We start from the raw sequence: 68,128 nt of genomic DNA on the forward strand, positions 1-68,128 counted from the left end.
AGCATGCTCGGGCTTGGAGTCCAGAGAAAAAGGGACAGGAGCGCTGCTGTCCCACAGTGCAGGCTAGCTCGCCCCTCCTCCCTCCACCAGCCCAGCAGCAAAGGCAGAGCCCCTCAAGCCAGGCCCCCTCCCCCTACATGCCCTCCACTTCCCCTAGATGGGTGTAAACCAGGATCTGATGCCAGGGCCAGGCCCTGCTCGTCCTGAGCTCCCCAGACAGCCGGGTTATGGGAGCTCAGCCCGTAGAATGTGCCAGCGAAATGTTCCAGATCAGTGCCTCCTGGAGTGGGGCAGCAGCAGCAGCAGGTGGCAGGAACAGGGCAGGGGAGGGAGCACAGCTCAGGGAGCCTTTGGGAGGATCCTAAGGATGGAGGGTTACTTCTCCAGGCCCGGCCTCCAGAGCCAGGGGTTTGAGAGGCCCCCAGAGCCCGTGCGACTCAGATTCAGCCCTCAGTCACAGCTGGTGATACACAGACAACTTTAATTGGCTGATGGTAGCAACATAGGTTGACTAAGTCTTGTCCAGGCGTAGTCTGAATGGAGAAGGCAAGGAGAGATGAAGAAACAGCTCGGAAGTCCCAGAAGAGAGGAGAAAAACAGGAAAGGATGTTCCAGCAAGAAGAAATAGATAAGCCCTGGGAAAGGCGTTCCAGCAAGGGTGACCTCAGTTAGACACACTGCTATCAGGGTGAGACTTTTCAAGTCAGTGTTAGGCCCAGAGGGTGGAGCAGTTCGCCAACCAGGGTAAGATACACAAGGCCAAGAGAGACCAGAAGGCAGTGAGTGCCAGACAGTGGCCAGAGGCACCTGCTGAGGGGGTGGAGAAGCCAGGTTTCTGCTGAGCTTCCTTGTACCTCCCGGCCCTGTCTCTGGGGGAGTCTAGGCGAGGGGGACAGTGTCCTACAATGCGGTTTTGACCTGAAGTTCCATGAGCATTGGCTTTCCCTGTTGGGTTAGCCCTGGCCAGGTTGGGCACCCCTGGCCCAGTTGGCTCCTTGTCCTCACAGTTCATGCAGGTGGGGAACTGGTTCCTTGTCTAGGTCGGCGTTCTGGATAAATTCAAAGATGAACTTCACCTGGGTCTCATAGGCTTGGACTGAGATTTTCTCGTTGATTCCATGGATGCTGAGGGAAAGAGAGATGCGTTTGGGGTATGAGAAAGAAGCCATGTGCTAGGACACAAGACTTAGCACAGAGCATTTGCCCTGCTCTTCCCATCATTCCCTGATACCCATGGCCTTGACCTTCTTGGGGTAGGACATGGGTAAGGTGGGAGAGGCCATTTGTGGGGTTTCATAGGACATGTTGGCCATCTCTCAAAGACCTGTGCTCATGGCAAAGAACATTGGGGTAGATATGAGAGAGCTGGATTTCTAGTTCTCCTCCTCTTAGGACGGAGTCCCTAGCCAGACTCATCTCCAAGCTAGTTCCCCACCTTTCAACTTCCAGACAGGGCGACTGTCCAGGGTAGCCATCTGGTTCTCTGCTTTACCTAGGAACTTTACTATCGAGTCTCACGCCCGCCAACTTGCCTCCCCACCACACGACACAATACAAGCCAAAAAAAAAAAAAAAAAAAAAATACAATCCAACCACACAGGAACATCAAACATGGAAAGAAATAGAGAGTATCTACCCAACATCCTTCCATTCAAAAAACAAAAGCGCGAATGCTGTTCTTCAACTCATATGCAAATGTTGTCCTTCTGTTTACACCTGATTTGTGGTGGGCAGACCTAGCCTGGATGTGATAAGTAATCCAGAGCTAAGTGGCAATATTCCTGCTAGGCCTTGAGATGAAAAATTTTCAGAAGAACTCACAAAAAGTGATTTCCACACAGCAGGTCACGCTGGCGGGTGTGTCCTGGGTTTGGATGCTTTCCTCTGAGAAGTCACACACACGTGCCCGCTTCAAATGCTGCCATCTCCTCGTGTGGAGGGTGCAGGAGATGAGGCTCAGGGTGTGAGTACCCTCCCAAGGTAGGAACTGGGGGAGCACCCAAGGGTCCTACTCCTTCCAGGTTCTCCCCAGTCACCTGATTATCTCCATCCTTTGAGGAGAGGGGTCAGTTCCCACAAATGCGGGGAGTGGCAAGATTCTGGGAGTGACAGTTGGCTGGTTTGGTTCTACAATGTCTCACGTTAGTTTGCTAACCCCGGCATTCCCCTATTCTGTGCACTGTCAGGAGCATGAGCTGGGTGGGGGAAGGGACACGCCAGATGTATCTCCTCCTTGCTGTCAGACCTGGTCCACTCACCTACTGAAGCCCTGGGGCTGCAGATAGAGGGGGTTGAAGCGGTAGATGCCGGAGGTGAGGTTTGTGTAGTGTCGGCTGTCTGTGTTGCCAATACAAATGCCTAGAAAGGGAAGAATAAGGGGAAAAGGGTTTTCTATGAGCCAAGCAGCTGGGGTGGTTGGAAAACAGGAGCCCTAGGTCCTTACAGAGCAACGCCTGGGTCCTCTTGTGAGCCTGTGGCTATGATTTTACAAAAACATCCTTTCAATGAGGAACAGAGATTCTGGTTCCAAGGTCACTGGTGAAATATTTCTTGAATGGTCCACAGCTAAGTGTCCTTTCTCTGTGATGACCAAAGGAGACCAGTTATCTTTATTTTACACCCGTAGGCACAGCCGTTTGCTATTTTAGAAACCAAAAGTCTAGATAGTGTTCCTTCATCACTTGAGTTTTATCCTGTATCACCTGATGTCAGAAATGACCCCCTCTGGAGAGCCTACCTGCAGTAGAATGCAATCCCCTCCAACTGAAACAGTTTCCTGCTATTCTCACCCTCTGAAGGATGCCCCTGCCTTCCGAGCCTCACACCTCAGGTTTGCAAAGTCCAAGGACGCTCTCCAGCCTCCTGCTCATCCCTAAGGCAGCGGGGGCTGGGGTGCGTCCCTGGAGGCGTGTTCTTTCAGAAATGACATTTTGGAGCATCAATTCAAGAGCCCTTGGATGATCTGAGACGGTAATTTGTGCTTTGTTCTTTTCCTCTCTTGGTTTCCAATGGACAGCCAGGCTGTTCATAGTTCCTTGCTTTGTGAATTTTCTGCCAGTTGATTTTTCTTTTCCATTTTAAAAAAGATTTACTTATTTATTTGAAAGGCAGAGCAATAGAGGGGGCAAAAGATTTTTCTATCCACTGATTCACTCCCCAAGTGACCACGACAACCAGCTCCGGGCCAGGCCAAAGCCAGGAGCCAGGAACTGCCACATGGGTGGCAGGGGCCAGAGTAATTGGGCCATCTTCCACTGCTTCCCAGGTGCATTAGCAGGGAGCTGGGTCAGAAGTGCAGTAGCTTGGACTTGAACTGGTATGGGATGCCGGTGTCACAAGTGGCAGCTCACCCTGTGCACCACAACATGGGCCCCTGCCAGTTGATTTCTGCCTATTTTTTGAAAAAGATTTATTTTATTTATTTGAAAGGCAGAGTGACAGAGAGAAGGAGGGAGGGAGGGAGAGAGAGAGAGAGAGAGGAAGAGCTCTTGCACCTACTGGTTGATTCCCCAAATGGCTGCAACAACCAGGGTTGGGCCAGAACAAAGCCAGGAACCAGGAGCTTCATCCCGGTCTCCCACGAGGGTGGCAGGAGTACTTGGGCCACCATCCACTGCTTTCCTGGGCACAATAGCAGGGAGCTGGATTGGAAGTGGAGCAGCCAGGACTCAAACCAGTGTTCTGATATGGGATGACAGTGTAACAAGTTGTGGCTTAACCCACTGGGACACAATGCCATCACTGCCCACCCCCTGCCCCACCTATCTTTTTCCTAAAAATGCCTAACAAGGGTGGGGGAGCATCTGAGCGTCTGGAGAGGAGGATTTGGTACTGGGAGGGCCAGGGTTCCGGGAGGCTTGGATGAATCCATGATCAAACCTACATAAAAGGGAACAGGCCTTACTCACAGAGCATGAGCTCCTCGCTTAATGGAAGGGAGAGTGTCAGAAACCAGTCCACCACCATGTTGTGTCAGAATCCCCTGGGGCTGTTGAGTAACAGGGCAGGTTCCAGGGTCCCATTCAGAGCTGGCTCACCGGACTCTGGGGGTGGGCCCAGGTAGTCCCTTGCTGATCCTCTGCCACTCTTTAAGTTGCATTACCACGGCTGACCCGGCATAGATTTGGATGATACATTAGAAGGCTGGGGGGCGAGGTAAGAGGGGGCTGCTGGGAGAAGGGAATGGGCCAGGAAGTTTCTCTGGACTGAGGATTCTGAGCCCTGCTGCTGAATGGACCAGATCCAGGATCTAAGGGGATCTGGTGTCCTCTGCGGCCCCTCCAGAGGAGGGGGGAGTCCTAGTCAACCCTCTTATGCCAGAGTGGCTGGTCTAGGGTAAGTCAGGCCCAGGCTTGACTGACCTAATTTATTGTTCTGCTCCTTTCCTGTTTGCTTTCTGACTTCCACCCCAAGAGGAAAATACAGTTCCAATCCCATGAGGAGGAGAAGCAGCCAGCTGTTTCCAGGCTGAACAGCTGGGTTGGGTGTGGGGCGGCGGACGTTGGCTAGGAAACTGTTCCAGTCCCCACCTCTCTCCCGCCCCAGCTGATGAAGTCATTACCTGGGGTGACAGTGTTGACTTCCGGGAAGACCGACTGGATGGTCTGGCGGAGCAGCTGGTAGCCCAAGGCCTGGTCGTCAGAGGGGCTGATGGGCAGGGGGTCAAAGGCTCTCAACACTTGCAGCTGGACCCGGTCATCGGCCACAGTGTTCTTGACAAGTTCTAAGACCTCCGGGGTGGAAACAAAGGGTTAGACTTCTTATTGATCTACCCAGGTCAGGCAAGGCAGAGCTCTGGGTTGTACTCATGTTTCTTTTTTAGCGTTGGGACCTCAGTTGCGGCTGACAGGCTGCAGGTGATGTAAGAGCCAGGCCTTTCCTGGAAAGCAATGGGTAGAGGCTCAGTGTTTAGGAAGTGTTCCTTACAGCTTGGAGCCAGGGAGTGGGGGGATTGGATAATCAGCAACGGATGTCTTTTCCCTTGGGTTGTGAGCCATGGGCTGGGTGAAGGTGTGAGAGGCTAGAATGGGAATTGCAAATCTCAAGGCAAGAGGACATATGCTACCTGGGAGAGTTTCTTCTGACAGGTGATGAGAGGGTCATGCACTTCTCTTTCCGCCCTCTGGGCATCCCACTTCCTGTTTGTAACCAACTGCACTGGGGCCAGGAAGATGAGCTCAACACAGACCCCAACTCAGGAACTGGATACTAGTGCTCGAGTTTTCTCTTTGCCTCCTTTCCCCAGGAAGGAAGCTGGGGGAACTTGCAGAAAATTCAGAGAGGGAACACAGCAGAATTCTTGATCCCAGGAAGGATGCAGACCAGACTCTGGGGGTTAGGTCACAGGGAGGCTGTGATCATGAGGCTGGCTTAGGGAGGCCCCAAGTCCATTCGGTCACCCGAGAAAAGCCCAGCACTGGTCTCAACTCATTTGATCAGTTTGATCACTTTTAGACCTAGGCTCTCTGGAAGCATGATAGCAGCTGAGTCTAGAGAGAAAGGGAGGGAACCCACTGCTGGCTTTTGGGTCCAACAAAATTAATTTCTGCCAGATGAGTGAGGGGGTCATCGAGTTTATTTTCATTCTAGCAACTATGACTCAAATACTCTATTACCAGAATTAATGCATAGTCTTTTTTTTTTTTTTTTTTTTGACGGGCAGAGTGGACAGTGAGAGAGAGAGACAGAGAGAAAGGTCTTCCTTTGCCGTTGGTTTACCCTCCAATGGTCGCCGCGGTCGGCGCGCTGCAGCTGGTGCACCGCGCTGATCCGATGGCAGGAGCCAGGTACTTATCCTGGCCTCCCATGCGGTGCAGGGCCCAAGGACCTGGGCCATCCTCCACTGCACTCCCGGGCCACAGCAGAGAGCTGGCCTGGAAGAGGGGCAACCGGGACAGAATCTGGTGCCCCGACCGGGACTAGAACCCGGTGTGCCGGCGCCGCAAGGCGGAGGATTAGCCTAGTGAGCTGCGGCGCCGGCCCTACATAGTCTTGATATATTCTTGACCCACTGAAATTTCTTAAAGTCATCCCTTTAGGAGGGGCACCTGCTGCCCCCTGCCTCAAATTACATAGAAATCCCTGCCACCAAAGCTTAAAGGCGAATGGTTTAGATCCCTTTGGTATGAGGCCCCTAGGGCCCAGGCTTCCCCCCTAGCTACAAGGCCAGGCCCTGCCATTTCTGTATTTCCAATACTAAGCCCGTGAAAGGCAGGCAATAAATGTTGGATGTCTGAGAGTTGAAGTATGTGAGCTGATAAAAATAACAGGTGCCATCTCATTAGGGAATGAGTTAGCATCGTGGGGCTGGGTACCTGTCTGACCTCACGAGGGTGAAGGGATAATTGTAGCACCTGTCGCATAAGGTGGTTGTGACCCTACTGGAGATCATATACTCAATGTGGTCGGGCCAGGGCTGGCATATAGTAAGCGCTCAATACATGGCAGCTGTAATTTGCCTGTGTAGAAGCCCGAGCACACTGTGGACAATCAGCAGAGCTGCATGGACGGCACGAGGAGACAGGGTTCGTCCATGGTGAGGCAGACCTCAGCGGCTACTTTAGGGCACATTGACCTTTGACTTCTCTCATCTCCACCAGTCCTCCCAGCACATTCCCATGCCACTGTGTTGTTTCCTATTTTATGAGTAGAAATATTTTCCTCTCACATGAGTGGTTCATTGTTGAGAGCAAGGACAATGGATACTAAAAGTTGGGACTGTCTGTAGGACTAGTAAGCCCAGCTTCCACCCTGCTGTGAGCCTAGTACTGGGAAACCCCTGACAGGTGCTCACCTGCCTAACACTGCCAGTCTGAACGCTCACCCCCACGTGTGTATACTACACCAGTTCGGGGCAACTCGGTTATGAATGTCTTCCTTACAGTGAACCGAGACTTGATTTCCTGTGGCAGCTACCCCTTTCGTTGCTATTGTATATACTCCACAGGGCATAATATCATCAACACCCAGCAGAATCTCACCCTGCTGAAACTGGAGGGCACCCATGCACCCCACTCTCTGCATCTGCTGCCTGGAGCTGACGCCTGGGCCCACCTCCTTCCCTGCTCTCAGAGAGGGCTTTGCTGACCCCACCATCCACCCCTGACTCACTCTGCACTACAGCATCCTATTATCTCACTTGCGGTACTTGCCACTTGTTCATTTATTTGATTTCTTGCTTATTGCTGTCTCTTCCCGCTGCAGCACAAGCACCATCAGAGTGCATTTCTGCCCAGTTCACCGTTACCCCAGTGCTTAGAAGAATGGGCTGTCCCCAGCAGCCACTCAGGACGCTTGGTGAGTGACCAACAGAAGGAAGGAAGGAAGGACTCCCCCTGAGCCCTTGTGGTGCTGCGGAGTTCCTTGCTGCCCAAGATGGCGCGTTTCAAAGCTCCCCCTTAACTGGACACTCCCGTGGCCTTGTTTCTACTCCTGGAGGCCCATTACCTTCCTGAGGCTCTTGTTCCTCACAGGTGGTGTTGGAGACCTATCTATACCAGGAACATGGGAGAAAGCCTTTGAAGATGAGAGGAGGACCCGTGGGCTGCCTGCATGCCCACTGGACCCAGCCCAGGGCTCTGTGCACGCGGCCTGCAGAGCCTCAGGCAGTAGCCCTGATGTGTGGAACTGAGGCACAAGGAAGGGACATGGCCAGGGCCACGGGTTCTGTGCACTTTCTGAATGACAGAGGCTTTTCCATTCCTCCCCAGGGCAGGCAGGCAGGCCAGCCCAGGAATCACAGGGCTTCCATCAGATGCGCGGAGAGGCGGGCGGCTGCAGGTGGGGGGAGGAGTGCCAGCTCCGGGGGAGATGAAAGCCCCGGCTGGGTGGAAAACAGCCCTCGGGAAGGGCATTGGAGTTGGAATGAGGCTGGAAAAAACCGGTGGAAAGAAGCTCGACAAGGGGGAATTCAGTGACTTCCTGGCCCCGTGAGTCCCCAGGAAAGGGACAAGGGCTGGCACCTGATGAAAAGCAGCAGGGCCCGGGTCTCACACTGGGCCAGCTTCCTGCTGCACCCCGTGTCCCGTCGCCCTGGGCAGGCCTGTTCCCTGCTCTGTGACAAAGAGGGCGCCTCCCTCCCTGCGTGAGGAAGAAGTAACTTAGGAGCGAGGGCTGCATGGTCTAAATGTGGCTGAGCCCGGCGCTCTGCGGAGCCTGCTAGATCCTGCAGCGTCCCTCATCGGAGGCTGGCTGGGCTGCCCTTTCAGATCATCTTCGGAGGGATCACGTTTGCCACTGCACTTCTTTTTAGCTCGGGCTGCTGTTTAAACAGGCCGAGTTTCTGGTAGCTGTCCCCCATTCTCTGCCACTTCTGTTCACCCTTTAGCTGCCGGCTTCCCTGGACAAGGTCTGGTACCAGGTACCTTGTCGCATCCCCTGATGGCACCAGCTGCCTTGTTGCCACAGCCCTCCTGATAGCTTGTCATTACACATTTGTTTTTATGATTTTTAAACTGATGTTTGTAGCTGATCACGGCAAGGCTCCGGCCTTAACCCTTTTCTTTTCTTTCTTTCTTTCTTTCTTTCTTTCTTTCTTTCTTTCTTTCTTTCTTTCTTTCTTTCTTTCTTTCTTTTTTTTTTTTTTTTTTACAGGCAGAATGGATAGTGAGAGAGAGAGACAGAGAGAAAGGTCTTCCTTTTGCCGTTGGTTCACCCTCCAATGGCTGCCGCAGCCGGCGCGCTGTGGCTGGCACACCGCGCTGATCCGATGGCAGGAGCCAGGTGCTTCTCCTGGTCTCCCATGGGGTGCAGGGGCCCAAGCACTTGGGCCATCCTCCACTGCACTCCCTGGCCACAGCAGAGAGCTGGCCTGGAAGAGGGGCAACCGGGACAGAATCTGGTGCCCCGACCGGGACTAGAAGCCAGTGTGCCGGCGCCGCAAGGCGGAGGATTAGCCCAGTGAGCCGCGGCGCCGGCTCTTAACCCTTTTCTGTATTCCCTGTACACACCTTCCCATGGGACTGTGTTACTCTACAGGGCTGTCTCCTGTTCACAACACTCCAGCCTGGATCTCCGTCCATGTCACTCTACAGACCTGACGTATCTATAATTGCCTGTTGGTAGAAGCTTCTCAAACTTCCAGTACAAAACGCTCACGGAACACGCCCCTAGGACCCCAACAACAGGTGCTCAATGATTTTCAAGGTCGTACCTTCCATCTTTAACATCAAATCACTAAACTTTTAGCTTTATGCACCAAAACAAACTTCTCTTTTAATTCCATTTCCACGAACATTTTGAAGTACCCTTGTACCTTGAAACCGCTCCTCTTCCCAGACCTGCAATTTTGGCTCAAGGCATCAGCAGCCGGCAGGAACCCTGGAGCGGTCCTTTCCCTCATCCCACGTCTGTATACCCCCACATCCTGTTGAGCTCATCTCTTCCTCGGACTCACACCTCTGGTGGGTGCCCTCTTTGCTACTCCATGACCACGACCTTGCTTCCAACTTGACACGCACCACCTGAGACGTTGCAGTCGCTTCCTGTCTCTTTCTACTCCAGCAGTCTCTCCCTAAAAGCCACCTGAGTGTATCACAGCCCTGTTTGAAGATCCCTGAGAGTTTCCTCCTGTTTACAGATTAGAGCCCAAACTCAGCCTGGCACACAAGGCCTGCAATCCAAAATGACCACTGCATCTCATCAGTTTTCATCTCCCACTATGTCTCCCCTGTTCATCCTACTCTTTAGTCCCAACGAAAGTCATGCTTCCAGCCAAGTCCTGTTTGTTCTATAAGGCCCAGCTCAAATTTCCAGTGGTTAGAGAAGGCTGTTTTGACCCTCAGAAGTAGGAGCAGTCCTCTTCTTTGTGGTTCTAGGGTAATTTGCTCATCCCCCGTGGTTGTAATCACAGTGTAGCCTCTGGCTGTGCTGACGTGCAATTGTGGCTAGGCAGCTTAGCCGCTCGGTGGCTCTCGGCCTAGTGTCCGCCGGGCAAAGAGGAATGCAGTTCCTGCCTATGCATGTACACCTATGTGTGTACACCCTGAAATAATGCCAAACACAGTGAGCCCATATACATATGCCCGCTTCTATTACTATCATTCATACCTGTCCGCCGCCCAGCTCCAGGCTCCAAGTTCCCCCAAACCAGAGATCTATCCTAGCCAAGCACCTGGTACACAGGCTGCTTTGAGATACGTTGGTTAAACAAAGGAGAGTGGGCTAGCCCCAGGCTTTCAGCTAAACCCCAGTCCTGAGAGCCACATCTCCCTGAGGCTGAGCGAGTCGTCTAGAACATGTGACACATACCTCTTGGACTGTCTGTGCAGGGTGAATCCGGAAGTTGACTGTGGCCTGGGCCACTGGTGGGATGACGTTCGTCTGGAGAGAGAAGCACAAACCCTGGCCTGAGCCAGCCTCGAGTGATGCCGACCTGATCCCTACCACCAGCAGGGGCAGAGGAAGGCGATTTCAGGACCCAGGGCTTATGTTTTCAGTCTGCCCTTGATTACCCTGCCTAGACCTGTGGTTCTCTTCAGAGCTACAGGAGTTCTGCTTTAGGCCAGGCCTTCCTGCTCTGAGTCCTGGAGGGGAGGGGGTCACAGACCGGCTCGGAGCAAGACTGCTGTGATGGCCCGAGCTGCACCGCGGGGAGCCTCCTGTGTGTGCTTTGGTTCCCAGGACACCCGGGACATTTCTGCAGCTGTTACTGTTGGGCACCCAGAGCCTCAGAGGCCCCGGTGATGGCAAGTTTGACCTGAGGGGGCTGACGGTGGGGTGGCAGGGGTCTCCCACGTCCTGTTGTGAAGTTGGACTCTGTTCTTTGCCTGTCCAGGAAGAATCCATGACTAATTGGAGAGGACAGTTAGGCTATGGAGGGATTTTCCCTTGAAGACTGGGAGAGAACAGACTCTCTACCTGCCTATCTTTCTTCAAAATGGTACAGGCCAAAAAAAAAAAAAAAAAAAAAAAGTGCCGGACTAGGATAGGAGCACTGGGCTGGAACAAAATAGCTGTGGGATTTTGATCATGTAACCTCCTTGTGCCTCTGCCTCCGTCCCTGGCAACTGGGGCAATAACACTCCTAGGGCTCTTAGGCGGATCAATTAGGACAATGAATGTGAACGTCTTTCAGGGTGGTAAAAACACCATTCAAATGCAAGGACGTGGAGCTGTCATTCTGGGCAGAGGGACACCACAGGCAGCTGGTGCAGACAGCTCGGGTCCAGCGGACACACTGGGCACCCATGTCGGTTACACCAGGAACGGATCTCAGGCACTGGTATCATGCCTGGCTCCCGATTCCCGGAGCTCTTTAAGGTCACACTGCGCTCTGGGTGAATGGCACCCATGAAGGTGGCCTAAGTCCCTTCAAAGGTTACAGACAGGCCTATGCGACTGCATGGCTAATGCCCCTTAGTGGCCAGTACAACTGGGTGTGGACCAATTTGCTGCAGGGCAATTCTTGGGATGAAAATTTATCAAAGTCTTGATTCACCTGGAACTCATTTCTATAAAAGTAAAACTCACATAGAATTTATATTTCTTGGGCCTGGCACTGTGGCACAAAGTGTTAAGCTGCTACCCACGATGCTGGCTGGCATCCCATATGAGCACCAGTTCGAGTCCTGGCTAGTCCATTTCCAATCCAGCTCCCTACTAATGTGACTGAGAAGGCAATGAAAGATGGCCCGAGTGCTTGGGCTACTGCCACCCCCATGGGAGGCCTGGGTGCAATTCCTGGCTTCTGGTTTTGGCCTTCCCAGCCCTGGCTACTGTGGCCACTTGGGGAGTGAAGCAGTGGATGGAAGGTCTCCCTCTCAGTATTTCTCCCCCTCTCTGCCATTCTGGCAGGCAACTGTGTTTCAATTCAGGGTAACACCAGGGGAAGACACATTAATCGCTCATTAATTATTAGGTAGTTAATCTAAAAAATCCTCAGTGTCAGAAGAATTTGAACCTTTAGTTTTCAGGACCAAAGTGCTAGGTAAATGTAAAACACATTGAATTACAGCCTCAGCATAGGTCACAAGAATTAACTCCTGGGGCCGGCACTGTGGTGCAGCGGGTTAAAGCCCTGGCCTGAAGCACTGGCATCCCATATGGGCACCGGTTCTAGTCCCAGCTGCTCCACTTCTGATCCAGCTCCCTGCTGTGGCCTGGAAAAGCAGTGGAAGATGGCCCAAGTGCTTAGGCTCCTGCACCCATGTGGGAGACCCAAAAGAAGCTCCTGGCTCCCAACTTCAGATTGGCTCAGCTCCAGCCGCTGCAGCCATTTGGGGAGTGAACCAGCAGATGGAAGACCTCTCTCTCTGTCTTTGCCTCTCTCTGTAACTCTGTCTTTCAAGTAAATAAAAATAAATCTTAAAAAAAAACAAAAGAATTAACCCCTTTTCCCAGTACTTTAGTGGTCAGGGTTTTTTATGGAGGGAGGAGGGGTATAGGCCCCAAGAGCCCGAGAGGTTCATAGACTGCGCTCACTAAAATGCACACATACGGATTTGGACAGCAATTCACAGGGCTTGCAGACCTCAGCTGGACCTCTTGCTCTTGAGGTTGACCCAACTGATGGCCCAGGACAGTTCTGCAGTGGTCCTTCCCATTATTCAAAATGTAAGCAGAGGCGGGAAAGCGGGCCAAGCAGCGGAGGGGCAGGTGGGCAGTGTATGGGAGAGACCAGGTAACATTACCTTGATCCCTGCTTGGAACATGGTGAGTGCCGTGGTGGTCCTGATCAGTGCATTGGTCATGTAATTTCTCTCCAAAAACCTAAAGCAAGAGGACTAGGGTCAGATGCTGGGCAGGACTGTCCACTGGGGAGAGAGAAAGGGTTGGAAGATCACTCACTTCCCTGAACCCTGGACATCTTTGAGACTAAGAGAGACCTGGTTAGTGTGTCAGATGAGGATAATTAGTTAGGCCCAGGTGAGCCGAGACGGGACTAAGGGGTGGGTAGGTTTGGGCTGGGCGGTGCAAAGGAAGGGAAGACAATCCATTACCTGCTTACAAGAGGCCGAAATAGCCAGAGGTTGTTCAAGATTATATTAGTAGGGAAGGGAAACTGAAAGGGAAGAACAAGGTCAAGGTCAGCACAGCAGGGGCCCTGCTCCTGAGGGCTGGGTCTGTCTCATTTCTAGAACCGTCTCAGCGGGCAGGAGTGCAGCCGAGTTCAGTTAGCTCAGCCTCTGCTACAAGGGGAGCCCTGGGCTCATCTGATTGACACCTGCTGGGCAGCCTCAAGGGGTAGGAATTAGCTCCCAAAGGTTACCTGAGTGCATTTCATCTCAGGGTCTCAGATAAGCACCAGAGAAAAAGATGGATTCATCATGCGTGGCTCAGCCACTGGCCAAGAACAGGTGAGACTGGGCAGGGCACAGGGCAGCCCCAGGGCGCTTTCCTTGGCCACCCTTCTCTTCCACAGCATGTGATACTGCTGCCCACACCTCATTCGCCAGTTGCTTCAAGGTCATCATCAGTGTCCCTTTCCCAAACAGGTTCGGCATTGGTGTCCGTTCCAGTCTGGAAGAAGAGAAGTGGAGTCTAAGGTTTTAGCCAAACCCATCACCTGAAGAGGAAGAGGAGGAGGAGACAGGAGAAAATTTCGAGAGTCTGGGCCATGAGGTCTCCTGTCACCTCCCTGCCACCTTTCTCACGTCCACCATTCCAACACTGTGAAGACTTCAAGGCACTGGCAGGACCATGTCTACCCCACCAGCAGGGGCTTTCCCCATCTGAGTTAGGGTCCCTCCCGCACCTTCTCTGGCGTCCTGTACCACACTGCAGCACCATGGCCAGTGTCCTCCACTAAGTGTGGGTCCCTTGAGGACAGGGGCTGTGTCATTGATGACTATCTGCCCATCACGCAGCACAAAGCCTTGAGCCGGGGAACTCAACGTTAGCTGAAGGCCTATAATTCCTAAGAAAACCCAGCCCGTGATGAGCTCCGTTGTCACAGAGCCCGGCGTCCTCGGCCACCGCCAGCAGCCCTTACTTTGTCCTCCTTCCAGGGTAGGCAAGGACTTTGGACGGCTTGACCAGCCATGTCCAGCCTGTGATTTCTGGCTGCTTTTCTGGGCTCTGGACTACTCCTGCAGGGAACCCAGCTTTTGTCTCCTGGCCCTTGCTTGCCGTACAGACGCACCAATGGAGCCTCTCCCGACTCCAGCATTGCCTGGGCACCAGTGGCTCGGTCTCTCCCGCGGCCCACTCCACAGCTTGCTAGCCCAGCTTTGGGTCAGGGGGTGTGACCTCCACAGACCGACAAGGGGACAGCGCCAGGTCTTCAGGGCAGGGAGTGGCTTACCTGCTGAGAGCGGCTGCGAGGATGCCGATGCTGGTCTCCTTTGGGGGAGCTGAAGAGTGGCCGGGAGTCATGTTCACTTGCAGCCTGAGGTCAATGGCCCCCTTCTCTGAGACAGCAATCCTGTTGAAGAGGATCGGAGACAGCCCTCCTGACTTCCGTCCACAGGAGTCACCCCTCAGGCCCACTGGCCTGCCTGTGTGGCACTCTGCTGGGTTTGAGGTCAGCTTCAGGCTACCTGGAAAATCGACACTAGAGGGGCCTGGTGCTGTGGCACAGAGTTAAGCCGCCACCTGCAACACTGGCATTCCACTTTGGACCACTGGTTCGATATGCAGCTGCTCTGCCTCTGATTCCTCTCCCTGCTAATGAACCTGGGAAAACAGCAGAAGATGGCCTGAGTGCCTGGGCCCCTGGGACCCACGGGGGAGACTCAGATGGAGTTCCAGGTTCCTGGCTTCAGCTTGGTCCTGCCTCAGTCATTGTGTCCATCTGGGGTGTGAACCAGCGGTTGGAAGGTCTCTCTCTGTATCTCCCCCTCTCTAGAACTCTGCCTTTCAAGTAGATAAATTTATTACGATAAGAATAACAAATCTACACTAGAGAAGGAGGGCAGGGGAAGCCTAGGACAAGATGAAGATCAGGGTGGTGAAGGGAAGGGGGCTGAAACAGAGTTGTTTCCGTGTGACGGACAGACTCCGGGCTGGGGCACCTCACATGTGGGTGATGACCCACCGCAAGGTGGGAGATGGGGTGCTTTACTCACATTGCAAAGGGCGTCTTGAGGCTGGGAATAAAGCCATCCAAGATGAAGCTGCCCTCGTCCACGACGAAGGCCAGCTGGACACCCCTTGCCTGTAGCAGGGCCGAGATCTTCTGAGCCCCGTGTAGCCCTGATACCTGTAGACATTGAACCCAGAGCCAGAATCCTCAGCCAGAGACAGACCTCCAGAGACAGCTACTGAAGGCCCATTCAGCTCAGCTGGGGGCTCCAGAACCTTCCTGCCTCGGGTCCTTCCTGGGGGTTGGGGGGCAGAACAGGGCCCAGGGTAGAATTCTGGAATGTCCCAGTTGGAAGGACCCAGCTCCCCTTTGCCCCCTTACTTTTCACAAATGAAGAAACCAGGACCCGAGAATGGAGTGACTTGATCTGGGTCAAAGTAAGTGGTGTCACGGGAAACAAAACAGAGTCACTGATCCCTTGTCCAGTTCTTTCCATGACACCAATGTTTCTTGGGGTGCAGCTGATGGGCCACCTGCCTTCCCCGGGCTCAGACATTACCAGAGAGTTTGCTAAACATTCACATCTATGGCACAGGGCCCAGGAATCTAAATGCTGTTCAAGGTCCTTAGGTAGTTCTAGCTCCCAGACACACAGAGAAGCTAGCAACCACCACCCATCTCATGGATAGCAAACTGCACCAGGCTGAAGACTCCCAGCAGGCCCTCCCCTTCCCGGATAGGTACAGGGTAGAGGGTACAGGAGGCTACCTCTTCATCATGGCCCAGAGCAATGAAGAAAGATCTTTGTGGGATGTAGTTCCGGATCAGCAGGAGCTGCAAGGCCTGCAGGGTTGCCTGGGGTTGGGAAGCACGTGGGAAGAGGAGAAAGGTTTATTGTCCAGGAGGAAGTCTCAGGGTCTCTGAGATGTTCAGCTGTCAGCACCAGGCCTGGCGGGGCTAGGATCTCTTCAAAGAGATATGCAAATAGTCCTGGGAGACCAGGCCTGGGATGGAGAACTCTGCAGGAAACCTTGGCCACCAGGAGGAAATGGTGTCAGAATTGAAGGATCTCCTGGGGATCTTTATTTACAGCTGAGACATCAAGGCCCAGAAAGGGAAGGGACAATCTCCTGCGTGGAACCGAGGGCCCCTGGAGCCAAGGCTCTTTCTGCTGTAACCTTCTGCCTCCCAGGAGCCACCTGAGCCCTCCCTTCTGGTGTGATCTCTGGGCCCCGGGGCAGACGGAACACAGTGTTTCAGACCATCACAGAGTTCTTGTTGTCCAGTGTGCCCCGGCCGTGGATGAAACCATCACGCTCCAGCCCAGAGAAGGGGGGCACCTCCCAGCCTTCTTCCGGGGCAGGCACCACGTCCAGGTGAGCCAGCAGCATGTAGGGCTGCAAGCTGGGGTCCGTGCCTCGGACAGTGAACAGGTGGCTGTACTCCCCCACGACTTCATGCTGGATAAAGCTGGTGCTGAACAACCGGGGAAAGACTAGAGGCAGAGAGGGGAAAAGCAGGGTGAGCGAGTCAGGGTTGGCAGCTCCCTTTCAGCTCTCCTACCATTTCCTGCCCCTGGTCTCCCTTCTATCCCCTCCCCCCTTAAAAACCAAGTGTTCTCCTTTAAGAAGCCTTCTGGGACAAAGCCAGTCTGAATTCTGATCTGTATGGGCAATCTCTGAAATTCCTCTTCCCTATGTTTAATGTGCTGTTATTATTTAACAACATGCAAAGCAAGGCTCTACCGTTGACGGTATCTCATGATCTGGTTTGGTCTGACCTAGAACACCCTGCCACAAGTTCACACTCACGGGCTACACAGATGAAGAGCATGTAAAATTTTGAATATAGTAGTTCCTGGTGTCCAAATTACTTGGAACCAAACATGACATGTATATAAAAAATAATCCAGAGATTAGAAGACTATGGTTGTATCTTGTCACCCAGCTTCTCTAGTTTTCTGTCACTACATATTTAGTTCTCTACTTTTTTATTTATTTAAAATCAAATGTCAATTTTTATTTCTTTTTAATTTTACTTATTTGAGAGGCAGAGAGAGACAGACAGAGAGAGAACAAGCGACTGTGATTACTCCCATCTGTTGGTTCATTCCCCAAACTCCCACAACAGTTGGGGCTGCACAAGACCAAAGCCAGGAGCCAAGGACTCCCACATGGTAGCACGGGCCCAACTATTTGAGCCATGACCTGCTACCTCGCAGGGTAGGAAGTGGAGTTTGGCTGGGACCTAGATACTCTGATGACACGGGCTGCATGTATCCCAAGCAATGTCTTAATAGGTCAAACGCCTATCCCTATCTCTTAGTTAGTAAAGACTTCCAACTTGGCCCCTGTTAGCTACTTAGCTATTGGCATTAATGCCAGAACCATTTTTTTCCAGAGTGTTAGAGGCGGGGGTCTACTTGCTGCTCCTAAGCCAGCTTCTCCCACCTCCAACAACTCTGGAAGGGCTGGTTTTAAATCGGACTTAGAAGGTTTGCCTCCTTACTCTTCATAAGGCCTTCCTAGGGTAGGAGGGGTTCCAGGCCTTGTTTTTCCTGATCCACCTTGCCTAGCTCCCTCCTGCATGGGGAGCAGGGGTGAGGAGAGACGACTGACACAGGAGCTCGAGGTGTGCGACTGTCTAGAGACTTAGAAATGCACACATAAGGAGTCTGGAGAAGACCTGGCCAGGTGCAGTGTGTACAGAGCTGTGGAGACGGGGTGGAGGGAGCTTGGGGCAGGAAATGTACTCAGGTAGAAGGAATCCTGGCTCGACGTTTTGATTATATTGTTTCTTTGCAGATACTTATTTAGGGAAAAGCTTGAGAGAGTTCAAACTCCAATCCGACAGTTATGTGGCTTAGTTCTTTAAAAAAATTTTTTTTTTATTTATTTGAAAGAGTTACAGAAAGACAAGGAGAGACAAAGTGAAAGAGAGAGAATCTTCCATCCACTGGTTCACTTCCCAAATGGCCACAATGGCCAGGGCTGGGCCTGAGTGAAGTCAGGAGCCAGGAGCTTCTTTTGGGTCTCCCACATGGGAGTCAGGGGTCCAGGTACTTAGGCCATCGTATGCATTAGCAGGGAGCTGGATTGGAAGCGGAGCATCTGGGACTCCACTGGTACTCAGTGGGATGCCTGTGTCACAGGCAGTGGCTTAACCACTGCCACAACACCGGCTCCATGCTGTGTGCAAACTCAGAAGTGACCCATGGGAATTTGGTCTTTGATTGGTGACAAAATAAATTTCTCTATCCTCTTGCAAAAGAACCCTGCCTCCAGTGCTACCTCTCCCACCCCACGCCCATGCTTTGCAGCTCACCTTTACGGATGTACTCTCCAAACTCAGCCAGGGCTGTGGTGTTGGACTCCGTGCTGCTGAAAGACACTGTTGGAATCTGGATGGCACCTGTCAGAGCGTCAATCAGAGATGGAAGATTAAAGGTGATAACAGACATTGCTTTTTTTTCTCATGGTCCTCGTTTTTCAAAAAGTTCTTTTGTATTAATTATCTTGAAAATTTTAAATTAATTATTTTTATTTGAAGGGCAGAGAGAGAGAGGGAGAGAGACTGACCTTCCATATATGGGTTCACTTCCCAAATGCCTACAACAGGAGCCCAGAACTCAATTCAGAACTCCCACATGGTGGCAGCGACCCAAGTACTCGAGCCATCAGCTGCTGTCTCCTAGGTTATACATTGGCAAGAAGCTGGAATCATAAGCAGAGCCAGGACTCGAACCCAGATACTCCAAAATGGAATGCAGGTGTCCCAAGTGGCAGCTTACCCCCTGCGCCAAATCCCAGCCTCTGCATTCACTGCTTCATTGCAGAGCGCAAAACAGTTCTGTAGGGTCAGTGATGTTGTTTTCCCGCCTTCGAAGACGAGAAAAGAACTCTGCTTGCCGAAGACTGCCAGTCAACCGGCAGAAGACCCAGGACTAAAACCCATGCAGTTCTTGGGCCGGCGCCGCGGCTCACTAGGCTAATCCTCCGCCTAGCGGCGCCGGCACACCGGGTTCTAGTCCCGGTCGGGGCGCCGGATTCTGTCCTGGTTGCCCCTCTTCCAGGCCAGCTCTCTGCTGTGGCCAGGGAGTACAGTGGAGGATGGCCCAGGTGCTTGGGCCCTGCACCCCATGGGAGACCAGGAGAAGCACCTGGCTCCTGACTCCTGCCATCGGATCAGCGCAGCGCGGTGCGCCGGCCGCGGCGGCCATTGGAGGGTGAACCAACGGCAAAGGAAGATCTTTCTCTCTGTCTCTCTCTCTCACTGTCCACTCTGCCTGTTTAAAAAAAAAAAACCCATCCAGTTCTTAAGGAGACTGGAGACCCTCACCCCAGGAGAAGCTTTGGTACAGCGTTTCCTAGGGCTTCACTCCACCTCTGAGGTCATCACTCTCTGAGGATTCCGAGCCTCATCCATCTCAAGGAATCCACTGTCCCCGGTCCCCACATCAAGGAGGCTTGTGTGCTTTGTGTGAAGTGTGGGCTATTTCCCAGAGCCTCAGTGAACTCTCAGTCAAGGCCTGCTTTTTGAGCACATGATGCCCGGGGAGTTACCAAAAAGCTTCTCAGTCCAAAAATAATCTCATCTTCTCTACCCACACGTTTCAGTTCCTGACTTGCCCTGGGCTCATCCTTTGAGTCTTTTTTTTTTCTTTTTTTTTTTCCATCCTTTGAGTCTTGAAAGTTTCATAGTCTTAAGGGTTTCCGTTAGGGGCTAGCGCTATGGCCCACCTGCCATGCCAGCATCCCATATAGGCGCCGGTTCAAGCCCTGGCTGTTCTACTTCCGATCCAGCTCCCTGCCAATGGCCTGGGAAAGCAGTGGAAGACGGGCAAGTGTCAAGGCCCCTGCGCCCACATAGGAGATCCTGAAGAAGCTCCTGGCTTTGATCTGGCCCAGCCCTGGACGTTGTGGCCATTTGGGGAGTGAACCAGCTAATGCAAGACGTCTACCACTCCCTCTCTCTCTGTACCTCCACCTTTCAAATAAGTAAATAGATCCATAAGTACGTACATAAAAACACTCTTGGGAGGGGACACCCAACGATCCATCAGAACATTGGGGCAGAAGGCTTTGTTTGCAAAGACACAGGGCACCACATACACCTGTTCAGGGAGGGTCTCCAGAAGAGAGACTTACTTCGGTGCGTGTTCACTTTTGCTGAGGATCAAGCCCACACATCACGGCCCACCACATGTGAGATGGGCCCTGTGTGTGCAGAACTGAGGTCCAAGGCGATAAACTGCCTGAGAGCAGGCCCAAGCCCCGAACTCAGATGCACGCCAGGATGGTATGAAGTCCTCCCTCAGCTCTCACTGGGCTTTTGCTTTCTTCCGTGCAAGGAGACTGAGTGGCTTCCCAATGACTTCCAGAGGAGGCTTGATACCACGGCTCATCTCTGCCTCCCAGCGCCCTCTCTATCCAGTCACAGGCATTAGCTTTGTGTCCCTGCATCTGCCTGCACATGTGTGTGTAAGCAGTTTCTCTAAACCCACTACTTAATGAAAGGGAAAGACTGGCTTGAAGCCATCAGGAAGGATTTCATTATCCCACAGGCTCCGACGCTCAGTAGAAACTTTACTCTTTCCTTCTGGAAAACGTAGGTGGAAGTGAAGGGATTTCAGCCTTGGTTAGAGATCTAGGGGAGATGTCCTCCAGGAAAGAGAAGGCTCTCGGAGCGAACTACACCCCGGAACACTCATACCTCTTCTCGGAGCCTCCGGACGCCCAGCGAGGCCTACAGGCCCCAGACGTTGGCAGCCAGGGCCCAGTCCTCGCTGTGAGCCCTAAGATCACTTCATTGACCCCCTCTGTGGATGAGACTAAGATACTGGAGCCTCATTTTAAGATTCAGCTGTGATTTAACAGATGTGAAAAACTCTCAGGGGTTCAAAGTGCTGTACAAATAAAAGCTGTTGCAGCAGAGCGTAGGTGGGCGGCAGCCGGGCCCTGAGGGCAATGCTGGAACTTCCAGGCTGGAGTCCAAAGTCCCAGAAGCCCGGCCTGGAGGAGGGGGGACATCCCCAAGCAGGGGCCTGGGTGGTGGGCTGGAGGCCGGGGCAGGTTTGAGCTGTGCGACACGGCAGCGGCCAGAGCGGGGGACGCCACGGAGGCGCGGGCAGGTCACGGGCTGACCCGAGGACCGCGGGAGCCCACTGCGGGGGGCGTGTCAAGGGGACTAAGGTTCACCTTTCAGCGCCTCTTTCATCTCTGCGCTCTCCTCTTGGCTGAATCGAGAAGGGATTCGCGACGTCTCCATATACCTCCTGCTCCTCTGGCTCTTGGATCTGGGGACGGTGGCGAAAATCAGCAGCAGCCCAGCCGCCAAGGCCAGCATGTGAAAATACCGCGGAGCCATGCTTCCCTGGCGTCTCCCCGACCAGCAGCCGCTGGAGTTTGGACCTGAGCGCCCAGACGGCCCGCCCCCGCCGTGTCTTGACACTGCTCTAATCGCAACGATCGGCCTTAGCCCCACCCCTTTCCCAGACATGGCCAATCACAACTTGGCTATGGCTGCGGAACAACCAATCGACAGGAAGGGCCCGCCCTAACTTCGCAAGGCCTCTTGGGGGTTGTGGTTTCTGGCGTGTAGCTGACGGGGGCGGGACGCAGGTGAGCGATGGCCTCGGGCTGGGTTGAGGTCTTTTGATCTACTTGAGGTAAATCCCCTGCTGTAGGATAACACGTCGAGCTAAAGGAGGAGAAAGCAAGACCGTGAAGGACGCGTATCAGCCCCGGCTCTGCCCCTGGCAGGTGACGGCCATTCCCTAGGTTGGCTGGGGGTCTGTCCCGGTGTCTCTGATGGTCCAGCTCGGAGGGTTGGCTCCTGTGCAGGAATTTCTGTGAAGGTGTTTTGGATGTTAATTCGAACACCACATTTTTTTTTTTTTTTTTTTTTTTTTTTTTTTTTTTTGCAACTCTAGGCAGATACACTGAGACGGAAAGATTACAGTAAATAGATTTAAGGGAATTTTGAGGTTCAGGAGTTCACTTCCCGTGGTTTCAGTTTTCCATGGTCAGACTATCCCATGGTAAATTCCAAGCCTAAGTAATTAATAGGTTTTTAATTGCATGCTATCCTGAGCAGCGTAATGAGCTCTTGCCATGTCAGCCCTGTCCCTCCTGGGGCATACTTCATCCCTCTGTCCGTCACATCCCAACTGTCAGTCACTTTGCAGCAACCTCCATGATCAGATCAGCCGTCGTGGGGTCACAGTGCTTGTGTTCATGTAACCTCTATTGTACTTATTACCCAGTGATGCTGGCAATTTGGCCATGCCAAGGAGAAGTGATAAAATACTTCCTTTAAATGAAAAGATGAAAACTCTTGGCTTGATAAGGAAAGAAAAAAAATCACATACTGAGGTTGCTAAAATCTACAATAAGAATGCGTTGTCTGGGGTGGGCATTTGGCCGAATGGTTCAGTTGCCGGACACAAATTAAGACACTTGCTCCCCTACCCCAGTCGCTGGATCTGATACCCACTTTTGACTCTTGATTCCAGCTTCCTGCTAAAGCAGACCCCAGCAGGCAGCAGTTGATGGCTTACCTGATAGGATTCCTGCCACCCACGTGGAGACCTGGATTGGGTTCCACAGGCAGGGAGGTTGTGTCTTGGGATGCACCCCCCTTGGTAAGTGGAGATTATTGTATCAGTAATTTTGATGTATTACACAAATAAATTTCATATCTGCTCAGAGTAGAGGATCATTCTTGGGGGGAGGAAAAACCTCTTATGACACAGAGATATAAAATTTGATTTCTTGAAGCCAGGAAACTGTTCCTTCCAGATTCCTTGTTGCAATTTCATCTGGCACCAGGCTCACATTTTAGAATTCTCAAGAAAAAGTCTGTGAAGGCTTGCAGCCAGCAGGACCACGCAACTACCCGTGACCCAAGCTCAAGCCCATACTGCCGGTGTTTGCTTAGAGAGGGAGTGTTTAGCACGAACCCTTTCTCTATTTCTGCTTCAAAGACTACAACCATGTAGTAACTTTTCAATACCAATTTAATGACAATATTATGAAATTCTTTTTTTTTTTCCCAAAACACTTCATGTATTTATTACCGAATTGATCCACTAGTCACAGCCCCAATCAAACAGGTCCAGCTGCCCAGACAATGGTGACATCTTCAGCTTGATGTGTTAAGAACATAGTGACCGGCCGGAGCCGTGGCTCACTAGGCTAATCCTCCGCCTAGCGGCGCTGGCACACCGGGTTCTAGTCCCGGTCGGGGCTCCGGATTCTGTCCCTGTTGCCCCTCTTCCAGGCCAGCTCTCTGCTGTGGCCAGGGAGTGCAGTGGAGGATGGTCCAAGTGCTTGGGCCCTGCACCCCATGGGAGACCAGGAAAAGCACCTGGCTCCTGCCATCGGATCAGCGCGGTGCGCCAGCTGCAGCGTGCCGGCCACGGCGGCCATTGGAGGGTGAACCAACGGCAAAGGAAGATCTTTCTCTCTGTCTCTCTCTCTCACTGTCCACTCTGCCTGTCAAAAAAAAAATAAATAAATAAAAAAGTAAATAAAAATAAAAAAGGACATAGTGGCCTTGATACAGTATAAATCTGTGAGCCATCCGCCTCAAGGGCACTGCCTTACATAGGCAGCTTGGTTCTTCTCCAGGGTTTCCTCTTAGAGTTATACCTGATTTTGTTTCTAGTTTTCATCTGAATCCGTTGGGGAATGGGGTGATTTTTTTTTTCTTTTTTGTCTAGGAATCTTTTGATTCTGAACATCTTGGGAGAAGACCTGGTGAGGAGGAGTCAGGTGTACTCACCACGATAGTGGAGAAAAGCTGAAATTCTTTACATACACAGAAAAGTGTAAGGAGTAATGTAATGAACATTTCTGGACTCACTGCTCAGCTTAAGATCTAGAATAATTAAAATAGAGTTGACATTTAAAAGTGTGAGCATGCCAGAATTTTTAGTAAAAGTAGTTTAGTTCCTACCAAGCTTTAAAAGATTTTATGATTTTAAAGTTAATATTTAGATCCTTATTAAATATTTGGAAAATACTGAAAAGTATAATGAAAAAATCACAGCATCTGGAGGTATTCACTAAGAATATTCTGGTTTTGTCTCATTTTTATTTATCCATAAATACTTATGAATGAGTACATGTATAAGTCTTTTTAAAAATAAAACAAATGTGGGGCCAGTGCTGTGGTGTAGCAGGTAAAGCCGCCGCCTGCAGTGTTGGCATTCAATATGGGTGTTGGTTTGAGTCCTGGCTGCTCCACTTCCAATCCAGCTCTCTGCTATGGCCTGGGAAAGCAATGGAAGATGGCCCAAGTCTTTGGGCCCCTGCACCCATGTGGGAGACCTAGAAGAAGCTCCTGGCTCCTGGCTATGGATTGGCTCAGCTCTGGCCATTGTGGCCATTTGGGGAGTGAAAGAGTGGATGGAAGACCTCCCTCTCTCTGTTTGTAATTCTGCCTCTCAAGTAAATAAATAAATCTAAAAACAAGAGAGAGAGAGAGAAATTTGTTGAGACTTGCCTAAGAACCTAGTGTGTGCCAATTTTATAGCATGTAAATTTGAATTGTTTTATGGAGGGTTCCATATATAATATGTGCATTAAATCAAAATTTTATTTATGGTTTTATTCATCTATATCACAGATTTTTTAAAAATCTGCATGCCTTATCAACAAAGGAAGAAGTATAATAAAACTTTTCATTGTGTTGGTGGATTTTCTGTTTTTAAAAGTCAATTATAGGCTGGCGCCGCGGCTCAATAGGTTAATCCTCCACCTAGCGGCGCCGGCACACCGGGTTCTAGTCCCGGTCGGGGCGCCGGATTCTGTCCCGGTTGCCCCTCTTCCAGGCCAGCTCTCTGCTGTGGCCAGGGAGTGCAGTGGAAGATGGCCCTGCACCCCATGGAGACCAGGAGAAGCACCTAGCTCTGGGCTTCTGATCAGCGCGGTGCGCCAGCTGCAGCACGCCGGCCATGGCGGCCATTGGAGGGTGAACCAACGGCAAGAGGAAGACCTTTCTCTCTGTCTCTCTCTCTCATTGTCCACTCTGCCTGTCAAAAAAAAAAAATTCAATTATAGGGGCTGATGCTGTGGCATAGCGGACAAAGCCACCACCTGCAGTGCTGGTATCCCCATGGTCGCCAGTTCGAGTCTCGGCTGGCCCAGTTCCAATCCAACTCCCTGCTACTGCGCCTGGGAAAGCAGCAGAAGATGATCCAGGTCCTGAGACACCTGCACCCAGCTCCTGGCTCCTGGCTTCAGATTAGCCCAGCTGTGGCCATTGCGGCCATCTGGGGAGCGAACCAGTGGACAGAAGATCTCTCTCTCTCTCTCTCTCTCTCTCTCTCTCTGCTTCCACCTCTCTGTAACTGCCTTTCAAACATGTAAATAAATCTTTAAAAAAGAAGTCAGTCCTGCTTTATATATTCTGAGACTATTTTATCTGATGCGTATAAGTTTAGAATTTTTGTATCTTTGTGTTGACTTGAAATTTTTGTCGCTATATAGTGGGCTCCTTTGTACTTAACAGTGTCTTGGTTTGAGGTCAGTGTGTCTGGTGTTAACGCAGGCACCCCTGGAGATGTGGTTCAGTTCCAGATCACCATGATAAAGTCAGGAATGTAAGAAAATAAGTTATGTGAGTTTTTTTTTTGTTTCCTAGCATGTATAAAAATTTTGTTCACACTATATTATAGTCCATGAAGGGTGCAGTAGCATTGTATCTAACAATTACGTACCTTGGTTGAAAATGCTTGGTTACAAAAAAGGCTAGCTTCTATGTGATCACCTGATTTGGCTAGTGGAAGGCCTTGCTCAGCTATGGTTCCTGGCACCCCAAAGGTTGCTGCAACAGATGTAATGATGATGATGATGATGATGATGATAATAATAATAATAATAATAATGTAAACGGCTGTAACAGATGCAATAAAAATGATGAAAGAAGTTGAAATATTGTGAGAGTCACCAAAACGTGACACAGAGACAGGAAGTGAGCACGCACTGTTGGAAAGTGGCACTGACAGGGCTGGTGCTGTGGCGTAGTGGGTAAAGCTGCCGCCTGCAGTGCCGGCATCCCATATGGACGCTGGTTCGAGACCCGGCTACTCAATTTCCCATTCAGCTCTCTGCTGTGGCCTGGGAAAGCAGTAGAAGATGGCCCAAGTCCTTGGACCCCTGCACCTGCATGGGAGACCTGGAAGAAGCTCCTGACTCCTGCTTCGGATCAGGGCAGCTCCAGCTGTTGCGGCCAATTGGAGAGTGAACCAGTGGATGGAAGACCTCTCTCTCTCTCTCTGTCTCTGCCTCTCCTTCTCTCTGTGTAACTCTGACTTTCAAATAAATAAATAAATCTTTTTTTTTTTTAAAAAAGGGCAGGGGGAGCACTGACAGACTTGCTGTCTGCAGAATTGCCAGAGCCTTAGCCTGTGAGAACCGTGCTGCCCAGAGCGGGAGGCAAAGCTCAGTAAACCAGGCTGTACCTCCACGGCTACCCCATGCTTTTGCTTAGTATTTGTTTTTGTTTTATAACTTTTTAAAAAATATTTATTTATTTGTTTGAAAGGCAAAGTTACAAAGAAGTATAGGCGGAGGGTGGGGGTGGAGAGAGAGAGAGAGAGAGAGAAAGAAAGTCTTCCATCCACTGGTTCACTCCCCAGATGGCCACAACGGCTGGAGCTGTGCTGATCTGAAGCCAGAAACCAGGAGCCAGGAGCTTCTTCCGGGTCTCCACATGGGTTCAGGACCCCAAGGACTTGGGCCATCTTCCACTGCTTTCCCAGGCCATAGCAGAGAGCTGGATCCGAAGTGGAGCAGCCAGTTCTCGACCTGGCACTCATATGGGATGCCGGCACTGCAGGTGGCAGCTTTATCTGCTAAGCCACAGTGCTGGCCCTTGTTTTGTATCTTTTTTCCCTTTTTTTTTTTTTTTTTTTTTTTTTTTTTTGGACAGGCAGAGTTAGACAGTGAGAGAGAGAGAGAGACAGAGAGAAAGGTCTTCCTTCCGTTGGTTCACTCCCAAAATGGCTGCTACGGCTGGCACGCTGCACCGATCCGAAGCCAGGAGGCAGGTGCTTCCTCCCTGTCTCCCATGTGGGTGCAGGGCCCAAGCACTTGGGCCATCCTCCACTGCACTCCTGGGCCACAGCAGAGAGCCGGACTGGAAGAGGAGCAACCGGGATAGAATCTGGCGCCCCAACCGGGACTAGAACCCAGGGTGCTGGCGCCACAGGTGAGGATTAGCCTAGTGAGTCGTGGCGCCAGTCTTCCTTATCTTCTTTTGTCATTATTTTTTAGAAATATCTCATAAATAGCTGGTTTTAATTTTTTATCTAATCACACAATCTCTCTTTTACTGATGGTCTTAGTCTATGTATATTTATTGTAATTTCTTATGTATTTGGATGTGTTTTTAAAATATTCATTTTATTTTAAAGGCAGGGAGAGAGAGAGAGAGAGAGAGAGACTTTTCCATCTGCTGATTCATTCCCCAAATGGCCACAACAGCCAGGGCTGGCCAGGCTGAAGTCAGGAGCCAGGTGGGTCTCCCATGTGGGTGGCAGGAACCTGAGTATTTGGGCCATCATTTGCTGCCGTCCCAGGTACAGGAAACTGGATTGGAAGCAGAGGAGCCAGGGTTTGAACTAGCACTCTGAGACGCATGTGTCCCAAGCAGTGGCTTAACTCATGCCCCACAACATCTGCCCTGATCTTGTCTATCTTTATTTCAGCGTGTCACTGTCATGATTATTGTAGTCAGTTTTGCCATTGGCAAGTGTGGGTCTTCCTACATTGTTCTTTCTTTTCCAAAAAATGTTTTCCTATTCTACATCCCGTGCAAATATTTGTGAATTTTATAATCAGCGTGTCAACTTCTGCAAAGAAGACAGTCAGGATTCTGATAGGGATTACATTAAATCTATAGACAGAAGAGGGACAGGGACAGAGCTACGAGGGAATGAACAGATGGAGAGAATAAGAGAAAAATGAGTGAAGGAGGAGGACATAGCAGAGACACAGAGGAGTCTGTGGGCCCCAGAATAATGTTTACTTAAGAGAAACTAAGTGTTTCAGGCCGGCGCCGCGGCTCACTAGGCTAATCCTCTGCCTTGCGGCGCCGGCACACCGGGTTCTAGTCCCGGTCGGGGCGCCGGATTCTGTCCCGGTTGCCCCTCTTCCAGGCCAGCTCTCTGCTGTGGCCAGGGAGTGCAGTGGAGGATGGCCCAGGTGCTTGGGCCCTGCACCCCATGGGAGACCAGGAAAAGCACCTGGCTCCTGGCTCCTGCCATCGGATCAGCGCGGTGCGCCGGCCGCAGCACGCCGGCCGCGGCAGCCATTGGAGGGTGAACCAACGGCAAAGGAAGACCTTTCTCTCTGTCTCTCTCTCTCACTGTCCACTCTGCCTGTCAAAAAAAAAAAAAAAAAAAAAAAAAAAAAGAGAAACTAAGTGTTTCAAAGCTTTTGAAGGTTGTTGGTGCTAGCCGCCTGTGCAACATGATTCCTGCTATTCAGCTTGGTCCGCAGGGGTTAAGGTAAGTTAGCAATTAGCATCCCTCCCATTGGAGTTCTAGGTTTTTTCTTAGTGATGCCATTTGAGGTTGACTCTCTTTGGTAGCAGAACCTGAGACCAAGCTTGTGCCCAGGTTACATAGGAAATGGTCCCAGGGAGAAGGAGTGGCAGGCAGGCGGAGAGGGACAGGGAGAGCCCGCACAAGAGTGAGGTGCTGTGGCGGGCACCTGCTTTCCCGGGAGCCCTGTGGGGTGCACCTGCCAGCTGTGCTCCCATCTCCATCGCTCAGGGAGCCCCCAGGGGATTAGCTCTCTCACAATGCCAGGTTGTGTGGGGGTGAGTGCAGCGCACTTCCCAAGCGTCCCGTGCTGTGGCATCAGGAGAGCCCCAGGGAAGAAGGAAGAGGTGTGGCATTGCCATGGCTTCGGGAGGGACTGAGAGGCACAGAAGCAGCATCTAGATCAGAGGCATTTCTGTAACTTGTCAGCTTTGAGATCCGTCTTGGCCTATTGTTCCACATACATCCATCCAGACTGTCATGTATGAATACAGCCTGGCTTTCTTGGTGTTTGGAAGTGGAACCGAAGCAACCGTAAGACAGCCACCCCCCAATTCTAAACTGGAACGGGTTCCTTTCAGCACTCCAAATCTCTGCCCATGTTGAAGGAAAGGTGAGCAAACTGTTCCAGGACTGTCATCAAGGGCCCGGCTCACCCTGGCAGGTCATGCAAGGCTGCAGGGTGATGTCCGACACTAGGACTCCACACTGCAGAACGCGAAGCAGAATCTTTGGTGCTGTGAGAGCCACACCCTGCTTTCCAGAGCTGGAAGTCATGCTTTTCCTTCAACAAAGATTTATTTAAAAGAAGGGGTTTTGGGGCGGCCTTGTGGCGTAGTAGGTGAAGCTGCTGCCTGCGACTCCGGCGTCCCATTTGGGCAGCTGCCCCCATGCAGTGGCTTATTCTTGTGTGGGCTCTCCCTGTGCCCCTCCTCCTGCCTGTCACTCCTCCCTGGGAGCGTTTCCTATGTAGCCTGGGCATAGGCTTTATCCTCAGGTTCTGCTTCCAGAAGGATTCAGACTAAAATAGCATCACTTAAAAAAAATTTCTAAAACTTAAACTGAGGGATGCTAACAGTTAATTTGCCCAAACCCTACAGTCCAGCTGAATGGCAGGCTAAAGCAAGATGAGTTTATCTTAAGTAAATATCATTTAGGAACTCGCTGAGGGGGCTTTCTCTGTTGATATCCTCTTTCAGCCTGCTCTCCCTCTCCCAGTCCCTGACTCTCTATCTTGTGGATCCATTGTCTCCTTTCCCGTTGTCCTGTTTCTGTCTCCTTCATTGCTTTGCTCTTCGGTTTTCTGCAATGCCTCTTGTCTCCCTCGCTTCCCTACTGTTAGTGAACACAGCTGAGGGTCAGCCCAGCCTGTGGGATGCTTGAGTCCTGTTGCTGTCTCACCAACAGGGCTGTGAAAGGCAGGGCTACACTGAGTGTCCTGCAAGCCAAGGATCCCAAGGCTTTGCTGAGTGTTGGGGGGACTGGCTTTTAACAGCTCAGGAAGGTGAAAGGGTGATTGAGTGAAGGGAGTGCAGAGGGAGGAGGGGGCTTGACTTCCCTCGTGGCCACACAGCACAGGTGCGCTCTTGGACCTGGCCTTGGGAGTGGGATCTCCCCGCCCAGTCTCCTCTCCCTGCTCCCTACTCTCCAGCTGGATCTGGAAGTGTCTCCACTCGCAGGAGTGAACCCGCGGAGATTCAAGGAGGACTCTCGGTGCCTGCTGCTCCTCGGGGCAGTGCAAGGCCAGGCCAGCTGTCCTTGGCGGTGACTTGTTTTGCCTCTCTGTAAAACCACCCCAATGCATGCCTTTCTTCATGTTGCAAAACCACTTTATTACCAAAGTGAACAAAAGGAGAATGGCATTTAAATTAAATAAATTATACAAATAGCAGTAGAGAAGCTTCCCCAGAAATCATATCATCACAGGTCAGTGCTACTAAGCACATTCAAAAGTATTGAAATTCTGGATAATTCCACCACTGTGCCAACTCCCTCCCTGCCCCAGTCATGTCCACAGGAGCGATCTGGGCGACATTTGTGTTCTTTCCAGAATATTCCAGCAGTGAAGCTTTCTTCAGTGTCTTCCCTCTGCTCCGTGACTTTGCAATCACACCACCACTAGAGACTCCGTGTCCTTGGGCCCTGGACAGGTTGCAGATTCCTCCTTGAGCCCCAGTGCCAGGCCACTGCGAGTCAGCAATCCCTTTCAGTTCTGGGGTCACCCCACGAAGTCCTCAAGGGACCTGGACACTTGCTTCAAAGGGGCACCGTGACTTGGGCTGTGCTGAGGCTCTGTGACCTTCCCCTGCCTGCTGGGCCTGAGCTGGACTTTGGAGGAGGTGGAGCAGGGGAGGGTGAGTTGTCATTGGCTAAGGTTCTGGTCCTCCTGGAATTCGGCACTTCAAGTGCTGGGCACGGTGAATCCCAGATAACATTGTCTTCTGCCTTCCAAGTTTTGAGTTCCATTGGCAGCCACATGGCGTAATGAATTCACAGAGGAGCAAGGCTCACGGGCCAAGAATGTGCTGGCTCCTTGCCCGCACCCGGTCCCTTAACCCTCAGAAGACTCAGTAGCTGAGCGGCTCACTCAACACACAGGCACATAACGCAGGCCAGGCCAACATTCGGGGTTGGGATGTGTTCCCAGGCTGGGCCAGCCAACCTGTTGCGGCAGGGGCCATTCCGTGGAAGGAGATTTAGAGGAACAGGGAGGAGAGGCCGGATTTTCTGTGCACTTCCCTGGGAATTTTTACAAAACACGTGCACGTGGAACCTATTTATTTTCAAGTCAGCAGTGAGGTTGACTAGTGACGTCCCTGTAGACATGGAGGACTTAACTCCTGTGTTCATTCTTTCCGAGAAGAAGACCCAGGCCCTAGGGTGGTTAAGGTGGAGCGAGAGCTCATCTGGATAAACCGGCTGGTCCTGGGGTGTGGAGGGGTGGCCTCTCTCACCTGCTAGAAGGACCTCATCATGGCTCCAGTTGGTGAGCCTATAAGGGAGAGTTAAAATGCTGGCTTTTGGCCCTTCTGCTGAGGGAGGCATTCCTCTGATGGGCGCTGAGATCAGGGGAACTGTCAGGCCCTGGACCTACCAGTTTGCCCTGGGTTGGCACTAGCACCCCTCAAGTTGCTGTGCAGAACAACTGGTACCTGCCACTAGATTGCCAGAAGGTTCTGCCAGCCGCCTTTGCCCTTTTCAGGTTCCTACCCAGCCTTAATGGACGGGAGCTGCCCCTGAGTGTGTGTGTGTGTGTGTGTGTGTGTGTGTGTGTGTGTGAAGTTTCAGAAGGCTGAGGTGGCCCCTTGGTGGGCTGCCCCGGGGGAGGTAGCTCTGATGGGCTGGAGGGCCATGGCCGCTGCCCAGGCTGGAGTCCTATGAGCTCAACAGCAGTGCAGGTCTTAGTAGCCTTTGGAAGAGGAAAAAGGGGCATTAACCCCAAGATGCAGCCTCCTGGGTTGTGAGGAGCACACGGTCCCAGGGGTGCAGAGTGACCAGGGACAGAGTTGAGGCAGCTGGAGGGCAGGTCACAGGGTCCCCACCAAGGCTATCCTGAGTCCTGTGATGGCCTCACACCATCTGATACCCAGCCCTACAAGCCGAGCACCCTTTATGGAGCTTGTGCAGCAGGTGAGCGCAGCGGAATCGGCCTTCTGTTCTTGGCTCCTTCGTGCAATCCCGAAGTCCAGGTTCTCTCAGCTGCCACGGGAAGGGAGGGCATGGTGGGAGGGGTCGAGGAAGCCTAAGGCCTGCTCAGGGTTGGCCAGGGCCCAAGTGAGGGTCTGGAGGGGCGAAGAGTGAGTTCCCACCTCTCAGGGCAGGTTCCCGCTGCAATGGCTCCCTCTAGAGCTGCAGGGCGGAGGCAGGGGAAGGAGAGAGGAGGAGGAGGGGGAGACAGGAGCCAGGTCCCATGGGCACGCTCTCCTGTCCCAGTCCCTCTGTGTGATCCAGGCTTGTCCAGCACGGCAGTCCCCGGTGCCAGGCGCTCCGCAGGCGGCGTGGGCACGACTGGGCCCTCACAGGGCAGTCAAGGTCTCCGTGTGAAACATGCTCCCGAACATTTCCTGCAAGGAAAAGGGGCGGGAAGGGAGAGCGTTACACCTGTGGGAGTGGCCACAGCCAAGAGGTGACCCTTGGGGCCTCTGGCCAGGAGGAGGCGCCGTGAGCGTGAGGTGCGTGGACAGGGAGAGGCAGGGTCCTCCTCAGAGGTGAGCTGCAGCGGTGGGGGCAGGAGACCGTGCTGGACCTGACGGAGAGCCGCTTCCAGGATGCTGCGTCCACCAGCCAGCCCCTGGTTTTCAGCTTCACTTTCTCCAGCGGGGAAAACGAGGGTTGGACCCGGGCGAGCTCTGAGGCTCTTTCCCTCTTTGATGACCTTGGGATGTGCTGGAGGTCCCAAGGGGTGCAGAAGTCAGTCTGCCGGATGGATCTCTGTGATTCCTGCTGTCTGCCAAGGCCTCCACCTGCCCTTAGCACATTCAGAGATGTGTTCGGGGAATGCAGAACTTAGACCAGCAAGAGCAGGAAGCAGCAAGAGATGCAATTTCTATTTATTTATTTATTTATTTATTTTTTGACAGGCAGAGTGGACAGTGAGAGAGAGAGACAGAGAGAAAGGTCTTCCTCTTGCCATTGGTTCACCCTCCAATGGCCGCCGCGGCCGGCGCACCGCACTGATCTGATGGCAGGAGCCAGGTGCTTCTCCTGGTCTCCCATGGGGTGCAGGGCCCAAGGACTTGGGCCATCCTCCACTGCACTCCCTGGCCACAGCAGAGAGCTGGCCTGGAAGAGGGGCAACCGGGACAGAATCCGGCGCCCCGACCGGGACTAGAACCCGGTGTGCCGGCGCCACAATGCGAAGGATTAGCCTAGTGAGCCGCTGCACCGGCCAAGAGATGCAATTTCTAATAGATCCAAGCCAGATTTCTGTAAACCTGGTCCCCTGGTTCCTTGTAATTCAGGGCACTGGGACAGCGCTAAATTGTCGTGGGCCCCGTGGGAACACTAACCCATCATATCTGTGTAGCATTTCATCCTTCATCATTCATTTGTCCACATGCAATAGCCGTTCATTTGCACCCTTAGAATTCACCAGGTTCTACCAGGAGAGCGGTTCCCTAAGGGCAGGATTCTTGGTTTCACTGCCTACGCTCACTCTGCACCCCTCAGGCAAGAAGCACACACTCCTTAAATGCCTGTTGAATTAATGGAAAAACAAATGCCCCCCCATCTTTGGGGGGCTAAGGATTTCCCCACTAATCTTGTATGGGACGAGCATCCTGCACATTTCCATTATTTCAGAGATGCTAACACCTGGCGGCCCAGCAGTGCCTGTGGCCTGCCTAAGATCACCCGGCTGACCTGGGAGTTAAGAATAGATATCAGTTCTCCAGGACTGGGTCCAGGGACTCTCCCATCCCCCACTGCCTTTCAGGGAGGGAGAAGAATTAAGATCTGCTATTAAAAGAAAGAGGAGGAGGAAACGCGGCGCGGCTGCCTGCAAGGTGACTGCTCTGGCCTGGAGGTGAGAGGGCCCAGTGAATGCCTTTTTTGGGAAGGTCTCTTCCCATCCTCTCATGCCCCCTGCCACCCTGCAGCCCCCGGCCTTCGGCTCACCTGCTCTAGGTCCCAGTAGCTGGGGCTCTCCTCCTCTGAGTTGCACAAGGAGTGTTCATTGTCCTCGGGAACCTGGAAGGGATAAGCAGGTGCAGATGAGCCACAGTGTTGAGCCACCCAGTTGGTGCATGGTGGTCAGAAGAGGCACCCGTGGCAGTCATGGGTGGACGTCACGTTCCCTGCCACCTCACTTGTCCTCTTGTCCTTTCCTTCACCTGTATCACCTGCCACACCCCGTATGGGCCAGCTGTGGTCTTCCCCGTACACCAGAGAGGGGTGCATCAGGGTCCGCCCTGCTTTGCAGGCCTGGTGAGGCAGAGGAGTCACCTGGCTTGCAAGGGGTACTCAGGGATTCCCTCCTGCCTCTGGGAATCTGTCAAGTGGGACAGTCAGACTGGCTTTGCAGGCTTTCCCCTCCTCCTGCTGTTGGAAAGGACTGTGTGCAGCTTCTATGTATGAACTGATCCCGTAAGAGGGGAATTCAAAGTAAAAATCAAATGCGTCTTATAAAAAAGACTATGCACGGATATGCTTTTGCCCTGAGTAGGTGTTAGGTGCAGCAGCGAAGATGCCACCTGGGCACCTGCCTCCCATATCGGAACGCCAGGTTTGAGTTCCAGTTCTGCTTCCTGGCGATGCACACCGGGGAGGCAGCGGGTGATGGCTCAAGTACTTAGTTCCCTGCCACCCACACGGAAAACCCGGATTGTGTTCCGAGCTCCTGCCTTTGCCCTGTGCAACAGGGGCTCCCCGGGGGCAGAGGGCCGAGCCTGAGCCTTGGGTCCCCCCAGGGCAGCCTCTCAGGGCTTGGAACAGGTGACTTCCCTTCTATTGGTCTCTTGAGGCAAAGAACAAATCGTTGCTCCAGGGCCAACAAAGTCTTTCTTAGACCACGGTGGGGGGTGGGGAGGACTATACAGAAGACTGGGGTAGTCTCGAGGGGTCAGGGGCAGGGGCTGTGCCCTGGCTGGGCCAGGAGGGACCTCTGGGGAGTGGAGTGTGGCTGGGAATACCTGGGTAGGGACCCCAATGGGGTGGGCTTTTTCTGACCCCTCATCTCTCTGGAGTCTAGACAGCGCTATCTATATCTCACTGAGCTAGGAGATCAAATGCAAGAAGCTGTGCTAAAACCCCGGCCTGCCCTTTTCCCTCACCACCAGCCTGAGCTCTCCAAGGTCCACTGAATCACAAGGGGCAGGCTCGCTCCCCGCCTCCCCAAAGAGGCGGATGGGTGATGCCGGGACACTGGGTATCGTGTGCTAAGCTCTGGGTGTTTGTGCAATCAGCAAATTGATGCTAATAAAGGACTTCTGCGATATAAAACGTGCTTTCAAGTGACATAAAAGATACAATTATTGAATCCTAAAGCAAAAGCAAAACCCCGTGAGGTAGTTAATGGCAACTGACAGCGCCCATTCTACAGCTAAGGAAACCGATGTTCAGAAAAGGGAGATGGCAGCGCTGACGCAGTACTCAAACCTCCCTCCGTGTTCTTTCTCGTGCCTAGGACTCCAGGCACAGGGCCCTTACCCCTGGGAAGCTGTGTCCTGGGGCCGCCTCTCGGGCATCTGCTTGGGCAAAGAGGACGGCATCGTGTGTGCTGGGGAAGATGTGGTGGCGCTTCAGACACCCGTCGTCGAAGACGCCTCCGTGGCTGAGGTCATTGTACACCTGGGCTGGAAGGAGGAGGGACCGTGTTCGGAGGGAGACAGCCATTGTGGACGGGAGCTGGGTGGGGGAGGCTGGAGAGACCGCGGCAGGGAGGGAAGGGCCGACAGGCCCCAGGGGCTGTTCCTGCATTGCAGTATCAGTTCTGGACGACAGGGGGCGTCGTGAACTTGGGAATGCCATCTTTCCTCATTCCCCCAGACCTTTCCTGCAATCTCCAGGGCACAGCTCTGACCGATTCCTGGGGATGGTTTCCTGGGGGTTGTCCAGCGGGGGTGGAAGGACCACGGAGTCTAACTCGGGAGCAGGCTGTCACAGATTCCCTCTCCAGTGGGGGCCCCACAACATCTGGGACGGGCAGCCCTGTCGGAGGGGATCTGACCCTCGACCCTCTGCAAGAAGCTGGGCGTGTGTGCGGTGCTTCCCCCTCCCCCCTCACCCCCCTGCCCCAAGCGTCATGTGCGTGAGAACACTTGCTGCCTGTCTTTGTCCTTGCACTTTGCAAATGTGTGAATCCCGTGCCTCAGCCTGCTTCCCTGGCTGCCCTTGGCTGGAGCCCCTGCCTCTCTCCTGTGGCTTCTGTTCGGTGGCCAGGTCCTCCGGGCTGTACGTAGAAGGTGTGCCTCTAAAACCGCATTTCTGTGTTCCCTGGGCGCTCAGGGCGCGCGTGTGCTCTGTGCTTGTATAGATGTGTGGACTCTAATTTAGAGAGCGTTCCCACACGCATGAAAGTAGATCCAGAGACAGATAGACTTGGCCAAGGATACCTGGCAAGCTAATGATGGGGCAGCTCAGAATCCAAGCCTCCCCTCCCCAACTCCAGGACCCCTCCCCGACCACTGCCTGCGAGGCCTGGGGGGTGTTCCTAGAATCTGGCCAATGTCTTTTCACTTGTATCAGAAGCTCCTATGGGCACTCAGCAGTTTGGGGGAACCATGGGGTACCACACTCTTTGGTGCCTCAGCACCCTGTTCCCACGCACCCCAGCCCCCTTGCCAGCCGTCCACACCCTCAATGTCCCCCCTGTCTTACCGTGGATGTTCACCAAGAAGACCCTCACTCCGATCTTCTCGTACGTGGAGCTCAGCTGCCAGAATCCAGTGGGGAGAGAAAAGGAATGTTCTAAGCGGGTATCGGAGGTGATTCACAAAACACACTTCAGAGGGGGAAGCCAAGCAAACAAGCAAGCCTGAGAGCCCCGGCAGTGCAGGTAAAAATAGCAGCAGAGCACACCACTTCTACCTGGAGTGCCGGCTGCGGGCGGAAACGTGGGCCCTTTCCTGTGGGGCCAAGCTTGGCCTTCAGTAACTTTGAGCCCCAGCCCCCACCTCTTTCCCCACTTGGATGCTTAATGCAGAAGCCACAGCAAAGAGGCAGGGGCTGCAGCCAGGGGCGGCCGGGGAAGCAGGCTGAGGCACGAGGTGGGGGGGGGGGGCGCGGTGGTCTTCTCTGCCCAGCTGAGGGTGACTCAGCCGGCACACCCTCTGTGCCCCTCTGCCCCCCCCACCCCGGCTGGCCTCCATCTGAGCCACCTGAAGTTGGCTGAGCCCCACCATCAGAGTGGCCAGAGAAAGCTATCAGGTGGGCACACTCCTTTCCAGTGTCCTGAGGCTGTTTGGCCACTGGGGTTACTTCTTGTCCTGTCCTAGGCTGGCAGATGAGTGCAGACCGTGAGCCAGGGCCAAGCTGGGCTCTGCTCAGAGGACCCTGGTGGCCCGGGGTGGGGAACTTGGGGTGGCCTCTGCTGGCGTGGTGTGACATTAGGGCCTGAAGCTCTGATGCCCTCTCCAGCGACTAATTGTCGCCAGCTGTCTGGGCCTGCTCGGACTGGGATGCCCTGTCCTGGTCCAGTCTGGGCAAAGGGGATCCTTAGGACCTCAGCCTCCCTCGGCATGTGGAAATGAGGGCTCAGAGGAATAGCAGTGTATGGGAGCCTCACCTTGGCCAAGGCTTTGATGCCCATCAAGTCCACGAAGCTGACCCCACTCAGGTCGAGGATGAGGGTGTGGAAAGTGATGAAGGGCGGGACGCTGGCCAGCGTGGCGTCAGGCTCACTGAGGGGCTCAGCAGGGGCCGGGGGCTCGCCCTGGGCAGCCGAGGGGGTGGCGGGGCTGAAGTTGATGTACGATATGCTGGCGCCATTCGCGGGCGTCTGGTTGTTGTTGGGGTCCGTGGGGGAGGGGGTCTCGAAGTCCTGCTGGAGTTCCTGCAGGGAGACGGTCTGCGGGGGGGAGGGGAAGCAGTGAGGACTGCTGCACCAGCCTGGTGCGCAGGCTGCAGGTGGAGGTGGGCTGGCCCACGTGGAGGAGGTGAGGCCTCTCCCAGCACCCCTCCCTTAGGCAGGGCCTGCAAGCCGGGTGTCCTATCATTCTAAGTCGGGAGGCCCTTCCGAGAGAGGCTGGTCCCAGCCCGCTGTGTTCTAGGAGGAAGTCCCTTGGGAGACAGCTGAGCTCACAGCCCCAGCCTGCTCAGCGCCGCCAGCTCTGGGCTGGCTGAGTGCCCCAGGAAATTCACAGCTGCTCCCCACCTGGGGATCTTCACAAGTCCACAGCCAACTCATGGGCAGCGTCCTGCCTCAGCCAGGAAATGGGCAGGGGCCTTGGGAGCTCCGCGGTCACCCTGAGAGCTGGTAGCCCTTCCCCCACGGGGAAGGTCTGGGACACCAGTTCACAGAAACCTCCAGCTGTGCCCTCAGGATGCTGGGCAAGAGCAGAGTGGGCGGGGCACTGGGCACGGTGGCCGACCCTGGCCTCAGGTCACCTTGGTTTTCATGAACAACGAATCCCTCTGTTGTGTGGGCATCGTCCTCATCTTCTCCTGCTTCCGAAGCTGTTTTTGCTTGGCCAGTAATACTTTCTGGGGATCCATACCTGTCTGCAGGGAGACAGCCAGCAGCAACCTTGAGCTCCACCCTCTGTGGGCGTGGCCTCCCCCCCCCCCCGCCCCGCGCTGGTACAGACTGAGTCTTACCTTGGAGATGATCTTTTGCCTGAAGATCTCTGAGTTGGCGAAGTAGAGAGGGGAGCAGTAAGTGACGATCTTAATCCCCTCGATTTCCTGGACCTGGGCGGAGAGACTGAGTTCAGATCACAGAAATGGATGGGCTTTTTTTTTTTCTTCTTTCATTTGAGAGGTAGAGAAAGAATAGATGGAGATGGGGAGAAAGAGAGAGGGCAACCATCTACTGATTCATTCCCCAGAGTCCCTGAACAGCTAGGATGGGGCCAGCCACGCCCAGGGGCCCAGATGGCAATCCAGGTCTCCCACATGGGTGGCAGGAACTTGAGCCATCACCTGCTGCCTCCCAGGTCTGTGTGGATTACCTACCCTGCTATAGGCCTTGGGATTCACATAAATGTCCGTGTCCACAACCTGGGCCAGAGCATGACCGTTTCGACTGGAGGAGAGAAGAAAAGAAGAACTCAAGTGAATGCTGGTGATGTGAAGGTCTGGGAGGATGCTGGGGGCGGGGCGGGGGCGGAGCCAGGGAGCAGGGTCCTGGCCTTTCTGCACTGGAGACCCTAACCACCTGCAGCTGAGCCCACAGCCAGGGGGATGACCGACAGGCCCCTCATAAGGACCCCAAATGGGACTCAGGGGAGAAGAGGGATGTGTGGCACACAGGTGACAAGTTTCAGTGGCCCTGAGGTCACCACTCCCTGCCTCTCGTCCTGGTGTGGACCCCGCGCCCCTGTGACCTTGGACTCCTCCTACCTCCTCTTATGTAGTGAGGACCCCACAGCTGTCCTCGGACCCAGGGCTTTCCGGGGTTGGGGTCCCACGGCCTGGGGTCTGGCAGTGCCTTTGGCAGGACACTGAGTCTCTCCCACCCATTCTTCCCTCACTTTCTCTCCCCACCCTCCGACCCCAGCCCTCTAGGACCACACTGGCCTCCTCTGGGGCTTTGGGATGTGAGAAGGGAGACGGCCCAGCCTGTGCCACAGTCCTGGCTGCAGCGGGCTGGCCAGGCTCAGGCCAGGAAGCTGGAAGGCCCTTGGGCTCAGCCAGGCCCCAGGAACCCTCCCCTGTGTTACGCCTGGGACACAGAGGCCATTACTTACAACTGGGTCTGGAAGACCACCACCAGGACGGAGAAGGTGACCCCCACGGCCACCCCGTACGGCAGGCTCAGGAAGAAGGAGGAGAGGAAGCTGACCACCCAGACACACTGTGAGGAGAGAGCAAGAGCAGGCTTGGGGAAAGCTGTCTCTTGCAGGAAGTCTTCCTGGATTAGCCAAGTCCCACCCTCCCTTTTAAATGCCTTCAAACATTTTGCAACGTCTGACATATTTGCTCCCTGCAACTGAGTGCAGCTGTCATGTCTGGTCTGTTTTGTTGTTGTTGTTTAGTGACAACCCCAGCACACACAGAGAAAGAGCATGCTTGGGTTCAAAATGCGATTCTCTTACTAGCTATGTGAGCCTCGGTTTCCCAATCCACAAAGGGGGAATTACAACACCTGCTTCCTGCGAGGATTAAACAGGTGGGGACTGGAACATTTCTAGCCTAGTGAGAGCCCTCGGCAGCAACCAGGACCTGTGTGGGCCTTCTTTTTTTTTTTTTTTTTTTTTTTTACATTTATTTATTTATTTGAAAGACAGAGTAACAGAGAGAGGGAAAGGGAGAGAGAAAGAGAGAGAGAGAGAGAGAGAGAGAGAGAGAGAATCTTCCATCCACTGGTTCACTCCCTAAATGGCCGCAACAGCTAGGGCTGGGACAGGCTGAAGCCAGAAACTAGGATCTTCATCTGAGTCTCCCATGTGAGTGCAGGGGCCCAAACACATGGGCCATCTTCTGCTGCTTTTCCCAGGCGCATTTACAGGGCGCCGAGTCAGAAGTGGAGCAGCCGGGACTTGAACCGGCGCCCATATGGGATGCTGCCGGTGTCACATGCAGCAGCTTTGCCCTCTGTGCCACAACGTGGGCCCCTGTATCCCTATCTCATTAGCCAGTTGTACATGCCCAGCCTGTTAGCCTGGGCCTACTTGTGTGGGTGCTTAGGACTGGACCGGGTTTTGAGAGTTGTTTCCTTTTAGGGAAACCCCAGTCCCTCGAAAGGAAACCAACAGGGAACTGTGGTGAAGCTCACACGGGAACCAGGGCACTACGTGGGCGTAAGGGGCTCTCGCCAAGCAGCCAGAGGGCTGGAGGTCATAAAGCAGACCGGTGGGCTGAAGTTCTCTCCCTGTCCTCACCCTTTCCTGGGGCACCCCGATGGACCCTCACTTTTCTTGCTTTAGGATTCCTTCTCTGCACCATGCGGCTGAGCTGGTCTCCCTAGGAGCCAGGGCAGCTCAGAGGCTTGGAGTTCAAAACTCAGACTTGTGGTCGGTGTTGTTCAGTCACCACCTGTGACACCGACATCGCATATGAGCTGTGCTCCCAATCTACCTGGGAAAGCTTGGGCCCCTGCCATCCACACGGGAGACCCAGATGAAGATCCTGGCTCCCAGCTTCGGATCGGTGCAGCTCCGTTGGTGTGGCCATCTGGGGAGTGAACCAGTGGATGGGAGACCTCTTTCTCTGTCTCCCTCTCTCTTCATAACTCTGCCTTTCACCCTACACTTCCTGCTTCTGCGGTCTTTGATGATTTCCTTAACCAATCTGAGTCTTGGTTTCATCATCTTTAAAGGGGGTTAGTAAATCCCTTCTCGCAGGTGCTGGTGGGGCTTCATGGAGATGATCAGTGCTGACAGTGGCATAGGCAGGGCGGTGGGGGTGGGGGGTGTGCATCATGCATGCGAATGTTTATGGTTACCTGGTGTTTTCCCACCGTGAGCTCATTTAATCCTCAGAACCAGTGTATGACACAGCCATGACCACACCTCCATTTCCAAGTGAGGAACCAGAACCCCCGGGGAATGCAGCAACTTGCCCCAGACCCTGGTCCTCCGGCTTTACTTTTTTCTAGGCCCTTTGTGTGAACTGTTTCCTTCCTCTGTTTTGGTGTTGCATTTGCAGGAATAACAACGGCTACATTTTACTGTGTGCAAACCACAATTCAGACAATCTGCAGCTTGCACACATTGTGTCATTTCTTCCTCATAAGCGACCCTAAGGGGTGGAGAGGGTGAAATACCCACTTTGCAGATGGGGAAGCTGAGGGTCAGAGTGTTTAAGGGACTTGCTCTTGGCCACAGAGCCAGCTGAACATCGGACTGAGGATTTGGATAGAGGCCGCCTCACTCAGAAACCTGACCCTTGACCCCTGTGCTGGGGTGGGGGTGGCAGCCGACCAGAAGGCTCCGCATCAGGCCTGGGCTACTTGGCAGGGCTGTGGGTCAGAGGAGGGCAGGGATGGAGAGGGTGCCCAGGCTGCCCAGTACCTACACAGTCCAGTTTGTTCTTCTTCCACAGGTAGTAGGGGTCGGCGAGTTGCTTGAGGGAGTTCTTGAGGTTGACAGAGATCAGCGCTCCTAGCACAGACTGGGGAAACACAGCATTGCCCCCGGTCACCCGCTCTGTGCCCTTCCTCCTGTGTTTCCGCCACTACCTGACCCTGGGCCCAGGAGGACAGAGCTAGAGTTCCAGGTCACCACCCTGCAGAGCCCCACTCCCAACCCCTGCCCTCTGCCTTAGGTTGCAGTGAGCAGGCACCAGAGCCAGGGGCTCCACCCTGCTTCCATCTGTGCCCTCTCTTGCCTCTTGACCCTAAATGGCCTGCACCTGAGCTCTCCAGGGGGCCATATCGTGCTGGCACTCACAGAAGGCTGCAGTTTGAGACCAGCCCTGCCCTATGAGCTGTCATACTCCGGACAGAACACATGGAGCACACTCTCAGCCTCAGTTTCCCTCATCTGTACAATGGGGAGAGTAAAGCCTGCACCGTCTGCTTTAAGATCTCGGCAGAGCCTGAGTGTGACAGCGACGGCACCCTGTGATCTGTGACGGGCCACACACTGGCCTCATGGGAGTGTCTTGTCTTCTGCTCTCGGGCCGGGTTCCTACCTTAGGGAGGGAGTACAGGTAGGACCCCAGGACCAGCATGGTGACCATCACAACCAGAGACACGCACAGGCTTGCGATCTATTCAGGGAGAGTTGGAAACAGGTGGGGGTGAAACTCCTGCTGTTGATTTTTTCCCAACAGCTGCCTTTGGTGGCGTGGAGACAGGAGGAGAGAGGAGGGCTGAGCAGAGTTGGCCTGGTTTGGGGAGCACTGCTCTGCTGCCACCTCCCTCCCGTCCCCCAGTACAGAGCTCACCTGGGAACGCCCTCCAGCTGCGTCCACGGACAGGGTGACCGAGAGAGCGCAGCAGATAACGTGGATTTTAAAGAAGGAGCCGAAGAAGTTGCTGCAACCCAGGGCAATGATCTCCTGCGGGAACAGGGCAGGGCTGGGGAGGCAGCGGCCGAAGGCAGGCAGCTGTGCAGGCTGCCTCTCGGGCCCAGGAGCTGAGGGTGGCCCTACCAGCTTCTGGGGGCCAGAGTCCCCTACCCCTTGTCTCAGCTCAGCCCAGGGAGCCCCAAGATTTCTGTGGCCCCTGCTGGCGTGGCCGGAGTTACCTGGTTCGGATCTATGTTGTAGCCGTGCTTGTTGGCCAGGGTCCGGCCCATGGCCAGGTTGATGACATAGCTCACAATAGCCAGGGAGAAGGCTGTGCCAAACATTTCTTTCCACTGGGAAACCACAGGCAACACTGGAGCGGGGAACCTGCCGGGGAGCCAGAAAGGACGCAGGGTCCAAGGGTGTGAGGACAGGGAGGGCTCGCAGGGAGCAGCCAGACATCCCCCGCCCCCCGCTCCCCCCATGCTCCACACCAAGGTCTTTCTGGCAGGTACCCCTCCCAGCAGGCACCATGGCTCCTGTGTTACAAAGGAGCAAACCGAGGCTTAAGGGATTTCACTCGTCCGAGGGCACGGAGCCGGTGAAGGGCAGGGCCTTGCTTGTTTGCACCTAGATTCTGGACTGTTCACACCAGCAAACCCGCAGACCTAGGCCCTCAGGGCTGTGGGACCTTCCCTCCCCCGCCTGCTCCACTGCTGCAAGACAGGCACTGTCCACCCCCTCCCAGGGCCCAGCGAAGTGCCTGGCACAGCCCAGATACTAAATGGATTTGGTTCGGCCTGGCGCTTCCTTTCTGCGGGGGGAGGAGACAGCAAGGGCGTGATGGGAGGGGCTTGGTTAGCGGCCTCACTTTGCCTAAGGCGGCCAGCGCTGGCCTGCATGTGGGCCTTCTCAGGAGTAAGGACTGTAAGTAAGTAAGTAAGTAAGTAGTGACAGTTCGCATGTGCTCAGTGGCATACAGTTTCTAAGGCATTTTCACAGAGGTCCTCAAGTCCGTCTCCGAGCCCAGGCCTGGGTGGGTGGGCCATGAGCTGGGGGTGGGGCCAGGGTCTGGGCCACTGGACTCACCCTAGTTGGATCTCTCCCACGATTTGCATGTTGTATTTCTGGGGCATCTTAAAGCTTCCAGAGATAGCTGTCGCTATCACCACCTGCAACCCCACAGAGGAGAATGGGCATTGGCCATAAAGAGGGGCCAGTCTCTCCCAAGTTCCCTTGGGGACCTCAGGTCCCATAGGCTGAGGAGCTGGGAGAGAGGAAGCGCCGCATCCCAGGGGATTTGCCGTCCCACTGCACCGGGGGCAGGCAGGGGCGCCCAGGCGAGGCACCTACCACGACCACTTCCGTGGGGATGGGGAAGTGGATCTTGTGCATGTAACGCGCGTTGAGCTCCTTCACCACCGTCAGCACCACACCGCTGACGAGCGCAAAGATGAGGGAGGCGATGTTGGTGTCGGGCAGCTTTTTGCAAATGTCAATGAAGGTCTGCGGAGAGAGCATCGTGCCCACAGTTCCCACCCCTTCCTCCTGGGTGACCCGCACCCTGAGGTGCCTGGCCAGTCCTCAGGGGTGAGCGGCATCCCATCCACCAGCCCCCCTCCCCTCACCCAAAGGGCTCTTTGGGGAGCCCACACGGGGACAGGGATGCTTCCTCTTTCTCTTTCTCTCAAAGAGGTCAAGCTGGGCTGCTGTTGTGGCACAGCAGGGTAAGCTGCCGCTGGCATCCCATATGAACCCTGGCTGCACCGCTTCCAATCCAGCTCCCTGCTGATGTGCCTCGGATGGCAGCCAAAGGTGGCCCAAGTGCTTGGGCCCCTGCACCCACGTGGGAGACCCGGATGCAGTGCCTGACTTTGGCCTGGTCCAGTCCCAGCCACTGCCATCATTTGGGGAGTGAACCAGTGGATGGAAGATTTCTCTCTCTTTGTCTCTCCCTCTCTCTTTCTGTTAACTCTGCCTTCCAAATAAATTAATTTTTTAAAAAGTTAAAAGAAAAAAAGAGTTCAAGCTCACAGAGGAGGGAGGGGTTAGACCTAGGGAAAGGTTCACCAGGCAGGGCGGGGCCCAGGCTCTGGAGTGGGAACTGACGGGGAGTGCCCCTGTCCTCTTCTGCAGGGTTAACCCAGGGCCCAGCGAGCCCTGGAGATCAGGTATTCGACCCTCCCTCCGCTGCGGGACCCCCGCCCTCTGAGTCCTCCTCTGGGAGCTATGGCTCAGCCACTTGTGCTTGTGAACACCGCCCACAGAGGTTCTTCCAGCTTCTTGCACCGGGGGTCTCTGCTCAGGCACCTGCTGGAGTCCCCCCCCCCCCCGTCCCACCTGCAGGAGTGTGTCCCTGACTCACAAAGACAATGGACCCTGGGCCCGAGTAGGAGGTGATGGTCAGTCCGAAGATGTACTTGAGCACTGAGATCAGAATCTGCAGGCCGGCAGCCGTCATGAAGCCCCGGATGAAGGACTCGGAGAGGTAAATGGCCACGAAGCCAAACTGCATGAAGCCCAGGCCCATCTGAAAGGAGACAAGGGGTGGCAGGGGGAGACTGAGGTGGGACAACCGCTCTGCAACCGCCCAACCCAAACCCGGGCTGAGTTCCATGCTGCCTTGGGACAGCACGGCTCTGGAGAAAGGAGTCCTCCATGACCTTGGCCTGCCCTTCACTGTGCCCCAGGCACCCGCCATCAGCCCTTTATTCTGTTTAAAGCAGGCATCTCCTTGTCACCTCAACTCTCTGGCTCCACTTTTCTTATCTGTATCACAAACCAGGCCCCGCCCGGCTCCTCTCTCAGTAAACGGCACCTGCCTGTCCCGCTGTCCTCCCTTCCTTCCACGGCCAATCTCTCCCCAAGCTCTGTGGATGCTCCTGGCACAGTGCCCCTGAAGTCACCCCGTCTCCCTCTCCATGGCCCCCACACTCTTGCCTGGGCCTCTGCAAAGCCTCCCAGCAGGTCCCTGCCTTGATCCTAACCCACCTCCCACCTGTCATACACTCCATTGCCCAAATGATTCTTAGAAATCCAACCCGAAGCCGCTGCTCGGGGGACAGACCCCCCACTTCATGTTGGCCTTTGCCTACCTCTCTGGCCTCTTCTTGGGTCCCTTATGCTCCAGACACACCCAAGCCCCTGCACTGCCCGGTCCAATCCCATTCGCTTAGTCCTCAGTGCGTTCCCTCTGCCTGCACCGGCCTTCCCTACCTTTATCATCTGCTCATCTTATGAGACTGAGCTCAGATGTCACCTCCGCTTGGATGTCTCCTCGGATTGCCTTGTCTGTGCTCCTTCAGCTATTTCTATCCAGCCCCACCGCATACACTTTTATCTGCTGACATGGCTACGTCCTCCACTGGGCTGGCAGCAGCTTGTGCCGTGGGCCTCTTTCTTACTTAGCTTTGTATCCTCAGGGCCTAACCCAGTTCCTGTGCACAAGCCCACTTTGTGTTGTGCAGGCGATGCTGTGGCTTGCAGCACAGTAGGCTGGAGGGGATGCTGGCTGCTCCAGGCGTGGGACGGAGCGGCTGGAGGGTTTTGGGTGGTCTTTAAGCTCAGCTGCCATAGCTGGTCTTATGTGTGAATGAGAAGGCATGGCAAAGGCTCGGGGAGGGGCTGGCATTGGGGCACACAGAGCTAAGCTGTTGCCTGCAACACTGGCATCCCATATCAGGGTGTTTGAGTCCTGCTGCTCCACTTCCCGTCGAGTTCTTTGCTAATGTGGCTGGGAAGGCAGTGGAGTATGGCCCAGGTGCTTGGGCCCCTGCCACCCATTTGGGAGACCCAGATGGAGCTTTGGGCTCTTGCTTTGGTCTGGACCAATCCTGGCCGTTGCAGCCATTTAGAGAGTGAACCAGAGGATGAAACTTTGATCTGTCTCTTCCACTCCCTCCCCCTCACTCTATCATTCTGCCTTTCAAATAAACTTTTTAAGAAAAGTTCAAAGGAAAAATGAACTAAAAATATGTTTATTTTGGGTAAAAAGTTTTCTGAAATCCACGCATAGCTTTTTCATGATATGCACTTTCCATGAACTGTTTAAAGACCCCTTGTGCTCATGGAGCAGGACCACCTGAATTCTCTAGGTACTTCCGGGCCCTGGGGTGGGGTCTGATGCCCTCCTGGATGGGCCCTGGCAGGGGCGGGGCCGTCCCCCTCACCTGGATGACAGCGGTCAGGCACGCGAGTGTGGCTGACACGCGCAGCCTCGCGGCCTCCATGGCTGCTGTGTCCACGTAGGTCTCATTGGTGGCGTTGTTGAAAACCTGGAATTTGGACTCTGGGGCCAGCTGCAGACAGACATTGCCCACCAGGATGCTGATGACGGCAAAGGTTCCTGTGGTAAAAATCAGAGGTTCGGACCACTTCCCTGGAAACCAGCAAGCGGCCCAGGAACGCTTCCCAATCCCTGGGTGGGGAGGGTTAGGGGAGAGCCTCCTCGCAGCCATGCCCCCTGTCCTGTATTACAATCCCCATGGCGTGTAGCCAGCATCTGCCCTCTCCAGGGAGCTGCCACCCACGCTGTCAACGTTATCTCACTGGACATGTGAAGAAATGGGCTGAGCGAAGCAAGCTAAGCCTGGACCAGAATCCAGCCCCCTTTCTCAGAGAGCGCCATGTGTCCTGCCCTGCGGTGGCCTGCTGGCACCTGTGATGCCTGACCTCTGTTTAACCCTTTGCAGCCAAGTCTTCCCCATGGCCTGGGAGGAAGAAGGAATGGGTCGTGCTGACCGAGTACACGGGGGCTCATGGTCTCTCCAAGGTCACAAGGTCCTTCCAGGACCTTGGTCCTCGCTCTAGAACACATGTGGGAAAGCACAGGAGGCCCCTTTGCCGCACCACCCATCCTGGAGGGCTGGGCCATGCTGTTGGCCAGGAGAGGAGCGGTCTTACCTGGTACCATCTGGTGTATGCCCCCGAGGAAGAAGTAGGGCAGGAGGGGAAAGAAGGAGGAGTAGAGGCCGTTGACGGGCGGAAGGTTGGCCAGCAGAGCGAATGCCATGCCTGCGGAGAACAGGAACACTTAGGAGCGCTGTCGGCTCATCGGGGTCACAGAGGGGTGGGGTGGGGTGGGGGGAGGGAAGCAGGGAGCAGCGGGCCGGCTGGGGGGCCCTCACCTTGTGGGACCTGGATGCAGCCTCCGCTGAGTCCACCAAGCACGTCAGGGACAAGGTAGTCTTTGATCTTGTACTTGGGAATCCAGGAGAGCACGGGCAGCAGCCCAAAGAGCAGGGATTTGAACTTGGCTGGGGAACATCTGGAGGGGGAGAGGGGGCTTTCAGATGGCCCTGCACGGCTGGGGTACTCTGACTTGCAGAGGGATCGTAGCATCCCGTTCATTCCCTCACCCATTCGTGCAGAAGGCTCTCAGATGTCAGGCAGGTACTAAGCACCAGCACTGTGACGTACACCAGAGAGACCAAGGGGAAGAGGCAGGAGCTTTCTGCTCCAAGCCCCTCCCGTGCCCGGGGCCCCAGCTGCAGAGCTTCTGGCTGTGGCTGCTCACCGGGGAAGTCTACATCTACACACCCTGGCTGAGACGGGTGGGTGCTACAGGGGCTCAGGTGGATTTCTCCAGGAAGGCTGGGCAAAGGCACGCCGGGGCAGCCTGGGCTGGGCCCCTGAAGCATCATGGGCACCCCGTGCTTGCCTTGCGCACATCTCTCTCCATAGACAGCAAACCCTACCGAGGTGAGAAGTCTGTCTCTCTCGACCATCCCGCACACCGTGGGTGTTACACAAGGGTGCTCCGTAGATGTTGAATGAAGGAACGGCTGACTAATGAATCCTGAGTCCCAGGGTGGGCTGCCTGCTGCCATGTTTCTCTGAACTTCCCCCTCCCAGAGAAGGCTGTGTTGTCCCTGCGGGCTGTGCTTCTGCTGAGTCGCCAGCCCTTACGCGTGGCGACTCCAGACCTGGGGTTCTTTCCCTGCTAAATCCCCGGCGGAGGAGGGAGGAATGGGAAAGCTGTTCACGGGTCAGCGTGCGGTGGGGAGGGTTGATCCCTTCCCTGTTTGTTAAACACCGTGAGGTCCTTTCACTGAAACTCGGGAGCGGTAGGAACAAGGGCCTACAAACTCAAGGGTGACAGCTGGTGGATTGATGACTGGCGCAGGGTGGGGAGGAGGGGGCGGGGGGCGGCACTGGCTTTTCTTCTCCCAGATGAGGGAACTCAAACACCCAGGTTCCATCTGGTGACTCACTGGCCTGCTCTGATTAGGCCTCTTTTCCTGCCCGGCACCAACTCCTGCTCTTTGCTCTTGCTCAACAATAGTTTCCCTGACCCTGGGTCCCCTGGATGTCACCCAAGACTGAAACCAACACAGACAATGCTTTGTGTCCTGGGAAGTCTGGGTAGATTTTTCCACCCCAGTGAAGGCCCCGTGGAGCATCATCGCCATCAACATGTCCCCCCCCCCCCACTCCCCACGTCTCCTTGTGGCCCACGGGTGCCTCCCCTGTCCCTGGGACGGTGGAAGGGGACTGGGACTGGGGACCAATGGCTGACGGCACCTGTAAAGCCTGGCTCCGCCAGCTGTGTTTGTGGCAGCCAAGCTGGACTCATGAACACAGAGCTGGCGGAGGAAAGGAAGCCACTCCTGCAAGGGCCAGTGGCTCCCAGTCTCACTTGCAGAGCTGCCGTGTGCTGGGCAAAGCCGTCTGAAGCTTAAAGAGGAGCTGCACACAGGTGCCAGGCACCTGTACGAACCCCAGAGGCAAGAGGGCAGTGGAGACAGGGATTAGCTTTCTAGACATTCATTCATTCTTCCAACAGATACCAATCGGGGCCCCTTCTGTGTGCCAAGCCCTGCTCAAGACTCTCGTGCCAGCACCACGGGCGTTGTCGCCCGCGCGCCTTTGTAGTTTTCCTCGTCCTAATCCCCTGGGACAACAGCAGATCCTCTCTCTGCAGCATGGAAACAACGCAACTTACACTGTCTGGGCGCAAAGACCCCACCCGCCTGAGCAGTGCACCTGTGGGCACAGAGCCCCGACCCTGGGCACTCAAGGGCTTGACCGTGACTGGGCTGAGGTGGGGCCTCCTAGGAGAAGCAGGGCTGGGCTGGGACTTTTAGTAAAACTCAAGTGGGTGATTCCCCCGGCCCGAACCAGTTCCTCCTGCATCTCCACTTCAGCCGTTGCCTGCGACCTCAATCCAGGTAACTGAATCAGCTGATTCCCCCAGGGACTGAGGGAGAGCGAGCCAGCCCACAGCCTGAGCAAGGACTACAGGAGTGTGGGAAGGTTGGTGGCGGGGGGGCGGGCCTGTAGCCTCGGGCTCCTGGGGTTTGGGCAGAGGCTGCCTTGGGTGCCCCCTCCTTAGAGACAGCGTCCTGCTCCCCATCATCCCGGAAAGAGCATGGGGGCCGGGAGGCCATGAGTTTAGGGCCTCTTTTGGGCATTACCTGGAAACGTCCAGAAAGGAGTGGACAAAGATTTGATAAGGAGGGAGCAGGACGTGGAGTGGGGCTCTGGTGGTCCGCACCCCTCCACTGACAGCCTCCTTAAAAATCCGAGAGAGACTTGGGTGGATGAGAATGTGGGGAGACCCATGCAGGGGGTCCTGGACACCCCGGAACCCTTCTGAAGCTCTGGGTGGTTCTTGCTCCTACTCCCCAACCTCCTGGGGAGGGGGGGACTGAGATCCAGGGTTCAGAAACTCCCCTCCCCAGGGCTGCCCCAAGCCCCCTCTTCAGGCTCCTGGTGCAGGAGCTGAGCCCGGCTTGGGAAGGGTTTTGGAGGGGAGCAGAGGGAAGGACAGCCTGGGCTCCGGGCCGCGTTACCTGAAGGCGTTGCGAAGCTTCTCTCCCACTGGGTACGTCCGGTCCTTCTTCTCAAACTCATCGTCGAGGAGGGTGAGAGAATACGCGGCTCTGTCCACCGCGTAGCGGGGCCTGGGCTGGCTCATGTCTGCGGCATTTACAGGCTTCGGGAGACGCCGGCAAGGGCAGAGTGAGGAGTGCCCTCCCGGTGCCAGCCGGGGCCTCCTCCCGCCGGGCCCTGCCGCAACACTTTTAGTTTGGTGGCCCCCGCCCCCAGCAGCGAGGTCCCTCCCTGCCCTCTGTCAGGTCTCTCCACGAGGCTCACTTCTGCGGTGCCCTTCCTCCCCGGACACCGATGATGCATGCCCTCGCCCTGGCTGTTTTGCTTGGCACCCAGCACGTGGCTGGCACTCCACACCTGTGACGTCACCATCACCCCCGCCGAACACCAGGCAGAGAGGAGGTGGGAGGGAGCTCAAGGGCAGGAGTCACAGCCTGCCCCCCCCCCATGGCCCCAGGCCCCTGGTGCCCCCACAGGCCACAGCTCCTGCCCAGACCTCAGCTCTCCTGGCAGCAAGGCTCATACCATTCAGCCATGAACTTGAAGGGAAGAGGGAGAATAGCCTGCCCGCAGGCAGGGGGATGGCCCAGGTGACCTCAAGAGGACCCTTCTCGGAGAAGCCGCCTAGGACTTCTCCGACAGGTTTCCCCAGGAGGGACAATGGTGTGTTTGGGGAAGTCGGGATGGCCGCTGTCGCTGTCTCTCCCACGGCTTCCTGTGCCTAAGCTTTCCCCACCCTGGGACTGGCATCTCTCTCTCCTCCTCACTTTTTGCGCAACCTGGCTGATATTCCAGGAGCTGAGCTGGGCACAGCCAAGTGCCAGCCCCCCCCCTCAAGGCCCAGAGGAGCTCCCTGTGGGAATCTTTCCCCCTCCTTCCTCCCACTGCTGACCCCTCCTCCTGCCCCCTGCCCCTTGGAGCTGGGAGAAAGGAGGCAGAGGACAGAGATGGGGCTGATTTACAGGCTGAGGGAGCGTGGGGTGGCTGTGGCCAGTCTGGCCGAAGATTTGACAATCAGTGGAAGACGAGTGACCACTCAGGGCACAGCGGCTGCCCCTGGTGCCCTGGGGCAGACCTGGGCGAGGGAGGAGGCAGTCAGAGGGGAGCAGGCTGGGTGATGCCCTTGGGGGAAGCGAACACTGCAGAGGAAAAGCACTCACTAGGGGTGCGGAAGCCTGGGCCCTGGTCCTGCTTTTGGTGACATGGAGCTGGTGGCATTAGCTCTCTGAACCTGGGATTCCTCATCAAGAAATGGGGTCACGTACTATGTTAATGGCTACAAAAAGTCATGCAAAAGGCAAAGAATGGTGCCAACATGAGTTCCTATCACCCATCAGCTGTGCTTAAGTGGATGCCAGCTCTGCCAGTCCATCCCATTCAGTGGGTTTCCCCAACCAAACTGCCCACCGGGAATGATGGGGCAGGGTTGGATGCCTGGCAAACCCCATTGATGTTAGGCGGAAGGGAAGGTTGGGGAGCGAAACTACCTACTGTGGCTATGCCCAGACCCTGTTTGTTGTTTGTTGAGTGAATCAGTGATGGTGTTTTGGAGGAGACATGGCAGAAATGAGTAAGGGCGCTGGCATGTGGGAGATTTCAGTGGGAGAAGCACAGAGAGCAGCCGGAGCCAGGATGACCTAGGTTTAAAGAGGTTTCTTCATTTGTGAATGGGGATCATAACAGTCCCAGGGCGGTTGCTTGGAGGATTAAGTGAGATCCCGTACGTGGTGCGGCCTTTCCTGGATGCTGGGTAGATGGTAGTGGCCATGATTACTATGCTTAAAGTGGGAGGGTGTGCTCTTCCTCACCAGGAGACTCCTGGGAGACCGCAGCCCTGCTTCCTCCTCCCCTCCCCTACCAGGGTCTGCAGGCGTCTGGCCCTCCAGGTGCCTTGTGTTTGGGAGCTGAGAGCATGCTGTCCCCAGGAACCCGCGGTACTGGCCCTCTTGGTCTAGGGGTTTGACTCCAGACCATCACACAGCCCAGAGTGTCAAGGGCGGTGGATCGTAGATGGAGAGCCCTTCGGAAGGGGAGGTGGCGGGAGGTTTGTTCCTGTGGCAAACGGGAGGCTGTGACCCTGAAACAGGTTTCCCAGGCTGCTGCCGGGGCTGAAGGTTCTGGGTGCGTGTTCGTCCCTGCTGAAACCTTCTCTCCGAGTTCCCCCACTCCCGAAAGCCCCATTTCTTGGGCCTGCCCTCTCCCTCCCTGCTCAGCTCCGTGTCTCGCCACCTCCTCTCCTGCTCCGTTCCTCCCCCTTTCCTTCCCCTCCTTCTTGTCCATTGCCATGGTCTCCAGGCCCCCTCCCAGTCTCAGCTCACTCACCCGGACTACTACACCTGCTTGCAGCCCATACGTCCTGCCCTAAAACCTCCAGCGGCCCTCATTTCCAGGGGACCAAGCCCAGCTCTTACTTGGCCACTTTCGGCTCTCCGTCCCCTGCCTTGTTTCCGTGGGTTCAGCTGGCTGGGACCCTCCGCACCCCCAGCAGGCTTGGGTACCTGCTCACACTCTTCCTCTAACCCCAGATGCACTGACTCATGTCTGCCTTTCTGGACCTGCCCGTCCTTGAGACCTGCTGGAGTTCCTCCTCCTCCCATCTCCTCCTTCTCTCGGTGAGACACTTCCTGCCCACCCTGGCCCCGAGGGATCTCTGCTTCTCCCAGACGGACTTCCAGCGCCTCTGCAGCTGCTGGCTCTGGCCATGCCTGTCTTACCCTTGGTGGGAGTGGAGAGGGGAAAGGGGTGGGTGCCGGGGGCATCCTTCAGAGAGCTGGCCCTCTCCTCTGGGCAGGCTCCCCCACACCTGACGCAAGCCAACGGGACCAACCTCCCTTGCTTTGCTGGGATCCCACACCCGTCCCTTTCCCCTAGTCTCTGCCCATTCCAACTCAGAAACAGGCGCCGGGAGCTTGCACAATCCTGAGATTGCGTCACACAGAAAGGCGAAGGCAGAGGCCGGTAGGGGTCTGGAGGCCTTGTCTGGGAGGGAACTGGGGACAACGCTGGCCCAGTCCTTTCATTTTGCGGTAAAGACACTGATTCTTGGACAGAGGTGGGGTAGGGACGGGGGGCTCTGAGCCAGGCCTTGAGTCCAGCTCAAGTGCACCTGTTGGAAGGGGCTCCAGACCTCTAGGTGATGACGCGGATTCCTGCTCTGGGGGCTGTGCCCCTTTTGGATCACCTCTCGCCTCCCCTCCTGGTCCTGTGCCGGGTAAGGAAGTGCCCTTGCCATACTCCCTGATTCCAGGAATCGAGCTGAGGTGGGATGGGGCTCAGAGGGGAGCTTACTTCATCCCCTGCCACCCTGTAAGCCTGGGGGTGGGAGAGGCAGGCAAGGTGAGCCAGCGCACTGAGGGGCGGAGGGGCTCAGCGGGAGCCGCAGTGGGGCGGGCGGGCGGGGGGGGGGGGGCTCGTGATGTTGGTTAGGGGTGGGAAGGTGAAAAGGGAGCCAGGAAAAGGGCTGTGACAATTTGATCCCTAGTTAAACAAGCACACAGCCCTGCCGAGTGATGTCAGCGGGCAGGAAAAGTCGAGTGCTCCGTTGCCATAGGCGTATATCCTCTGCCCTGCCCCTCACACAGCCTCGGCTCCCCCACTGCCTCCCATCCCCAGCCCGATTCCTGGAATAAATAGCAGGTGCCATGTGACAATATTGAGGAACAAAAGGGTGACCCTGTCCCTCCCCATTGTGGAGGACAGGCAGTTCAGGTCCCAGAGAGCTGGGGAGACCTGGGAGCACCATGGGGCTTGCGGGGACTTGAGGGGAAGAAGGGGAGAGCAGAGGGCGGGAGCTGCAGGTGTGTGGACGATTCCTACGCGGGGTTCTCCAGCTTGCTCTGCTCAGCCAAGGCGAACCCTTCAGCACCTGCTGCTGAGCGCAGGAGGTCCGCAGCCCCCCATGGGCAGTGATGGGCTTGGGTATGGTGCATGCGTGGAGAGGCCTGACCCTGGTGAGTGCAGTAGTGAATTCCGGCTGTGGCTGCTGCTGCTGTCACCCCAGAGCGCTCTCTTCCCGGCTCTGCCACCTCTGGCAGCTCACTCTGCTTTGCTCAGCCTTCCTTCCTTGCCCTGTCTGCCCCTACACCCCCAGCCCAGGGCCCTTATTCTCCCAACTTTCCCAGGGCTGGAGAGAGGAAGTGCAGAAAATCCTTTTAGAAGGGGACAGGCCACCAGGGTGGCGCTGGGTCAGGTGGAGGTGATTGTGTCATTGTGGCCAGGCTGCCTTGCTCCGGAGTCCTGCCTGGGTGTGCATGTGTGTGTGTGTGTATTGGGGGGGGGGTTCTTGGATGCACCTGTGCCAGGCACGGGAGCAGCCCCAGCCTGGCCTGCCCTCCCTGGTGTCCTTGTCACCGGAGCCTGCCTGCCTCGGAGCGGGGGGAGGAGAAGGTCACTTTGCAGTCTCCCCTTCGTGCACTGCCCCCCCCCCCCCAGCTCAGCCAGGTTGCGAGCCCTTTCCGGGGGGGTGGAGGGGTGCAGAGGTGGGTGGTGTGTGGGCTGGGTAATGGGTAGGAGCGCAGGGTCTCAGCTGCAGACCCTGCCCCCTGCAGGAGGAAGGGGGCTTTAGAGGCCAATGCACCCTTGAGGTGTTTGTAAACCTCTTTCTCCCTGCTGTCCTCAGGTCACCGAGTTTCCTGGGCAAATCCCCTGCCCTCCCCCACTTCACTTCCTCCTCAGGGAAGGGAGGGGAGGATGAGGTGTCCCTAAATTGCCCGCCCACCGTCTTGGCTGAGCTGGGGACTGTGTCCCACACAAGGGAGAGAGTCATTGCGGGCACCCCCAAATCCCCACCCTGGACTCCAGGCAGATTCGCCCATCCCCCTCTGTTTTCCAAGCTGAGGATGGTGGATGGGTGTTGAGGGGGGAGGGGAGGCGAGTTCCAACAGAAGAGATTGAGGGTAGACTTTGGAAAGAACTTTCTCAGTGGAACCTCGGCAAGGTCATGGGATCCCTGGAACGGTCACTTGAGTTACTCTTTAAGGAGACTGGGGCTCGGCTCACTTGGAAGCAGGGGCTGGGACCTGGCCAAAGTCCAGGGAGGCACCCAGTGAGGGTCAGCGCCCCTTGTGGAGGGGGCCCTGCAGCTTCCGTCTCCCCCTTCCCTTGGGGACCTGCTCAGATGTTGGCTGTTGAGTCCAGACTAGCTCATGCTCGCTAACAATCCATCCTGGGAAGACTCTGGACATGAAGCCAAGGAGGAGTCTGTCTCCGTCCCGGATTTCCCACCAATGGGCCTGTGAGCCGTAGGCCAGGCTCTGGGGCATGCCCGGAGGTGGTACTGGTAAGGCCAGGGTGAGGGGCGGCTGCCGGCGTGGGTTCTGCGAGGGGCTGTCTGTGGAGGGAGGCTGTGCCTCGGGCCGCCCCGCCTGGAGGACAGGTGTCTCCTCCTGCCTCTGGGCTGTTGACCCGGCGCCGGGTGAGAGGGGAGTGGGTGCTGGGATGGTAGCAGTTTGCTTGGCCTGGCCTGGCGACCCTCACTGGGCTGATCCTGGGGACGGAGGCGCTTCTTTGGATCTCTTGGAGCTGCAGGACGAGGTGGGTTCCGAGGCCAGGAGGCCGTGGAGCTGGGTCCTTGGGTGCTGTCCTTGCCCAACCCTTTCCCTGTTGAAGCCCTTGCCTGGGAGTCCGGTCCCTGCCAGCCCCTCCCTCTCCCTGGCTTCCTGTCCTTCCACCTCTTCCGACTTCTCAGGGTGCCCAGGGCCCCCGGGTCACCTGGTGGACAGGTGACCGTGTGGAAGTGGACATCGGGGAGGGGGCGGAGGAGGAGAGCCAGCCGGCCAGAGAGGCTGAGGAGCCAGTGCTTGCAAGACTTGTAAGAAAGGGAACAGGTGCAGGCAGCAGCTTCAGAGACAGGCGCCCGAGGAAGGCCCTGCATGGGGGGCGGCTGTCCCGCCTCCCTCTGGGTGGGGGTCTGGCTGCCTTGAAGCTGAGGACCCAGTGGGCTCCTCACAGGGCTGGGTGCTGCTCATAGCCCCAGGGGCCAGGGTGTCTGGCTTGCTTGGGGTGAAGCTGGCAAATTGCCCACCCCGAGAGCCGTCAGTTCTTGTCACCCCTCTGCTCAGTACCTCTGGGCCCGCTGCTGCCAGGGATGACCCCCAGCCCCGTGGACTGGGCTGGGCTGGGCTGGGCTGGGTGGGACTTACCGGTGGGTGAGCAGAGCCGGCAGGGCAGGGTTGCAGGTGCGTCTGGGCAGCGGGCAGCCGAAAGGTGTTCCCAAGGTGTGCAAAAGGGCTCTGCTTAAATAATCCCGGGAGGCGTGTATAAATAACTTCACCTCAGGGCCGCGGGGGGAGCCCCGGCTTCTGATTGGCTCGGAGGGGAAGTGGTTTTGAACACTACACCATAGCTAAGCCCGAGGAGATAGGAAAAGGAGATAAGAGGGAAAAGGTCCCAAATGAACAGCCCTGTTTTTGTTTTACCTGGGGGAGCAGGGCTGTTTGATGGGAGCTTGGCACTTCCTAAATCCACGCTGGAGACAATAGGTCACATTCAGCGGGGCCCCTGCCCCAACGGCTCCCCCAAGGCGGCCAGCCGAGCCGGGGGATGAGGCAGACTCCTCTCCAAGCCGCTGTCCTGCTGCCTATGGGGCCGGGGGTCAAGCCAAGTTGCCTCCTGGACAATGGGAGCCATTGAGGGCACTGGAGGGGTGGGGCTGCTTGCTTTGAAGTTTGGAGATCTGGGGGCAGGGGGACAGAGGCCCTCTGCACATCCCTGGGACAGGGGACAGGCTGTGCTTGGGAAGCCCCGAGAGCCCTTGGGAGGTTTGGAGCTGTGGAGATCTGTGCCCAGCTCAGTCCCCGACCTCGAGTCACTCGTGAGCGCTGGGACTTGGTGCATCCATTTATGCTGTGGAGAGAGTGTCCCCGGCTCTCCCAAGCTCCTGGGCAGCGCGTGTGAAGGGACACGGGGGCTTGGAATGTGGGAAAGGAGCTCAAGAAACCAAGCTCACAACCAATGCCTGAAAAGCAACCTGCAGGTTAGCCATCGCCAGGCCTCTGCCCCTTCCACCTCTGACCCAGGGCTCCCACGCCATGCCCACTGAGCAGAGGTAGACCCTCAGGAAGACCACTTGGACAGAGGGTGGAGGGTGAGGTATGGGTGAGGGGAAGGGGTGGTCTCAACACTCCAGGAAGAGACCCCACATGACGCCAGGTTGTCCCTTCTTGGAGACATCTGGGGTCGCACTGGCCTGGTCCTGAAGCGTCCTCCATCTCTCCAGGTGGGCTGGATCAGCATGGGGGGCTCCAGCATGGCCCTCCTGGAAGCTGGGGTGAATGTCCCCCCTGGTAGGGCATAACAGGGACTCCATGAAGGCATTGAAAGAAGGCATTGCCTGCAAGGGCAACCCATGGCCTAGTATGCGGTGGATACACTGCCTATGGGGACCAGGGAACGGCGAGCTCACTCGGAGTTGTCAGGGTGTAGCCACGCACTGCCCCCCAGCCATGGGGAGGGTATGTGTGTGGACCTGTCCTTGGGGGCTCTGCCCCAGGCCCCTGCATGACCTCAGCAGCTGTGCCGGGTGTGTGTTGGTGGCTTTGCTGGCTTCACATCACGGCGACTGGAACCCTGCTGCGACTGCCGGAACTTCTGCAAGTCTTTGTGTGCTTGGGTGAGAGGTGAGAGGTGAGAGGTGAGAGGACATTGCCTGTCTTGTTTCATTCTGGAACCCTGCTCCCTAGCCCAGGACATGACCCTTGGTAGGAGCTCAGTCTAGCTTGGTGGAGTGGGGAACCAATTGTATGCTGGGCTTTGAAGCAGAGCAGACCGGGGAGCAAGGCACAGTCACACCGCTCCAGCGCTGTCCACTGTCCTGGGTGGCCTGCCCGGTTCTAAACTTTGGCCAGGGAATTCCTGGAAAGCAGATGAGTCATCAGGCTCTTGCGATAGCGAGGTGACAGTGGCCACCAACTTCAAACAACGCAGCCCCCATGCTGAGACGCCGTGCCTGCCAGGGAATCTCCTGGTCACACATCCTCCAGGGCACAGGAGGCACTGCCCCTCTAAGCGGCCCACCCGGGCTGTCTGCGGGGACATTCGTTCTCTTTTAAACAACCACGGGCGTCCTGGGCGTCCCATTGGTCTGGTGGGAGTTTTTAAAATGTGAGGTAGCCTCCACTGACTCTGGCCTGCTTTCCGCCTACCACTTGGTCTTCACACTGGTTATCTGGATTAATTCCCATGCCAACCACGTGACGTAAGTGTGCTACTCTCCTTCCTTGGGTGAGTAAACCAAAGTTGAGCAGAGCAAAACAACTTGCCCAAGGGCACTAAGACCTGGGCGGAGGAGGCAGGAAGCTAACTTGGATATCGCAGCTTTGCTTTCTCTGTTAGGTCCGTCGTATCACTCAGATCTTTGAATCTACAGACGATGAGACCCGGGCCTGGCATGTGGCATGGCCGGTAAAGCTACCACCTGCAGTGTCAGCATCCCAAATGAGTACAGGTTCGAGTCCTGGCTGCTCTGCTTCTGATCCGGCTCCTTGCTCGTGTGCCTGGGGAAGCAGCAGAGGATGGCCCAAGTACTTGAGCCCCTGCATCCATGTGGGAGACTTGGAAGAAGCTCCTGGCTCCTTGGCTTCATTCTGGGCCAGCCCTGGCATTTGTGGCCATTTGAGGAGAGAACCAGCAGATGGAAGAGCACTCTTTCTCTCTCTTTTTCTCCTTCTCTCTTTAATTCTGCCTTCCAAATAAATAAAATAAATCTTAAAAAAAAAAAAAAACAAGAAGGAGACCCTATAAAAGCCTCCACCTTTTGTCCACTTTCAGCCTCCTGTTCAGGTACAACTCCCAAGGGAACCTGGACGAGGCTGGCGGGGGCCGGTGGCCCTTGTTGGGGCTCATGCTCAACTCGCCCCCTGTTGCAGCGAGCCTCGGGGCTGGTGGGACTTGCATTCTTGGGGCAGGAGGGATCCCTTAGCCCAGAGACTCCTTTGAAGTCACCGAGGGAGATGCACAGGGACTGCAGGATCTGGGGGACTGGTCGTGGGTGGGAGACCCAAGAAGGGGGAAGCCAGGTCAGAGGCCGAGGAGAGGGGAAATCAGGAGGGTGGGTGGCCCTGATGTCTGAAACGGGCATCGTAAGGGTGTCTCGGATGGAATGAAATTGTGGGGCAGAGTTAGAGCTGGGGAAAAGAACTCGGATATCTGGAGAGACAGACAGACAGACGGCAGACAAGCAGAAAGGATCACAGAACCCATTCACCACCCAAGCAGCCAGGCTTGAGTTTTGTTAAATTGTTGTCCACTGGGATCAGTGCTGGGCACAGCACGTTAAGCCACCACCTGCGATGCCGACACCCCGTAGGAGCCCTACTTTGAGTCCCAGCTGCTCCATTTTAGATCCAGCTCCCTGCTAATGTGCCTGGGGAGGCAGCATAAGGTGGCCTAAGTGCTTGGGCCTCTGCACCCGCGTGGGAGACCCGGATGGAGTTCCAGATTCCTGGCTTTGGCCTGGCCCAGCCCTGGTCGTTGTGGCCATCTGGGAAGTGAACCAGTGGGTGCAAGATCTCTCTGTCTCTCCCTGTCTTTCTGTAGCTCTGTCTTTCAAATAAATAAGTAATCTTTAAAAAAATTGTTGTCTGTTGTCCATGAAGAGAGCAAGTGACACTAGCCCATGCCTCTCTCTGGAGCACGGCGGGTTCTCTCCTGGAAGAAGTCCACGGCCTCCCTACTTCCGGGATTGACAGCAACATTCAATCCTTCCCAAAGCCTTTTCACATATGTCTGTCCTGGGCTTGTTGAGATACGGAAGACCGTTTCCTGCCCTGGAAAGACCTCACACTGGTGGGGAAGCCAGAGAGCCTTGTAATACGGAAACACGGGGTGCACGGAGAGGCACTGAGCCCAGCCCTGGGGCAGACGGGCAGGGAGGTCAAAAAAGAGCTCCCGCAGGAGGGGACACAGTGGCTCTGTTGTAGCTGAAGCCTGGGCACCTGACCCATAGACCCCAGGGGGCGGCTCCCAGGAGGAAGGGGGCTGGGACTGTCCCTGGAAGCAGTGTTTCTAGAAGACCTTTCTAGTTTGTCCCCAAGCCCTTGCTGACTTCTGCATCAGTCCAAGGGTCCGAGCCTCAAAACTCACTGATGCCCTCTGACCCAGAGCCTGCCCCAGGCACCCTCCCCAACGTTGCGCGCACGTGCACACACACACTCACCCAGGCAGGCTTGGGGATTTACTGAGTGCGCAAGAAAAGCCACAGTGTTCACATAGTCCTCTCCCGACTCACCTCACCTCTGCGCTGGTTCCGCCAGGGAGCAGCCATTTTCCAGATGAGCAAACTGAGGCCAGACCTGCAAGAAGGAGGCTCATCCTGCCACCCCGTCCATCCTTGGGCCTCGGCCTTATCTGCACCTGCTGGCTTCCTGCATGAATGCCCTGTGTGGGTCCGTGCCAAGGGCGTGGGCAGGATCATGTTTTGGGCAGAGCAGCCCAGTGACTTACACAAACACCTGAAGGCTTGAAGCCAGGCAGCGTCTGACTGAGCCCTGGGGCAGCCCTTTCAGGAGCGCGTGGGAACAGACGGGGCTGCAGAGACATCTAAGGAGGGGCTGATCTCACCTCGCCCCTCTCCAGGGAAAAGCCCAGGGTCTCAGCGCTCCTGCTGGGAGCACTGAGCGGGTGATGCTGACTGGCCCGGCCTTGTGCGGGGCACCAGGGATCCAAAACCCAGAGGGGATCAGTTCTAGGGAGGTCGAGGCCCTGAGAGGAACAGGCAGAGGGAGGCTTCCCAGAGCACACAGGACACCAGAGCTGGGGACAGCAGGCTGCGAGGAACCTTAGGGTGGGCGCTGAGGTTGCAGGGCCTGGGGAGACCTGTCTGGGAGTGTCCAGTCAGTTAGCCACGACCCCGACGCATCTGAGGCTGTAAGAAAGGAGGCGTGGCGGGACCTCGCCACAGGGACGCCAGTGCCCTCCAGTCCACCGCCCTCACTGTATCAATGACAGACTTGAGGGCCACGGACCTACCCAAGGTCACCAGGAGAAGCAGCCACAGAGCCCAGGAGACAGCCAGGACCCCGGCCTCCACCCTGGCCCTGCAGCATGAGCCAAGCTGTCCCTCTTCTAAAAGGACAAGAATTCCCTTGGGGACCTCCTCAGCACCAAGTCACCGTGCGCTCCCCCAGGGGCGCTTGCGGGCAGTGCTGTGAGGCCTGCTGGGCTGGCTGAGCCCCGGGGCCTTGTTAAAGGGAGTGCTTGGGGTTGGGGAGCGGGGCTGCCTGGTCAGGCCTGGGAGATGGGAGGGGGGACTCCTGGGGGTTGGGGGCTGGTCCTGCAGCTCCCAGAAGAGGGAAAGGGCTCGGTTCCGAAGCAGACACTGGAGGCCTGGGTGCAGGTGTTCACGGAGGTTCCCACTGCCCCGGGGATGCCAAGAGCAGCTGGTGGTGGCCGGGGAGCTGCAGGCTGCTGGCGCTGCTGGCTGTTCCTGGCCACTGTTCTCACTTTGGGCCTTAAGCCATGCACACGTTAGCCCGGGCATAGGGCTGCTGCTAAGGGTGGGGTGCTGGGGGCCGGAAGTCCCGATGCCGGCAGAACTGAGATAGCTGGGGGAGCAGGGATTGGACAATCTCAGGGCCTCAGCCTCTCTCTAGGATCTGGCTTGGCAGCAGGGAGCTGGGCCAGAGGTGGCATTCTGTGACCTCAGGAAAGTCATAGGAAACGGTGCCTTGCTGTGTCCCCTTCCTCATTCCAGATCTCCAGGGAAGAGTCTGAAAGAGGAAGGAACCCGCCACCCACTGCGGGGTGCAATGCCCCGACTCCTCCTCCAGGCGCCCCAGCCATGCTGGCCTCTGTTCTCCAATGCTGAAGGCCACGCTGGCCGAAGGTGAGGCCTTCCAGGTCTCCTGGGCTGGTTTTGTGTCCCCAGCAGCTCCTTGAGGACCGGGATCGGGTGACACACACTTGAGAGGCGTCAGCACCCAGTGCGGAGGCCGAGATCGGGCTCCAATGCTGACGTGGGTTTGCCAGTCAGGCTCCCGGACAAAAGTGAGGTGCTGTTGCAAGGCACAAACACACGGCCCAGGGATGCCACACACTGCACGTCCACTTGTCCATCTCCTTGGTCTCTGGCACACCCCTGCATCTGGCCTTGGAGCCACGCCCCAGCCAGGGGACTCCCTTTCCCTTGTCCAGGGAGCCAGAGGTGCTGAGCTACCGGTGGCAGGTCTTGCCCGTGCGGTCTCGCTGAGATACAGCTGGGAGGCAGAGCGAGTTCTAGAAGGTTCTTTCCCCAAGTTGCTCTTGCAGGGTCACAAACATCACCGCATCACCCGCACCCGAGCCCTGGAGCTCTGGTCCCCTCTGCCCGTACTCCATTTCCTGGAACGAGGGCCCATGGGGCACCTTGCCTCCTGTTCTCTCCTCATCTCCACCTGCTCTCTGATGACCTGTGGTCCTGTGCCTGGCCCTGGGTGCCACAGGCTGGGGTGAACCCCTCACTCTCTGGACCCCTGGAGCTCTCCTGCCTAAGGAAGAACCCAGCCTCCTCAGGGCCAGGCCTACCCTGGCGTGGGCAGCCCTCGCCACCCCAGAGCCTCGCAGGAGAGGAGGGACGGTGAAGGGGAAGGTGTCTCCCCACCAGGGGCTGAGTCTGAGGCAAGTCCAGAAAAGTGTCAGCCCCTCTTAGCAAAGGAAGCGTCCAGTTGCTGGTTTTCCATTTGATTTGATTTTAAATTTGAAAATTGGACTCTCCAAGGTCAGAGTCTTAGCATCCTGACTCTTTCCATTGCCTCTCCCTATCAACCTCTCCCAGGGCCATCCAGCAAGGGCTCAGGCAGAGGGACAATGATGGGCCACTCTCAGCCCACAGCGGGGGCCTGTCCACTCCAGGCAGGGGACTGGGGCCCAGCCAGGGGTTTGGGCTGCGATGTACCCTGAGCTCCTCAGCCCGCTCAGCCCTGACCAGCTAAACTCCACACTCCCCCTGCAAGCGAGGGGGTGTGAGACATGCGGAGCCCACTGAGCAAGGTGCATGGGGGTGCAGAAGTTGGCCAGAGCTGGCGGCTGGGCTCTCAGCTGGGTCACTTCCGGTGCAGTTTCGCAGGGTGGGTGTGACGAAGGCTGGCTCAGTGCTGCTGGGGCCCAAGGCTCAGAGGTGGCCTCACCCCCAGTGCAGCGGCTTCGGAGGAGCCCTTGGGAGGTCGTGGTAGGCCAGAGCTGGTTCCCGGCAGCCTCCAGGGCTGTGCTCGCTGGCTGGGCTGTGCACAGAGCTGCTTTGTTCCCCTGGGGCCTTTTGCACACTTTGCTTGTCTGGCCGTGTTGGGACATTCGTTGGCTGTGATCCCCACTACAGGCATCTTCAGGAGGCTGGCAGGACGCCAAGCTGGCGGGCTGCACCCGGGCTGCTCCACCGAGCAGGGAGCCCGGCACGGCAGGGGCGCAGCAGCCTGCACTGGGATGGTGTGGGACTGTGTGCCAAGGGCAGGAACAAGTTCAAGGTCACCTGAGAAATTCTGACACCCCTGCTCTGGACAGAAAGGGAGACTGAGAGCAAGCTCTGCCCTGAGATTGGCTGGGGCTCCCCCAGGACCAGGCTGTGTGACCCGGGGCAAGGTTCTGACCTTCTCTGAGCTGTTTCCTCATCTGTAAAATGAGGGGGTGATGCCCGAGACTCACTCAGCTCCAGCCCGAGGACCCAGCCCAACCCACTGCCCTTTCTCCCCTGCCCTCCCCCTCTGCAGCGTGGAATGTTCTTCCATCCCATCCCACTTTCCCAAGTCCTGGAGCTCAGGCCACACTGCCAGGAACCCTGCTGCTTGCTCAGGTGGTGATGACCTTGGCCACGTACTGCCTTCCATCCACTGGTTCACTTCCTAAATGCCACCCCAAACCGGGACTGGGCCAGGTTGAAGCCAGGAGCCCATCCAGGTTTCCCACGTGGGTGGCAGAGACCTAAGTGTTTGAGCCATCACCTGCTACCTCCAGGGTGAGCATTAGCAGGAAACGGAGCTGAAACTCTAACCCAGATGCTCCAATTTGGATAGCAGGTGCCTGGGCAGCATTGCTCGCTGCCTCGGGGGTTGAAGCCTTTAACACACGTACGGCCGGAGTCTGGAGTCCCTGGTGGAAACAGCTCCTTCGGCTTCTGCTCGTAGCCTTCTACCCCCACCAGGAGCTGGACAGAACTCTGGGACCCGGCTACGGAGACCAGCCCTCGAGGCCCACTCCCCGGGGTCTCCTTTCCGCCCCCAGGGACCCTGACCACAGGGACTCCTCCTCTCCTGTGAGCGGGGATCTGAAGGCCTCCGACTCAGCAGCTCATCCGACACACCCACACCCTGGAGCCCTGGTTAGGGTGAGTCAGGCCACCTGGCCGCTTTGTGCGCTAACAGCAGAGCCTACACAAAAGCTGGCCGCGGCTAAGGAGAGCACTGCTGGGTGGGGGCTCAGCCCGCCGGCTCGGCTCATCGCTCTCCTGCTCAGAGCGGGAAGAGAGGGCCAGCGCTGGGGGTCCCTTGAGGTCAGGAAAGAGCCCTGTGGCTTGGTAGCTTCTCAGTTCCTCCCCGTTGCTTTCTGGGGACCAGCAAGCCGTGATGGGTGAAGCTGTTACCAACTGGGGTTAAGAAAACACAGTGCCGTGAAAAAGAATCTTTCAGTCCCATTTTTCCCATTTAAAAATGTTGATTTATTTTCATCTACTTAAAAGGCGGCGGCTGGGTGGGGGGGTCTTCCAGCTGTTGGTTCACGCCCCAGATGGCTGCCACAGCCGGGCACGCAGCCTGGGACTCCATGCCGGCCTCCCGCACGGGCGGCAGAGACTCGCCGGCTGCCTCCCAGGGTGCACTGTCAGGAAACTGGGTGAGAAGCAGAGCAGCCAGGGCCAGACTTGTCATTCCAGTGTGGCCCCTGGCATCCCCAGGGTTGGCTGTGCCACAACGCCCAGCCCCAGGGCAGTGCTTACTGAATCCTCGCAGCCTTAGCGCCCTCAGGGTTTAGCGAGTGACGTCACAAGCACCATCCCGTCTCACTGTGACCACAGCTCCGTGACGCGGACAGGGGCTAATCACTCCATGTGCACATGAGGAGACCGAGGATTTACCCACACCTAGGAAATGCCCCGGCTTGACTCAGACTTCGGCTTCCCGACTTAACCCCAGGCTCTTTTGTCTACACTGCCAGTCGGAGAAACTGGGTGTGTTGGCTTCTGCTCAGAAGGGCTTGAACACAGAGGGCACCCGGAGGTGGGCGTGGTGCCGACGTTGGGGGAGCCCCTTTACCACCCAGGCCCACGCTCCCTCTGAAACTGGATAGAGGTCCCAACCCTCTATGCATCCATCAACCCTACACAGTTTCAGATGCATAGGTTTTTAAGAACAATTTTAAATTAACTGAGGGGGTTGGTGCTGTGGCATAGTGGGTAAAGCCTCCGTCTGCAGTGCCGGCATCCCATATGGTGCTGGTTCGAGACCCAGCTGCTCCACTTTCGATCCAGCTCTCTGCTATGGCCAGGGAAGGCCATCCCTGCCACTCCCCGGCGCAGCCCGGCAGAGGCTGCCTGCTTGCACGCTCTGTCCCCAGGCCAGTTCCTGCTTCTCCTCCAAGATTGCATCACAGGCTGGTCTGTGGGCTCCGGCACGTCCCAGCAGCCTGGGGACTGTGGAGAAAGGCTACAGCTCACAGAAGGGCTCGCCTGGGGCTGAGCCACGGGAGGCTGACCTCTGGGTGGGATGGGTTATCTGGGAGAAGTCCTCACCCTGGGGACTGCTCTTTCACCTGGAGGGGGGCCAGCCACACCAGGTGCCTGGGCGGAGTGCAGGGTAAAGGCCCAGAGGGGAATGAAGGCTGGTTTGAACCCAAGGCCCCTGACTAAGCTGCCCCGCCAATGGCACAAACACAGCCCTGCGCACCTGACTTGAGCAGAGACTCCCAAGCCCCGGTTCCCACTGGCTGGCCTAGAAAAGCAGCATGCAGGGATTATATTAGACTCAAAGGAGAACTTCCCAGGGTGCTGGCAGTGTGGAATCTTCCAAAGGGTGTGTGATAGTTGCTGTGTATTTGAAAGCCATGGTCGTGCTTGCGGTATGAGGGATTGGGTGGGGTGGGGATGTGGGGCTACATTGTTAGAGGAACAAGGCATGAAAAGGCTGAGCAAAGGAACAGCAGTGAAAGGAGGCAGGAGGGGCAGGGAGCTGCACCTCTGGCTGACGTCTGTTCCCGGAAGTAGAAGACAAAGAGGGAACCCGGGGGCCACTGCATCGAGGGGCAGGCTGCCTGCCCCCCAGGGCTGAGGGCCATGGGATGCAGATTGCCCTGTGCCCGCAGGTGAGCAGGGCCTAGGGTAGTGGGGACGCTGGGTGAGGAGATGTAGCCCACGGCTGCTGGCCCAGCCAGGATGCCTGGAACAGTGAAGAGAGGCCTGGTGAGGGGGCCGAGGGGGCCCAAGGTGGCTTCGATGATTCTCTGCCACTTTAATTCCTGGGATTTCCGCATTTTATTATGAAACCTTTCAAACATACGAAAAAATGGAAAGACTTCACGGCATACTGTATGCCTACCCCCAGATTCTACATTGACTTGCGTGCTTTGTTACATACCCACTCCACCAGCAACCCTCTATCTGTCCATCAACCCTTCACAGGTTCAGATGCATAGGTTTTTAAGAACAATTTTAAAATAACTGAGGGGGTTGCGCTGTGGCGTAGTGGATAAAGCTGCCACCTGCAGTGCCGGCATCCCATATGAGTGCTGGTTTGAGACCTGGCTGCTCCACTTTTCTTTTCTTTCTTTCTTTTTTTTTTTTTTTTTTTTTTTTTTTTTTGACAGGCAGAGTTAGACAGTGAGAGAGAGAGAGAGAGAGAGAAAGGTCTTCCTTTCCGCTGGTTCACCCCCAAAATGGCTGCTACGGCCGGTGTGCTGCAGCCAGCGCACTGCACCGATCCAAAGCCAGGAGCCAGGTGCTTCCTCCTGGTCTCCCATGCGGGTGCAGTGCCCAAGCACTTGGGCCATCCTCCACTGCACTCCCGGGCCACAGCAGAGAGCTGGCCTGGAAGAGGAGTAACTGGGACAGAATCTGGTGCCCCAACCGAGACTAGAACCCGGGGTGCCGGCGCTGCAGCGGAGGATTAGCCTAGTGAGCCGCGGTGCCGGCCCAGCTGCTCCACTTTCAATCCAGCTCTCTGCTGTGGCCTGGGAAAGCAGTAGAAGATGGCCCAAGTCCTTGGGCCCCTGCACCCACGTGGGAGACCTGGAAGAAGCTCCTGGCTCCTGGCTTCGGATCAGTGCAGCTCCGGCTATTG

At 55.8% G+C, this 68,128-nt stretch overlaps 2 protein-coding genes and 2 long non-coding RNA genes across 6 annotated transcripts; 2 read left to right on the forward strand and 2 right to left on the reverse strand.

Moving 5' to 3' along the window:
- Positions 1 to 461: 461 nt before the first annotated feature.
- Positions 462 to 21,416, reverse strand: PM20D1 (peptidase M20 domain containing 1). Of its 2 annotated transcripts, none has more exons than XM_070055191.1 (13): positions 21,160 to 21,416; positions 18,287 to 18,373; positions 16,225 to 16,457; positions 15,731 to 15,817; positions 15,006 to 15,139; positions 14,243 to 14,365; positions 13,383 to 13,458; positions 12,939 to 13,000; positions 12,630 to 12,708; positions 10,249 to 10,320; positions 4,562 to 4,730; positions 2,259 to 2,358; positions 462 to 1,125 (listed from the first exon to the last, which is right to left on the reverse strand). In XM_070055191.1, exons 1-13 carry the CDS (start codon positions 21,326 to 21,328, stop codon positions 1,002 to 1,004), a joined length of 1,515 nt encoding a protein of 504 aa, XP_069911292.1. In that variant the 5' UTR covers positions 21,329 to 21,416; the 3' UTR covers positions 462 to 1,001. The 2 variants fall into 2 exon arrangements, with proteins under 2 accessions (XP_069911292.1, XP_002717601.1); XM_002717555.5 differs by having other exon boundaries at positions 14,243 to 14,362; positions 21,160 to 21,415.
- Positions 21,417 to 21,572: 156 nt separating this feature from the next.
- On the forward strand, positions 21,573 to 25,315 carry LOC127483522 (uncharacterized). Of its 2 annotated transcripts, XR_011381386.1 has the most exons (4): positions 21,573 to 21,723; positions 22,476 to 22,604; positions 23,685 to 23,792; positions 25,027 to 25,315. It is a non-coding gene; the product is annotated as an uncharacterized lncRNA (long non-coding RNA). The 2 variants fall into 2 exon arrangements; XR_007909889.2 differs by lacking the exon at positions 25,027 to 25,315 and having other exon boundaries at positions 23,685 to 24,473.
- A 5,016-nt stretch (positions 25,316 to 30,331) lies between these two features.
- SLC26A9 (solute carrier family 26 member 9) lies at positions 30,332 to 57,117 on the reverse strand. The gene is made up of 21 exons (XM_008268506.4): positions 57,038 to 57,117; positions 50,858 to 51,000; positions 48,191 to 48,330; positions 47,967 to 48,077; positions 47,234 to 47,409; positions 45,430 to 45,594; positions 44,418 to 44,570; positions 44,154 to 44,236; positions 43,304 to 43,451; positions 43,002 to 43,115; positions 42,747 to 42,824; positions 42,129 to 42,224; positions 39,860 to 39,966; positions 39,126 to 39,195; positions 38,769 to 38,861; positions 38,559 to 38,672; positions 37,738 to 38,019; positions 36,831 to 36,885; positions 35,661 to 35,806; positions 34,131 to 34,202; positions 30,332 to 32,578 (listed from the first exon to the last, which is right to left on the reverse strand). The coding sequence occupies exons 2-21, from the start codon at positions 50,980 to 50,982 to the stop codon at positions 32,531 to 32,533; spliced, it is 2,376 nt and encodes a 791-aa protein (XP_008266728.1). The 5' UTR covers positions 50,983 to 51,000; positions 57,038 to 57,117; the 3' UTR covers positions 30,332 to 32,530.
- On the forward strand, positions 53,827 to 59,638 carry LOC138844860 (uncharacterized). The gene is made up of 2 exons (XR_011381255.1): positions 53,827 to 54,108; positions 59,229 to 59,638. It is a non-coding gene; the product is annotated as an uncharacterized lncRNA (long non-coding RNA).
- Positions 59,639 to 68,128: the final 8,490 nt, after the last annotated feature.

Source organism: Oryctolagus cuniculus, chromosome 13 (assembly GCF_964237555.1).
Source record: "Oryctolagus cuniculus chromosome 13, mOryCun1.1, whole genome shotgun sequence".
In the NCBI taxonomy this organism is placed as follows: domain Eukaryota; kingdom Metazoa; phylum Chordata; class Mammalia; order Lagomorpha; family Leporidae; genus Oryctolagus; species Oryctolagus cuniculus.

Excerpts from the sequence above, each read along its gene's own strand:
- PM20D1 (XM_070055191.1), bottom strand. The coding sequence starts at position 21,328 with ATGGCTCCGCGGTATTTTCACATGCTGGCCTTGGCGGCTGGGCTGCTG. Across the intron at positions 15,818-16,224 it reads ACAACAAGAACTCTGTGATG|GCAACCCTGCAGGCCTTGCA; the intron begins GTCTGAAACACT and ends TCCCAACCCCAG. Across the intron at positions 15,140-15,730 it reads CTCTGGGCCATGATGAAGAG|GTATCAGGGCTACACGGGGC; the intron begins GTAGCCTCCTGT and ends CAATGTCTACAG.
- SLC26A9 (XM_008268506.4), bottom strand. The coding sequence starts at position 50,982 with ATGAGCCAGCCCAGGCCCCGCTACGCGGTGGACAGAGCCGCGTATTCT. Across the intron at positions 44,571-45,429 it reads GCCCAGGGTCCATTGTCTTT|ACCTTCATTGACATTTGCAA; the intron begins GTGAGTCAGGGA and ends CTCTCTCCGCAG. Across the intron at positions 36,886-37,737 it reads GCATCAAAGCCTTGGCCAAG|CTGAGCTCCACGTACGAGAA; the intron begins GTGAGGCTCCCA and ends GGATTCTGGCAG.